This window comes from Bos taurus, chromosome 9, assembly GCF_002263795.3.
Source record: "Bos taurus isolate L1 Dominette 01449 registration number 42190680 breed Hereford chromosome 9, ARS-UCD2.0, whole genome shotgun sequence".
NCBI lineage: Eukaryota > Metazoa > Chordata > Mammalia > Artiodactyla > Bovidae > Bos > Bos taurus.
In genome coordinates, this window is record NC_037336.1 from 73,615,066 (window position 1) to 73,687,154 (window position 72,089).

A 72,089-nucleotide genomic window follows, 5' to 3' on the forward strand; every position below is an offset into this window, starting at 1 on the left:
TATTTTTGAGAGACAAGATTTGTTTTTATTTTACTATTGGTTGCCATTGGAGAAGAACAACATTATTGGCCACCTTGTGCATCTGGGACTTTTGTGGGAAAGTGAAATACTATGGCTCATTTACAACCATACTAAAAAACAACAATAAAGTCATGAGGGTAATGCCATCCCGCAGTGGTTACTACTACAGCATCAGTCGTGGCACTATTTTGGTGAACAGACTTAGAGGTCTGAGCACCTCTCAAAGTGATTTTTATCTTTGAACAAATATAGAGATGGATCAGCAGAGTGAATTACTCATTGAGGGCTTGGCAAGAGGGAGTTACTATGAACAAATGCTGGTGAGTTTAATGACTCTTTAGGAACATGCAGGCACTTATGAGTCTCTGGGGTTGCAACTTGGGTACTTCACGAATGTGAAATTGCCAGTCTAGTTAAAAGAGGCAGAAATTATGCAATGCTTTTAGGAAGCAATTTTAATGTGAAAGGAGCACTGGAAACTAGACAGGGCATAACAATATTATGTTACTAACTTTCATTCTGTCATCACGAAACAGTGAATTGATTCCATGAGGAAGATGGAACAAAAGTGACTTTTTAGAAATCTTTTTTTCTTTTCCTTCTAAGAGTAGAAGAGATAATAAGGGCAAGATTTTTTATTTTCAGTAAAAACATGTATATCTTATCCATTTATGTATACCATTTAATTTTTCTCAAGGATGTTTGCCATCTTACACAAAATTTGTTGTTATCCCTCTTTCTCAAAATAGAAAGTAAATGATAATTACAAAGACTAGTGCATTCATGAAAGATATAAGAATAGAGATTCTTTTCATATGCTCTTTTAATTCTGTAGTTTGGCCAGAATCAAAGATGACTAGCTTTGGAGAATGATGCTGGATAAATCAATAGTCACTCTGTTTACAGCAACTGTTCCATTTATGATATCCATTTTGGGATATTACAAATATTTTCTTTTTTCTATGTCAAAATATAAAACATACCAAATAAATCGTTTTACACTACCTGAGTTAATTAGTTCCTAAGGCATTGGCCATTTCATAGGACTTCATATACATTGATGATATCATGCTGTCAGGACAGGAAATTTTGCTTGTCTGCTGGGTGTGTTGGAGTACATGTACTTCTACAAATACAGGGGTCTGACACCTCAGTACATTTTTTGGAGTTCAAAAGTCCTTGACGTGAAAGATAGAGATCTTCACAAATGAACTCGTCAACCTTTAGTAGGACTGTTGAAGGGCTTCCCCGGTGGCCCAATGGTAAAGAATCTATCTGCAGTGTAGGAGCTGCAAGAGACGCAGGTTCGATCCCTGGGTCAGGAAGACCCCTTGGAGAAGGGCATGGCAACCCACTCCAGTATTCTTGCTGGAGAATTCCATGGACAGGGAGTCTGGCTGGCTACAGTCCATGGGATCGCAAAGAGTCAGACACAATTGAAGTGACTGAGTACACACACAAACAGGACTGTTTAAATTTTGGAAGTAGTTTATTCCACATATTGGAATACTGCCTAATCTATTAACTGGATGACCTAAAAAGCTGCCAACTTTAAGTAATGCCCAGAGTAAGAGAAGGCTCTTCAACTGGCTCAGGCTGCAGTGTAAGCAGCCCAACCACTTGGCTCTAGTGTCCAAGGGAATCCCATGTTACTTAGAGTGTCTAAAGAAGATCAGAATGCTGTGGCAAGAGCTGATGAGAAAATTATGGTGGAAACTCATACTCTGACTCAAGAGATAGCTGGGATGGAAAGCTGGGTCACTTCTCTTTCTGCCTCATGGCTCCTCTATTACCAAGGAAGTTCATGGGAACTTGCTTGGTCTGAGTCCATGCACACTATCCCTTCTTTCATGGGCAAGTCTGGGAGGCATTCTGTAAACTCATCAGGAGGTCCCAGAAGAACAGTGTGTCTATACCACACAACCAAAGACCACCAGGAACACAGCTGTAGTTGAGCAAGTTGGGTTTCAACTAGCTGCAGGCAGAAAGGACATACAAGATGAGGAAATGTGGGACAGCTCTGTCAAAGGCAGTGAGGAAGTTGTCATTTTTCAGTTCCTCACTTGTATCCAACTCTTTGCAACCCCAAGGACTGAAGCCTTTCAGGCTTCCCTGTCCATCACCATCTCTTGGAGTTTGCTCAAATTCATGTCCATTGAGTTGGTGATGCCATCCAACCATCTTATCCTCTGTCATCCCCTTCTCCTCCTGCCTTCAATCTTTCCCAGCATTAGTTTCTTTTCCAATGAATTGGCTTTTCACATCAGGTAGCCAAAGTATTGGAGTTTCAGCTTCATCATCAGTCCTTCCAATGAATATTCTTGGTTGATTTCCTTTAGGATTAACTGGCTTAATCTCCTTACAGTCCAAGGAACTCTAAAGCGTCTTCTCCAACACCACAGTTCCAAAGCATCTATCCTTTGGCACTCAGCTTTCTTTATGGTCCAACTCTCACATCCATACATGACTACCAGAAAAACCATAGCTTTGACTAGACAGACTTTTTTGGCAAAATCATGTCTCTGCTTTTTAATATGCTGTCTAGGTTTGTCATAGCTTTTCCTCCAGGAGCAAGTGTCTTTTAATTTGATTTTTTTTTTCTTATTTTTTTTATTTTTCTTTGTTTTTCTTTCTTTCTTTTTTTTTTTGCTCCTAATAATTTGATGGCTACAGTCACCATCTGCAGTGATTTTGGGGCCCAAGAAAATAAAGTCTGTCACTGTTTCCATTGTTTCCTCATCTATTTGCCATGAAGTGATGGGACCAGATGTCATGATCTTTGTTTTTTAAAGTTGAGTTTTAAGCCAGCTTTTTCACTCTCCTCTTTCACTTTCATCAAGAGGTTGTTTAGTTCCTCTTTGCTTTCTACCATAGGGGTGGTGTCATCTGCATATTTGATATTTTTCCCAACAATTTTGATTTCAGCTTGTGCTTCATCCAGCCCAGCATGTTGCATGATGTACTCTGCATGTAAATTAAATAAGCAGGGTGACAATATACAGCCTTGACATACTCCTTTTCCTATTTGGAACCAGTCTGTTGTTCCATTTCCAATTCTAACTATTGCTTCTTGACCTGTGTACAGGTTTCCTTAGAGAATTTTTAGTTGTGCTGGGTACTTTGAGAAGTGTTCAACACAGGAGCTTGGCTCTGAATCCAATGCTATCAGGAAGTGAGGATAATTCTATGATTAGGTGTTTTATATCTTATCTATAATGTGGGAGGAATAAAGTGAAGTCATGTCAATAACTGGTAAAGTAGCAGTCACGTTAACAAGGTTAGAGAGATGCTTTGTGATTCTTATTGTTTGGACAGTGTTCATATTTTGCCTGTTTTCAGATATAATTGTGTTTCAGATATAATAATAGTTTTCTATTCTAGTCTATTTTAATTGCAGTGTAGCCTTGTCTGATGTTGATGTTCTATGAAATTATTTGTGTCTAGGAGGAGAATACCAAGACCTAGCTATGAGTACCAGGCCAGATATTAGTGTAGCTGATAGTTCTAGGTCAATCATGTCAGAAGCTGTTTTTCTCTCTTTTAAAAGCCACTGGTAGGCAGCTTCCCTGGTTGTCCATTGCTTAAGAATTTGCCTTGCAATCAGGGCCTATGGTTTTCAACCTTGTTCAGGGAAGTAAAATCCCACATGCCATGGAGCATCTGAGCCCTTGCACTCTAGAGCTCATGTGCCACAACTAGAGGCAATGTGCCACATCGAAGACCCAACAGTGCCAAATAAATAAGTATTGTTTTAAAAAGCCATTGGGGATAACACTGATCTCAGTAACAGCTCTTTATATTGGCTTTTTTCCTTCCCTGTCTCACTCATACTCCTTGGAATAGAAGTTTGGCTTGCTACACTTTATCCCAGTCTGTACCCTCATCCTTCTCCAGGCATGATAATTCAAGCTAAGACACTATTTTAGGGAAAAAATAATGTTCCAAGTAGTATGCTTCTTTGGGATGAAGGCAGTTTAGGGTTGATTCCTGGAAGCAGTTTTCTACGGTGGCCATGAACATGGTGCTGTGGACATGAGCAGTAGCATCTACTGGACTTGGCCTGGGGCATGGTGACTGAGGACCAGAAATCCACCACACTCATGTCCTTCCAGATACATTGTTCCTACGTAAGCCTCTGGATTTCACTCATCTCACACGCTAGTAAAGTAATGCTTAAAATTCTCCAAGCCAGGCTTCAGCAATACGTGAACCGTGAGCCTCCAGATGTTCAAGCAGGTTTTAGAAAAGGCAGAGGAACAAGAGATCAAATTGCCAACATCTGCTGGATCATCAGAAAAGCAAGACAGTTCCAGAAAAACATCTATTTCTGCTTTATTGACTATGCCAAATCCTTTGACTGTGTGGATCACAATAAACTGGAAAATTCTGAAAGAGATGGGAATACCAGACCACCTGACCTGCCTCTTGAGAAATCTGTATACAGGTCAGTAAGCAACAGTTAGAACTGGACATAGAACAATGGACTGGTTCCAAATAGGAACAGGAGTACGTCAAGGCTGTATACTGCCACCCTACTTATTTAACTTCTATGCAGAGTACATCATGAGAAACACTGGGCTGGAGGAAGCACAAGCTGGAATCAAGATTGCTGGGAGAAATATCAATAACCTCAGATATGCAGATGACACCACCCTTATGGCAGAAAGTGAAGAACTAAAGAGCCTTTTGATGAAAGTGAAAGAAGAGAGTGAAAAAGTTGGCTTAAAGCTCAACATTCAGAAAACTAAGATCATGGCATCCAGTCCCATCACTTCTTGGCAAATAGATGGAAAACAGTGGAAACAGGGGCTGACTTTATTTTTCTGGGCTCTAAAATCACTGCATATGGTGATTGCAGCCATGGAATTAAAAGCCGCTTGCTCCTTGGAAGGAAAGTTATGACCAACCTAGACAGCATATTCAAAAGCAGAGACATTACTTTGCCAACAAAGGTCTGTCTAGTCAAGGCTATGGTTTTTCCAGTAGTCATGTATGGATGTGAGATTTGGACTATAAAGAAAGCTGAGTGCTGAAGAATTGATGCTTTTGAACTGTAGTGTTGGAGAAGACTCTTGAGAGTCCCTTGGACTGCACGGAGATCCAACCAGTCCATCCTAAAGGAGATCAGTCCTGGTGTTCATTGATAGGACTGATTTTGAAGCTGCAACTCCAATACTAGGCCACCTGATGTGGAGAGCTGACTCATTTGAAAAGACCCTGATACTGGGAAAGATTGAGGGCAGCAGGAGAAGGAGACAACAAAATATGAGATGGTTGGATGGCATCACTGACACAATGGACACGTGTTTGGGTAGACTCTGGGAGTTGGTGATGGACAGGGAGGCCTGGCGTACTGCAGTTCATGGTGCCGTAAAGAGTTGGACACGACTGAGCGACTGAACTGAACTGAACTGAAGCTTCTGGAATGAGACTATAAACTCGAAAAAAAAAGAAGGTAAGTAGGAACATTCTGATTTTACTGCAGAAAAATTAGAGTGAACTAACTGTATCATGTGTTGGCTAATATTATATTTCTACCACCAAAAGGACCTGAGATGGAAAACAGTTTCAATGATCATGAAAATAAAGAAAAGTCTGCTTCCAAATGTATGGCTTGATAATTCAGCATCATAATTAGAAGTGTTGACAATGATCAGAGAGGGGCATGGTCTAAGAAGAAGCAGAGAAAGCCTAGGCTATTTAAATTTTCTTATCTGTACATCTTTACATGTTAAAAAATATACAACAAATATATATTACTTTTGTAATCAGTAAAATACAAGCATTACTTTAGAGGAATATTACCAAAGCAAACTCAGTACTGAATGGTCAAAACTGATTACCAATGACTGGCATTCAGTTCAGTTCATTCGCTCAGTCATGTCTGACTCATTGCAACCCCATGAACCGCAGCACACCACGCCTCCCTGTCCATCACCAACTCCCAGAGTCCACCCATACTCATGTCCATTGAGTTGGTGATGCCATCCAACCATCTCATCCTCTGTCGTCCCCTTCTCTTCCTGCCCTCAATCTTTCCCAGCATCAGGGTCTTTTCAAATGAGTCAGCTCTTCGCATGAGGTGGCCAATGTATTGGAGTTGCAGCTTCAAAATCAGTCCTATCAATGAACACCAGGACTGATCTCCTTTAGGATGGACTGGTTGGATCTCCTTGCAGTCCAAGGGACTCTCAAGAGTCTTCTCCAACACTACAGTTCAAAAGCATCAATTCTTCAGCACTCAGCTTTCTTTATAGTCCAAATCTCACATCCATACATGACTACTGGAAAAACCATAGCTTTGACTAGACGGACCTTTGTTGACAAAGTAATGTCTCTGCTTTTGAATATGCTGTCTAGGTTGGTCATAACTTTCCTTCCAAGGAGCAAGCGGCTTTTAATTTCATGGTTGCAATCACCATCTGCAGTGATTTTGGAGCCCAAAAAAATAAAGTCAGCCATTGTTTCCACTGTTTCCCCATCTATTTCCCATGAAGTGATGGGACCAGATGCCATGATCTTTGTTTTCTGAATGTTGAGCTTTAAGCCAACTTTTTCACTCTCCTCTTTCACTTTCATCAAGAGGCTTTTAGTTCTTCTTCACTTTCTGCCATAAGGGTGGTGTCATCTGCATATCTGAGGTTATTGATATTTCTCCCAGCAATCTTGATTCCAGCTTGTGCTTCCTCCAGCCCTGTGTTTCTCATGATGTACTCTGCATATAAGTTATTAAGCAGGGTGACAATATACAGCCTTGACGTACTCCTTTTCCTATTTGGAACCAGTCTGTTGTTCCATGTCCAGTTCTAATTGTTGCTTCCTGACCTGCATACAGATTTCTCAAGAGGCAGGTCAGGTGGTCTGGTATTCCTATCTCTTTCAGAATTTTCCATAGTTTATTGTGATCCACACAGTCCAAGGCTTTGATATAGTCAATAAAGCAGAAATAGATGTTTTTCTGAAACTGTCTTGTTTTTTTGATGATCCAGCAGATGTTGGCAATTTGATCTCTTGTTCCTCTGCCTTTTCTAAAACCAGCTTGAACATCTGGAAGTTCATGGTTCATGTACTGCTGAAGACTGGCTTGGAGAATTTTGAGCATTACTTTACTAGCATGTGAGATGAGTGCAATTGTGTGGTAGTTTGAGCATTCTTTGGCATTGCCTTTCTTTGGGATTGGAATGAAAACTGACCTTTTCCAGTCTGTGGTCACTGCTGAGTTTTCCAAATTTGCTGGCATATTGAGTGCAGCACTTTCACAGCATCATCTTTCAGGATTTGAAAGAGCTCAATTGGAATTCCATCACCTCCACTAGCTTTGTTTGTAGTAATGCTTCCTAAGGCCCACTTGACTTCACATTCCAGGATGTCTGGCTAGGTGAGTGATCACATCATCATGTTTATCTGGGTCGTGAAGATCTTTTTTGTATAGTTCTTCTGTGTATTCTTGCCACTTCTTCTTAATATCTTCTGCTTCTGTTAGATCCCTACCATTTCTGTCCTTTATTGAGCCCATCTTTGCAGGAAATGTTCCCTTGGTATCTCTAATTATCTTGAAGAGATCTCTAGTCTTTCCCATTCTATTGTTTTCCTCTATTTCTTTGCATTGATCACTGAGGAAGTCTTTCTAATCTCTCCTTGCTATTCTTTGGAACTCTGCATTCAAATGGGTATATCTTTCCTTTTCACCCTTGCTTTTTGCTTCCCTTCTTTTCACAGCGTTAAGTTGTACCAAATAGTTATTATTATTAAATGTATCTTAATAGAAATAATAACTGATTAAAACACTTATATTGGTCTTGTTAATATTTTCTCAACTAATAGTATCAATTTGTACTATAATACTGACAATTTTTGTCCTTTTTTTTTTTTTTGACAAACTCCTGAAAAGAAAAAAACAAAATTTCTGTTTTTTGGCATATATATCACAAGTAATTGTAGAAGCTACTGAGGAGTTCATGCTTTTGTTATAATCAAATCTGTGATCACATGACATTAACAAGTAGTAATTTTCTGGTAACATTCTGAGTTATTGGGGGCAAGTATTGATAGATAGATACTTAAATGAGTCATACAGAAAATGTCATGACATTCACTTTTGTGGGCAGTAGGGGCAGGGAGAATCTGTCTTCAGCTCTAATTTCAACAATGAAATGCCTCTTTCTGCCAAAAGAAGTCTCATTCTACCAAATCCCCCCCTTTTTTTTCTTTCGAAAGTTAATGCTAACATGGTATATTTTTCTCCATTCACTGACTTAAAAAAAAAAATTTCAGTAGAGTGCATGTACAATGTTGCATTAGTTTCAGGTATACAGAAAAGTGATTCAGTTATACATATAATAATTCTTTTTCAGGTTCTTTTCTCATATAGATAATCACAGAATACTGAGTATTGTAGTATACAGTAGGTCCTTGTTGGTTATCTTACATAGAGTAGTGTGTATGTTAATTCCAAACCCCCTTTCCATATGGAAAACATAAGAAAAGCCAAGTTCATGCCACAGAGAGAAAGCAATGGCTGGAGTGGATGGGCCTGTCTGCTGTGAGAAGACAGATTGATCACAGGGAGATACTGGGTGCGACTGTTGGGCAGAGAGCATTTAGACAAGATTCAGAGCCTTCAACAGTAATCAGCTAATACAACCTAATGATTCAGAAAGTGAATATGAAGGTGAAAGTCTCTCAGTCATGTCTGACTCTTTGCAACCCCATGGGGTGTAGTCCATGGAATTCTCCAGGCCAGAATACTGGAGTGGGCAGCCTTTCCCTTCTCCAGGGGATCTTCCCAACCCAGGGATCAAACCCAGGTCTCCCACATTGCAGGCAGATTCTTGACCAGCTGAGCCACAAGGAAAGCCCCAGAAAGTGAGTGATTAAGGACTAAATGGAAAGAAAAAACACAAAAGATGCTGAAACAATGCAATTGAGTGGTACAAGAGTAAGAAGGGGTGGTACACAATGAAAGGACCCTGATGACATAAGCACTGAGCCCTCAGCTGGTACTAATAGTTAGCTGGAAGTCACCTACAATTGAAAAATTGTAAATACATGTATAGATTAGATGAAACTTTCATAAAATGAAAATTTTATTATATTACTAATATGATCAATACGATTCAAAGATATGCCACAAATCGGGAAAATATGCCATTGAACTGTTAACATTTTTTTCTTTCTGAGTTTGTGTCCAGTATTGTGCTGAGCAGTTTGTACCCGTTTGCCTTGGGACATTTAATTTCTCACAACACTAAGGTAGGTACTATTATTTCCCTCATTTGGAAAACTGATGTTCAGAAAGGCTAAGCACCTTTCTTAAGGTCTCACAGCAGACCACTGGCAGGACTGAATTCAGACCCAGATGTCTGACTCCAGAGTCAGCTGTCTTAATCACCACATACACTGCCTTTCCAGACTGCCTGCCTGTCATCCTCATACCTTATGTGAGGAGCAACTGGAAACTCTTCAGAACCTGTATAGTCTTTATAGAGTTTGGAGAGTATAGGTAGAGAAAATTTTAGAGTGTGTATTCAGCATCTTGCAACAGATTGCGTGTGTGTCGTTTGCAGGTCATCAAGGCAAAGTAGAGTTTCAGGTAGTGATTTTTATGGATACCTGGATCACATGAGCCATACCAAATATTAAAAAGAGAGGTTCTGGTGCCTAGGTTGAGCAGAAAAGGTAACTGATACAGAATTCTGTCTTAGCGAGGTTCATTTCTCTCTGGGGAGGGTACATTTCAAACTTAAACAGCATAAAATGCTATCACAGAGATTCTTGAGGGTTGATTGTTGTAAACCTCTGAAATTGAAAGGTTGAGCGGTGAATAAATTTCTTTTGGAATCAAGCCCTTAGGTTTGGAAACAGACAAATTTGTAGAAGGTTACAAGGCAATAAAGTAAGCACCAAAAATATGACAATATTTTTAAAATTTCAATTGAAACCCATTTGTTTGGAAATCAGCGAGTAAGTGTTTTGCAAGAATAGAAACATCTCTAGCATTTTAAAATTAGGATATTTTTCCCTGGCTTGGCCTAACACATAAGAACCACAGGGTCAAGTTTTAATGGTTGGGGCCAAGGCAATTCGCTCTTTCTGTGTGGAATAAATGAAAAGGAGCAATACAAGATAAATAAACCTGTTCTAATCTAAATAGATCTAACATGGCAGATTTTAAAAATGCCCAGGTTTTCATTTACAGCAAATTATTCTACCTGACCACAGCTTTCTCATTGCAGATTAATATTGGCTTTGACACATCAGACTATTAGATATTCCTAAAAGTTGATTCCTTTGGCCATAATGGCTCATTCTTTTACTCAATGAATATTTATTGAAATACTTCTATGGGCCAAGCTCTCTTCTGGCTGGGAATATAGTTGGTCACAAGATAGGTCTCTGCCCTTTTAAAGGAAACACTTTGATGGGGAAAGCTAGAAAATATTCAACATTTTATGTGTGTATGTGTGTGTGTGTGTGTGTGTATAGCTCAGATAGTGATGGGTGCTTTGAAGGAAATAAAGCAGAGGCCTATGATAGGGAGGGAGCTGGGACTCATTTGGAGGAGGTAGCCAAGGAAGACCTGAATGGCCTGCAGGAACTGCTTGTGCAGAATCAATGAAAAAGCATTCCAGCAGGGGAACTGATAGAGCTACCTGCTAAGAACCAAGAACTAGACTGTTCAAGATAGAGACTGGATAAATCACAGATTGCCTTATTGAAGCAAAATAATAAAGAGACTACCTAGCATCGCCCCCATCTGCTGGTGAGGTCCCAATTCCATTGTCACAAATGAGTCAAATACACACTGTTTGGTAATACTGGTTTTTATTAACTATTCACAATAATGGCAGAAACAAACGAATGGGCATTCTTGCATAGTAAACAGGAGACTAATATGTAAGTTACCTGGAGAAGCTTAGTAAAATAGCTGGGGCCAGTTTGATAGTTAATATGTTAATTCTATTAATTATCTCTTAAGAGTTAAAAACATGCTATGTAACGCACAGGTTAAATGTTGTTTGCTGTTCAGGCGACTTCATTTGGAGGGTCACTTTTAGATGGTTCTGTCACAAGTACATTCCAACAGCACTGGCCCAAGCCTGTTATTTCCACTTTGTAGCTCCCATGGTAAGCTCTGACGCTGTTGTGCATAAATGTGGTTGTTTCTTTGGTTTTCTTACAGGTCTGGAGAGTTATAGATTGTGCAAAAGACTGTGGGTCAGTTTATCTTTCCAGATATATAACAAAGTAAAACTCTTCTAAAATGCTGGTACTTAGTAATTTTGTAAGTTTAGCTTGCCTTTCCATGAATAAGAAGGAAAAGCAGAAACTTAATAAAATGAGAAATCATGAGTGCAGGATAATGCTCTTGAGACTATGAAGATAACAAACAACAACACACACACACAAAATCCCTCAATTGCTCCTACTGTTATCTCTCTTTTTGTAGTATTTTGTAGTAGAAAAAGCTTCACTTTTTCTAAAGCCCGAGAACATTCTGTGGTATGTTTAAAGTGAGAAAGGACAATATAATACACTGTGCTCAGTTGCTCAGTTGTGTCCAGCTCTTTGTGACCCCATGGACTATAGCCCGCCAGGCTCCTCTGTCCATGGAATTTTCCAGGCATGAATACTGGAACATGCTGCCATTTCCTACTCTAGCGGATCTTCCTAACTCAGGGATGGAACCCCTGTCTCTTGCCTATAATACACTATATATCTTTAATTCATAGTAACTGGTGAAGGAAGAGAAAGATAATTGAGACCTTATAACTCAGCAAGGAAAAGTGAGCCAGGCTATAAATCTGTTGGTAATTCAAGAATATTTACAATTATCTCCTGATAAAATTAATTAAAGGAATATCTTAGTAAAGTTAATCAATTAGTTGTTTTCAACATCAAAATCTCCTAATATATCAACAGAAATTAAGCTGTGAGGGATGTTCCCTTTATAGGACTTCCTCTTTCTATCATTGCTATCAATTACTATCACTTACTTTGTTAAAGAGCTGATAAACCCTGAGAGTTACCTGGTTGCCTAATAGTTAGGATTCTGTGCTTTCACCATCATGGCCCGGGTTCAGTCCCTAGTCAGGGAATTGAGATCCCACAAGCCATGCAGCCAAAAACCAACAAAACAAAGAAAAAGGAGCTGATAACTCCTAAAATATTACAACCACTGATTTTAAAAGTCTAGATTAGAGAAATATTATTGTTTACAAAAGATCCTTTATAAAATGCCACATAATCATTTTTAAACTAAACAAATAAATACTATTGATTATGATATAATTATTTAATATTACTAAGAACTAAGGAGTGAGTGCATGCTCTGTCACTTCAGTCATGTCCAAGTCTTTGGGACCCTGTGGACTGCAGTCTGCTAGCCTCCTCTGTCCATGGGATTCTTCAGGCAAGAATACTGGAGTGGGTTGCCATGCCTTCCTCCAGGGGATCTTCCCAACCCAGGGACTGAACTCAAGTCTCCTGCGTGTCCTGCATTGCAGGTAGATTCTTTACCACTGAGTCACCAGGGAAGCCCCAGGAAATAGGATGCCACCAGTTAAATAATGACATAAACATCGTAAGACGTATTCTAATTTCAAAGTTAGGATTTTTTAAAGTGTGCCCTGGAATCAGTGGATTATACTATTCAATTATTAAAATTCTCTATACAAAGTAAATCTGCAAAGTATAAACCAGACTCATGTGGACCCTGTTGGTTGCATATGTAAGTGTAAGGTGCATATGTGCCTTACCTTTTCTGTAGCTGGCATCAGTTTTGATTGATTGATGCTTAGGCCTGTTTATATATTTTGAATATATGTATTCAAGAGTACAAGGACATTAATCACCAAATCTTTTATAATAGTAGATACTTAGAAATATTGTAATGTCTGTTAATATAAAATTGGTAATAATGTATGTTGATATGTCCACACAATGGGTTACCAGAGAACTATTAAAATAAGATGCTTATATTTATTATCATAAAATAAATTCATGCTATATTGATAAGTGAAAAATAGGGGCCTGTTTCAATAATATACATAGTTGCATGTGCATTAAATATATAAAAAGGTATTTATCAAAATATTTTAAGTAGAGGATTATGGGTAATTTTATTTTCTTACTATTTTTTATACATTTTATTTGTAGTTTCATGCACTTAAAAGGCAGTTTTTATAACCACAAAAAGACTGAAAGCCTGTTTCTATTTTTAAAAAGTGATATTGAGAATTTTATTATAATTAACTTGGGGGAAAATGTATGGGTGTGATACTCTATATTATGGAGTCAAAACTATAGAAAATATCTACAGTTCTTAAAGAGGAGACATGCAATCACATCACAAATGATAGCCTGTTCTCTTTGGAGCAGAGGGACCTGACTCTTAATAAAATTAACAGGAGAAAGTCCAATATATAAAAAGTAGAGTATTAGTAAGGAAGGCATGGATAACATATACTGTTTTATACACACACACCCAGCCATGGTTGCTATAAAAATCATGCTTGCTTGGTTCTGTAAAGGGAGGAAATATTTCAGAATTTATGGTAAAGTCATTTTGGAGGTATAGAAGGCTGCTTTGGAAAAGATTCTACATTAGTCATGCTTTCTTTCAGGCTTAATAAAAAAGTGAGCCTGATCTGATGAATGGAACATTGTTAGAAGTCAGAAAATATTCCTGTTTCTCATTATGCTTTTCATTTTTCACTTGACTTTGATGAAGGATCCTCACCTTAGCGTGAGTCATTAATCAACCAAAGGTATTTAGAACATTTTCTTTTAACATAGACATTTAATAAGCAAATACTAGTCAAAAATAAAACCATCTAAAAATAATTTTGTTTTATTATACACTTTGAGGATCCAGTAAATCTTTTCTGCTTTTGAGAACAAAGAAAGGAAATTAATTTAGAGCTTAACAAGCCATTATATATATATATATATATATATATATATATATATATATATATATATATATGTATATATATTTTTTCTTTTTTTAAAGAAAAGCAGCAGCAGGTAATTTTGTTCTATATTTTCAGGTAATGAGAGGCTATTGGAGCAGAGGCAGGCATACAGGTGATGATTTTTACCAAAAGAACCATAATTTCAGTGATAGATTTTCCCAGGTTAGGACTAGTATTCAGTAGATTCTGTATTTCAAAGTTCTATATGAGATTTGGCTTGAAAAATGAGTGTATTGCAAAACTAATTTTGAAAAACCTTTCATTTTTTTCATTTCCACAGTGTATTGACGAAGAAACTGAGGTTCAGAGTAGGGTCCCGTTCAAGCTCAGTGATTAGTACCTGATAGGTGTAATGCCATGTGCTTTCCTGACACATTTGGTCATTATAGCAATCCTGTTACCTTGGCTAGGTACATATCATTACCACATTTGTCCCATGAGTAAACTGACACTCAGGTTCAACAACCACCCAAGCGATGGTATACCTGTCTCTGCTCCCAGTCCTGCTTCTCCTCCTCCTATTCCTTCTCCAGAGCACTTTCTACCTGGGCAGACTGCCTCTTCTCCATCTTGGTTCTTTATGTTTGAGCTTGCTTCAAACCAATGAAATCATAGCATGTAATTCATAGTATTCCTAAAAACTTCCATTGAAATTGCTATTATTAGAAATAGCTGATCTCAAAACAGCAGCCCTGTGTGCAAACATGTTCAATAATGGCAAACTCTAACCAGTTAAGTACTCAGAATAGTATGAAAGTTTTATTTAATAATTTTATAAGATCAGTGTGGGGAGTATGTTTGTGCAAACTTCTCTGTGTGTTTTTCTTCTATAGCAGGAAAATGATATATTTGTAACTTTAAATGTTATACTGAAGACCTATAATTTTGTACTGCGGACATAAAGTTTCTTTATTTTCACAAATCTTAATGGCATTCTTGATTTTGAATTCATTTTGTATACTGTATTCCTTTCATGTGAACTAAATTTCTACAGATTCTATAGGTTCATTAAAAACACTTGCTTAATTCTATTATAACTAATGGTGAAATGCAGTGAATATGTGGGAAAAACGGAACCCTGGTGAACTGTTGGTAAGAATGTAGATTGGTACACCATTATGGAAAACAGTATGGAGATTCCTCAAAAAATTAAATACAGCACTCCCATAAGATCCAGAAGTCTGACTTCCAAGTGTATACATAGCCAAATGAAATTAAATCAGTATCTCAAAGAGATGTAAGGACTTCCCTGGTGTCTCAGATGGTAAAGCGTCTGCCTACAATGCGGGAGACCCGGGTTCAATCCCTGGGTCAGGAAGATCTCCTGGAGAAGGAAATGGCAACCCACTCCAGTATTCTTACTTGGAAAATCCCATGGACGGAAGAGACTGGTAGGCTACAGTTCATGGGGTCACGAAGAGTCAGACACGACTGAGCGGTTTCACATTCACTTTCATGTTCATTGCTGCATTATTCATAATAGCCAATAAATGGAAACAACCTAAAAGTTAGTTGATAGGTAATAAAAATGATCCCCTGGAAGAGGAAAAGGCAACCTGCTCCAGTATTCTTGCTGGGAAAATCCCATGGACAGAGGAGCCTGGTGAGCTATAGTCCATGGATTCATAAAGAGTCAGACACGACTGAGCATACACACACACATACATGCACAGTAAAATATAATTCAGCCATAAAAAAGAAGGAAGTTTTGCCATTTTCAACAGCATTGATGAACCTCAAGGACAGCATGCTAAGTAAGCCAGAAACCAAAAGACCAACTGTATGACCTCACTTATATGCAGAATCTGAAAAAATCTATATTATGAAACTAGAGTGTGTAATAGTGGTTGCTTGGGGCTACGTGTTGGAGGAAATAGGGAGAAGTTGGTCAAAGAATACAAACTTTCATTTATACAGAGAATAAGTTCTTGGGATCTAATTAACATCATGGTGATTATTGTTAATCATACTGTACTGTATACTTGAAATTCACTAACAGAGTAGATCTCAAAGGTGTGCTTACCATATACACAGACACACACGTGTACAAATACAAAGTAACTATATGAAGTAGTAAGTAAGTGAAGTTGCTCAGTCCTGTCCAACTCTTTGCGACCCCATGGACTATAGCCTGCCAGACTCCACTGACCATGGGATTTTCCAGGCAAGAATACTGGAGTGGGTTGCCGTTTCCTTCTCCAGAGAATCGTCTCAACCCAGAGATGGAACCCAGGTCTCCTGCAGATCGAAGGGAGATTCTTTACCATCTGAGGAATCCTCAGGGAATTCCACCAGGGAATTCCCCATATGAAGTAATGGATGTGTTAATTAACTTGATTGTAGTCATCATTTCACAATGTATATTATAATGTTGTACACCTTAAAAATCATATTGCACTATCTAAATATACCCAATTTTTATTTGTCAATCATACTTCAGTAATGGGGAAGGAAATGGCAACCCACTCCAATATTCTTGCCGGGAAAATCCCATGGACAGAGGAGCCTGGCAGGCTACAGTTCATGGGGTCGCAAAGCGTCAGACACAACTGAGCGACTTCACTTCTTCTACTTCTTCAGTAAAGCTGGAAAAAATTATCTTTAATTTTTATTTTTTAAAAAAAATGTATAGTACTAATGGAATAAAGTCTCAATGAGATGTCATTACTCAAGCTCTATTCTCTCACAAAATCTTAGAAATTTTTTCTTTTAATTTCCATAAAATGCTCTCTAGGCTGGAATTGTTTCACAAACAGTCTTATGTTTATACTCACTGTGTAAATTTGGAACCCTGGGCAGGTGCTGGGCTGGTTACCAGTGAATTCATCTGGTCAGATGCTTCTGGTTGCTATTTTAAGGTCACTGTGCAATGTGTACTTTTTAGAAAATCTCCTTAGTGTGGTGTAGCAAAGTTGATTAGACTTCCACCTAAAGAAGGGCTTGGTTAGCATCTAAATCTCTATTTATCTATGTATTTAAATTTAAATAGAGTTGTTTTAGGGCTTCCCTTGTGGTGCTAGTGGTAAAGAACCTGATTGCGAATGCAAGAGACATAAGGGATGTGGGTTTGGTTTCTGGGCCAGGAAGATTCCCTGGGGGAGGGGATGGCAACCCACTCCAGTATTCTTGCCTGAAGAATCCCATAGACAGAGGAGCTTCGTGGAGTTAAAAAAAGTCAGACATGACTGAGGCAAATTAGCAGGCGTGAGTAGTTGATTTAAGAGCTTCCCTGGTAGCTTAGCTATAAAGAATCCTCCTTCAGTGTAGGAGCTGTAGGAGACATAGGTTTGATCCCTGGGTCAGGAAGATCCGAAGGAGGAAATAGCAACCTACTCTAGTATTCTTGCTGGGAAAATCTCATGGACAGGGTAGCCTGGTAGGCTACAGTCCATGGGGTCACAAAGCGTCAGAGATGACTGAGAACACATGCAACATGCTAACATACAACATAGTTGATTTAAAAATTGTTTTTATATAAGACTGGGTAAGGCATAATTCTTTTTCTATCTTAGATATTATTTTTCAACCATGAATTAAATGTGTCTCAGTTCAGTTCAGTTCAATTCAGTCACTCAGTTGTGTCAGACTCTTTGCGACCCCATGGACTGCAATACGCCAGGTTTCCCTGTCCATCACCAACTCCTGGAGTTTACTCAAACTCATGTCCGTTGAGTCAGTGATGCCATCCAACGATCTCATCCTCTCTCGTTCCCTTCTTCTCCCACCTTCAATCATTCCTAGCTAAGTCAATTAAAAATACTGTAGAATTACAAATGCATTATCATTATCCTTAGATATAGCCAAATCACCTTTTCCAAGGTGGGATTTATAATTATAGGGGGAGGGCCTCATTGTCCTCTTAGTCACTTGCATTGTGCTTATTTACTCAGTTGTGTTGACTGTTCAGACACAATGCATTTTTCTGAAGAGTCTATTCTGTGTAACCCATAGCTACTTCCATGAGTATTTGTCCTCCCTCTCCTACTAAAGAGAATGTGCCCTTGAGATAACACACCAGTTAGATTACAGATAGTAGAATTAGTAATGTTACTTATTGACTGCTTTTCACCTTCTGTGGGTCTCAGTGAAATGAAGACCAGCCCCTTCTCCCAATGATTGCTTCCTATCCATCCTGAATGTTGCCATTTACATTCTTCACTGTGATTTTTCCCCCCCAATTTTGGTGTGGAAATTCATTTCCTTAGTAAAAATAACAAAAACAGTTATATATGAAGATACAAGATATTATTTGGTTAAAACAATTATTTGGTTAAAACAATGTGGTTTCATTGTTTCTCATCCTTTGACTAAACTTCAAGCAAAACTAGCTTTGTTGTGTTGAAGAACATCCTACAAACGTATATGTGTATATGAAAGTGAAAGTGAAATTCACTCAGTTGTGTCTGACTCTGTGCAACCCCATAGGTGGCAGCCCACCAGGCTCCTCCATCCTTGGGATTCTCCAGGCAAGAACACTGGAGTGGGTTGCCATTTCCTTCTCCAGTGCATGAAAGTGAAAAGTGAAAGTGAAGTCATTCAGTCACGCCCGACTCGTAGCATCCCCATGGACTGCAGCCTACCAGGTTCCTCTGTCCATGGGATTGTCCAGGCAAGAGTACTGGAGTGGGGTGCCATTGCCTTCTCTGCATGGACTATATAGTCCATGGAATTCTCCAGGACAGAATACTGGAGTAGGTAGACTTTACCTTCTCCAGGGGATCTATCCAGCCCAGGGATTGAACCCAGGTCTCCCACATTGCAGGAGGATTCTTTACCAGCTGAGCCATCAGGGAAGCCCATATATGTATGTGTATATATATACCTATATATATATATATACAGACCTTGTAAGTTCAAATCTGTTAATTATCATAATCATAAATCTTATGTGATATTTGCTTATCATTTATTTATATTTTGTCATTTGAAGTGTCTTGTCTTCAGAGAATACACATCCATTTCTGTAACTTTTTTTATTGATAGTTCATTTGCACTTCTTGTGTACAATTCTTAAATGTATATTTATTAATATTTGCTTATTTAGTTATATAAAAGATAATCCCACAGGCAATTAGTCCCTGCCCACTGTCTTTATATGTTCATAATATATTCTTATGAAGGATTATTTGGTATACTTAATCTTCTATGGGCTTCCCTCGTGGCTCAGTGGTAAAGAATCTGCCTGCAATGCAAGAGACACAGCTTTGATCCCTGGGTCGGGAAGATCCCCTGGAGAAGCAAATGGCAACCCACTCCAGTATTCCTGTCTGGGAAATCCCATGGACAGAGAAGCCTGGCAGGTTATAGTCCACAGGGTCGCAAGAGTCAGATACAATTTAGTGATTAAACCACCGTTATTCTGTATTTTAAAGTTATGAGTGTCAAGCTGCTTTATCCACAAAAGAAATTCCTTTAAACTCAAAAGTACACACAGGTAGACATTTTATGAGGATTCAATTTTAAAATAGAATTAGTTCCCATCAAGCCCCACAAAACAAGGAGCCTTCTCTTAATAAGTGTGAAAGTACACGTATAAATTTCAGTTGTGGAAATATTCTACAAGTTCACTAACTTGCCTAAGTAATTATTTTTATCTTTATGTCTAAAAGATGACTAAAAGCATAACAAATCTTTAGAAAGTATATTTTTTCCTTTCATTTTAGTAATTTTACTAGAAATTTGCTGTAAATATTTGTTGAAACTAGCTTTTATAAAATCATGATTTTTTTTCTGGTTATAAACAATACAATTTCATTGTAAAGATTTATAAGATCAGAGAAACATAAAAAAAAGAAAAATTATCAGTGTTTTTAACAAGTATCAAATTATCTTAAAAATGCATATCTATAAACATTTTAATGCCATTGGGATCATATATGTTTAACTTTTTTTCTTTAACATTATATAATTTGCTCTTTAATGGAACAGCCATCATATGAGATTTCTATAATTTATTGAACTCCCCTGTCTCATCTGGGTCATTTAGATTTTTCACACTTTTCACTTTTATGTATAATGGTTCAATAAACATTCTTAAACATAAATATTCATGTGGTTTTCTGGTAACTACTTTAGATATTTCATTTGGAGTTAAATTACTGAATCAAAAGATTTGCATTTTCCCCCATACTCTGCCCCCTCTTAGGTGATTTAATACTTTGAGGTTACTTTAATTTCCTTCTGCAAAGCAAGAAAAACTGATCTGATAAACTAATTTGCACACCATAGTGTGTGTAAATGTGTTTTCCCTATCCCTCTCTCTTGCTCAGTTGTCTTAGGCTAATTTAAGAAAAGAGTTTATAGAGATAGAGGTTTATTTGAGGGAAGTTTATTGGAGAATGGTCTCAGCTACAACACTGGAGGAGAAGGCAATGGCACCCCACTCCAGTACTCTTGCCTGGAAAATCCCATGGTCGGAGGAGCCTGGTAGGCTGCAGTCCATGGGGTCTCAAAGAGTTGGACACGACTGAGCGACTTCACTTTCACTTTTCACTTTCATGCATTGGAGAAGGAAATGGCAACCCACTCCAGTATTCTTGCCTGGAGAATCCCAGGGACGGAGGAGGCTGGTGGGCTGCACAGAGTTGGACACGACTGAAGCGACTTAGCAGCCGAAGCAGCAGCACAACACTGGAAGCAGATTTGAGCAGAAGGGAAACTGTGGTCTTCAGCCATCCCAAGGAGTTCAGGTTGCTCTTCAGATTTTTCTTGAATTGGGATAAAATTTGTACCCCATTCCTGCCCCCTGGGAACTCCCTTCTCACACTGACTGTCTTTAGGTCAAAGTGGGCTGTCCCAGAGGGGTGGGGTCTTGGGCAAGGCAGTGGACAAACTCGGCAGCTGCGTGGGATGAGAGCCTCATTCCAAAATGAGGGGTTGAACCATTGGTGCCATCCACTTGGCATTATCAGTCAAGAACAGTTAAGGTGAAAGTCAAAAGAATTGCCTCTCCTTTGGGAGAATTTTCTTCCTGCCTGGCTCCTGAACTGGAAGATGTATTTGAACGAGTTCTCCCTCACATCTCTTCCACCTCTTAGAATCCTATTCTAGAATTTGAAAGAACATTTACTTACGCATTTCCTGGGTAGCACAAATGGTAAAGAATCTTCCTGAAGTGCGGGAGACCTGGGTTCAATCCCTGGGTTGCCCCTGGAGAAGGAAATGACAACCCTCTCCAGTATTCTGGCTTGGAGAATTCCATGCACAGAGGAGCCTGGTGGGCTATAGTCCATGGGGTCGCAGAGAGCTGGACACTACTGAGCGACTAACACTTTCACTTTTTCACTATGATGTCTGAGAGAGGCACTGAGAGGCATTTACTGACTAAGCAGTGGAGTTAAACACTACATATTTTATATCAGTGAAGAGTTTATTAAGTCCACCTGTGAAAATAATTTACTGATTATATAACAAAGTGACTTACTATATTTTGACCATTAAACCACATTTTGGCAATTTAAAAAATTTATGTGTACTCATGAAGAATCCCCACCCCGCCAAAAAAAGGTCTACTTTTAACTCTTTATTAAGTATTTATTGGCTAGATAGTGTTCTCTGGGGACAATTTTATTTCTGTTGTATATGGTTTTACTTGGTAAATATTCAGATTGTCTTTATTCTCTAAGATGAAAATTAGCATCACTTAACAACACTAAAATACTTAATAAAAGCACAGTTCTTTGTTGCCATATTCTGTATGCAGAGATGGAGTGAGTATGGTGAGAGTCATTTAGAGTACATTCTACCTTGTCTTTCCCACCGAATGTAGCTATAAATCCTGGACTGAACGCATAGAACAAGTATTTGCAGATCCTAAAAAATAAATGGTAGCAGATGTGGTGGGGAAGGAGACCACAATTTGAAGAAAATAGTCGTTAAATTCGTCATTTTTGCCTCTGGTATCCTTTAGCTTAGGCTCAAGGCAACCAGAATCTATAAGTGCACATAGAGGAGTGAACAGGAAGAGCTTCAAAAGGTTTTTAGTCCAAAGTATAGGATCCGAAAAGTGGCAGAGTGTCAGTGGCGTCAGCAAAAGTTTATAGGTGCCTCAGACTCCGGGGGAATGGACCTTTTTTCTCAGATTGGAGGATGTAAGGTCCCAAGAGAGGGGGTAAACCCTTATTGTTGTTTTTCTATATCTGTCCTCCCACCGCTGAGTCCAGAGGTGCATGCAGTCACAGTACGGAGTGGCAGAGAGGGATAACAAAGTGCCAGCTTTTTGACTGAAGAACTGAAAAGGGGAGCTTCAGGAACTCACAGAGTAGAGGGGATATTGTACCAGATGAAAGTTTGGGAAAGGGAATCCATAGAGTTGTTGATGATTTTTTGAGGTCACTCAGGACACTACCGTATTGATACCTCTTTGCTCCTCCAGCCAAAATGTATGAGAGTTCCAGTTGTTTTACATCTTCACCAGCACTTGGAATTGTCTCTTTTTAATTTAGTCTTTTCCGTCTGTATATGGAGTGATGTATGCTTTTTGTGTTCTGTCTAGTAATTCTCCAACCAAGTATTGTGAAACTCTTCTCTACCTTCTTCTTTAAATTTTATAGATTCATCATTTATAGTTAGGTCTGTGATCAATTTCAAATTCATTTTTATTTGCCTTGTAAAATGAGTGGAGGCTCAATTTCCTACATGAATATCCAGTTTTCTAGAACTCCTTGTTGCAATCACTATTCTTTATTGAAGCACTTTGGAACATTTGTTAAGTCAACTGACCGTATATGTACGGGCCCATTTATGGAACATGTGCATGCATACTACGTTGCTTCAGTCGTGTCCAACTCTTTGCAAGTCTATGGACTGCAGCCTGCCAGGCTCCTCTGCCCATGGGATTCTCCAGGCAAGAATACTAAAGTGGGTTACCATGCCCTCCTCCAGGGAATCTTCCCAACTCAGTGATCAAACCTGCGGCTCCTGCATTGCAGGAGGATTCTTTACCCCTGAGCCACCAGGGAAGCCCCTTTATGGGTACTTCATTCTGTTGATCTATGTGCCTGTCCTTAAATCAATACTGTATTGTCTTGATGACTGTGGCTTTATAATGAATCTTGAAATCAAAGAAAAAGTGCTTAAAATTTGTTCTTTCAAAAAATTTAGTCTAGGCTATTTGAAGTCTTTAGCATTTTGATTTAAATCTCAGAATCAGCTTGCCTATTTTTGTCATAAAGCTGTCTGAATATTTACCAGAATTTCACTGAAACGGTAAACCTCTTGGCAAAGAATTGACCTCTTAACAGCATTGAGTCTTCTAATCTATGAACATAGTATATGTCTCCATTTAGTTAATTTTTCATTAATTTATTGTAAGAATTTTTTATAGTTTTGCTTGTACAAGTCTGGCACATATATATCTCTAAGAATTTCATGGTTATTGATGTACTAAAAATAACATTTGAAAATTTTAATTTTGCACTTGTTTCTTGCTAGTAAGTAGAAACAAATACTTCTTATATATTGATTTTATAATCTGCTGCCTTTATAAATTGATTTATTAAATCTAGTAGGCTTTTAGTAGATTTCTTGGGATTTAGTACATTACCTGAAAACAAAGACATTTTACTTTTACTTTTTTATTTCCAATATTCATACTTTTTATTTTTCTTTCTCCCTTATTGGTCTGCTTTGGACCTCCAATAAAACACTGAATAGAAATGATGAAAGTGGACATTATTTCTTGTTCCCAGTTATGGGCTGTGGTGGGGGAGTATTTAATATTTCAACATTAGGTATGATAATAGTTTGTAAGAGTCACAAAAATCCTTTATCAAGTTAGGGGAATTCTTTTCTATTCCTAGTTCATTGAGAGTTTTTTTCATGAAAGAGTATTAGTTTTTGTACCAACTGAGATGACTTTATGATTCTTCCTTTATTTATGTGTTGAATTGCATTTATTGATTTTTCAAATGTTATGTAGCCTTGAAATTCTGCAATAAACTATGATGTATTATCATTTTATTTAATGCTGTGTTAAATTTGGTAATATTCTGTTATGAATATTTGCAACTACATTCATGAGAATTTTGGTCTGTAGTTGTTATTTAAATTAGAAAATATTTTCAGTAATGCCTTTATCTGGTTTTGGTGTTAGAGAAATGCTAATCTTCTAAAATGAGTTGAGACATTTTTGAGGCAAATTTGTGTAGTATTGATATAATTTATTTCTTAATATTTGATATAATTCATTAATGAAGCCACTTGAACCTAAGTTTCCTTTGTATTTTAGTATTTTATCTAAGTAAGCAAATATATAATACTGTATTCTGTTTTTCATAATATTCCATTATTATCCCTTTACTAGCCAAAAAACATGTAGTGATGGTATTTTATTCATGGTATTAATACTTTATTTTTTAAATAAGTCTAGCTATATGCTTATCAACTATATTGACTTTTTTTTAAAACAACTGAACTTTTTATTTCAATGTTCTATTGTTTATTCCTTATTTCATTGATTGTTTTGCTCAATTTTTCATTCTTTTCTCTAGTTTTAACTGGCTTAAGTTTATGGTGAAAGCTTAGACTGTGAATTTTAGGACTTTTTTCCTTTCTAATGTAAACACTTGACATTATACCTTTTTCCCCATAACACTGTTTCAGCTGAACTGGATAAATATTGACATGCTGTGTTTTCATTGTCATTTAGTTAAAAATATTTTCTAATTACTTTTGTGATTTCTCCTTGACCATGGGTTATTCAAAAGGCTGTTATTTAATTTCTAAATATTTAGGAATTTTCACAGATTTCCCTCTTCTGATATATAGCTTAACTCTATTTGGTCAGAGAATATAAATCTTTTCCATTTTAATTATTTAAAGTTATATTTAATGGCCCAACATTTATACATATGGCCCAACAATAGTAGAAAACACAATCTTTCGAACACTCATGGGCCATTCTTTAAGAATGTGTTGACAGCCATTGTTGGATGAATGTGCTGTTAGTGTCTCTTAGGTGTTCATGCTGTGTCCTGGAGACATTTGCAAAAGTGCCTCAGAATTCTCTAGGTGGAAGTTTGATAGACAACTGTGTTAGAGAATAGTAGCTGTCTATCCAGAATCTATTTTCCCCTATTTCCGTAGAATTTTATTTTGGTGTGTGGTTGATGAGCTAAATATTATATTTCTCATTTTTCTCTGTAGTGGCATATGGCTGTATGAGCATGCTCTGAACAAGCTGTGAATTCCCTAAAGGGAATGTTGTGTCCCTCCATTCTGCTGCGTAGAATGTGGATATGGTGGTAAGCCATCTTGTACTATGTGGGGTGTGGGCAGAGCCTTAGGGATGGTAGATCAGTAAGATAGAATTTGAGTGCCTGATCATAACAGCCCGGAACTGCTTAAAATCAGGAGAAATAAACATCTTTCTAGTTTAATCTGTTATTTCAGCTTTTGATGCTTAATCAATCACAATGAATAATTGTTCATTCCACCAAGTTCAGTCAAAAATGTTCTATATCAATCTTATCATATTGAATAGGTACTGAGCTTACAGATAAGAATTTTTTTTTTAAGAAATGGTTTTGTTACTTGAAAATAAGGTATATTCAGTCCTCATTTCCCCATCTTTATTCCCTCTGCAAACAAAAATGTGTGCATGCATGGGTGTGTACATGCAAACACACACACACACACATACACACACATATATTTTACAACTCAAACTCATTCTAGGAGGAGCTTGAGATGCTTTGAATGTGTAAGGTTGTTGTACAAATGACTACTGGCTTGGTGGTCTCTTGCACAGCTATTAGTAGCCCAGGCCCATGCATACCAGTAGAACTTCAGCCCCTAAAAAATATGGGTTAGGTCTAGATTCATGTAGGCGTGGTTCTGTTTTCATGAAGTTCATCTAAAATACAATGTGTACTCTCAGTTTTCAGACTAAAGCTTTTTTTTTTGTTACATCAGAAAATATTTTTTCCTATTGTTCCTTTGAATACCGATGCTTCCCCTGCTCTCATTCCGAAGTTCCTATTATATTGATACTATGATTGGGGTTTCTTTTTTTTGATCTATACTTTTATTGGTTTATATATATATGTATCCATGTATATGTATGTATTTTCGGTCTCTTTACCTTTGTGATCTGAGTTCTAGAAGAATTTCTCTGGTTTGTCTTTTCCTTCTAAATTCAGGTTGTTTTTTTTCCCCCGTATCTAATTTGCTGATCAATGTCTCCTTTGTGATAAATTTGGGAATGAAAAAGTTGAAGATTACATGAATCTATATATATTAAGCGACTGCCCTAATGAACATCAACTTTCTTTTACTATGGTGTTTTACTTTCTAGCTTTCCTGTTTTAGTCCTCAGCACTCATTAGTTTTCATGCTTAGCATTCTTTTTGTCTCAGTTTTACCCAGATAATAAGATTTTTTTAAACCTTTCTAAGAATTATATGTTAAAAACAATAAAGATTTGAATGGAATGCTAAGATGAAATCTATGGTCATTTACTTATCTGGTTCATAATCTATACAACAATGCTATCACTACTATTATTTTAAGAATAACTACAATTATTTAGTATATATCATGCATTGATGTTGTACACATACTAATTTATATAATCTTTAAAATAACATATAAGTCAGGTACCATTATTGTTCTCATTTTATTGAATATATAACTAAGGCACCAATTTGTTACCCTATTATCTTTATTAATTTTATTTTTTAAGAAACAATTGAGTACTGGTCTAGTTTTAAAATTTATTTTATTGAAGTATAGTTGATTTACAATGTGTTAGTTTCTGGTGTATAGCAAAGTGATTTAGTTTTATATATATATATGTATGTATATCTTTGAACTTCTCTATAAGAATTGCTTTTTCCTTTCCTCACATAATATAGACAAATCTTCTCCACAGACCTAAGGCTAAGAACTCAAAATCTGACTACAACAAATTGTTGAAATTGCATCAGGATTTTTGCATTTTACTTAATTTTATTCATTGCCTTAGTTTGGGTCCTAAGCTTCTCTAGCTTGATTTATTACTGTTGACTTCTAACTGGGCTCTAGTCTTCAATCCCTTCTTCATCTGTGTCTTCTGCTATACTCACCGCTAGAATAATTTTGATCATTTATGTAATTGATTTAAAAAATTAATGGCTGCTAGGGCTTCCCAGGTGGCTCAGTGATAAAGAATCCGTCTATCAATGCAGGAGACACAGGAGACATGTTCAATCCCTGGGTTGGGAAGATCCCCTGGAGTAAGAAATGGCAATCCACTCTAGTATTTTTGCCTGGAAAACTCCATGGACAGAGGAGCCTGGTGGGCTACAGTCCACATAATTGCAAAGAGTCCAACAGCACTGAGCACACACACACAATGGCTACGATGATTAGGAGATCTTATTCAGTCCTCCTAAAAACTGAATCCTGACCTTGCTTTTCTCTCTACTGCTGTCTCTTCTAACTGAAAGTAACACAAAGTAACACAAAGGCTCTTATCCACTCACAAATCATGTCTTTGATGCTGAATAAATTTACCACTCTTGACTAAGTACAACTGATAAGACTGTATTTCTTTTTTTTTTTTCTCTTGGAGGGAGTTAGGTTGTAATAGTAATTTTACTGTTTATTAAGGGCTTATGTTGGACCAGGGTGTGTGCTAAACCCTTTGCATGCATCTACTTTGTAGAGGAAAGCTGAGGTTTAGAAAACTGGCTTACCCAGTATCAAACAGTTAATAAGTAGGGCTGCTTCGCTCAGTCATGTCTGACTCTTTGCAGCCCCGTGGACTGTAGCCTACCAGGCTCCTCCATCCATGGGATTTCCCAGGCAAGAATACTGGAGTGGGTTGCCATTTCCTTCTCCAGGGGATCTTCCCAACCCAGGGATTGAACCTGGGTCTGCCGCATGGTAGGCAGATGCTTTACCGTCTGAGCCACCGGGGCAGTCAGGGCCGCTAGGATTTGAATATAAGGGCATTCTAACTGAAGCTTGAGTTCTTTAAGTTCTCACTACTTTCTGCTAATTTCCTGCTTTGAAGAATAAGAGGGATGGAACTGACTGCAAACAAAACATAGGCACCCAGTTTCCAAGAGGTAATGAGATAAATTGCATCTGGGTAGCTCTGGGGTCGCTAAGTCGGACACGACTGAGCGACTTCATTTTCAATTTTCACTTTCATACATTGGAGAAGGAAATGGCAACCCACTCCAGTGTTCTTGCCTGGACAATCCCAGGGACGGGGGAGCCTGGTGGGCTGCTGTCTCTGGGGTCGAATAGAGTCGGACACGACTGAAGCGACTTAGCAGCAGCAGCAGCAGCTCTATTGGGAGGAATTTGAATGTTGTTACTGTCCATTAGCTGCAGGTAATTTTAAGTTCTGTTGAGTCTAGAGCTTGGCAACATGTTTGCCAGTACTGATAAGCAGAAGGTGGAGTATTTTCTTTTGTTCTTTGGTTAAAGATCAGCTCATTTCTTTCATGTTTTGTTTTTATTTTGCTGATAAAGAAGATGAATAAGAGGATAACAGGTGTGAACACTTAATCATGTTCCTTTCTATTATGAAGTGATGTAAAAACATGGTTGGCTTTATCTAGACGGATGTAGTTTTATGAAGTTATCATGAATGGTCTTTTAGTTTGACTTACAGAGTCACTACACAAATACTTTCTGGAAAGGTCACCTGGACTTCCAATGGCTCTTTTTTGGCATTCATGATTGTCACATCCCGATCAGTGTGAGATCAGGTTGAGATCAGGTCGAGATACATTTAATTATATTTTGCTTTAAAGGAGAATGTTTAAATCAATAAAGTAGTTGCCTAAAAATTGAAATTGTGGTAACTTGCAATAATTCACTCATCAGCCTTCTGAATGATATTTTTAAAATCTGTCGCTCATTCTTTATTTTTTTCAGATATCAAGAAACAGGGATTTCCAATGCACTTATGTCTGTGCTCAGTCACTCAGTCATGTCCAACTCTTTACAACACCATGAACTGTAGCCCTCCAGGCTCCTCTGTCCTGGAGGAATTTTCCAGGCAAAACTACTGGAGTGGGTCATCATTTCCTGCTCCAGGGAATCTTTCCAACCCAGGGATTGAACAAGCGTCTTTTACATCTCCTGTATTGGCAGGCAGATTCTTTACTACTGAACCACCTGGGAAGCCTCCAATGCACTTAGCTTATACCCAATGAAGGGTGAAGGAATTAATTCATTTAGCATGACAACACTAAATTAATAATTCAGGGTAGTTAAAATTTCAGCAGATGCTTTATTGATCCAAAATACAGTTTCAATTTAACGAGTTGTTTAGAATAGCTCATCTATCATTAAACAATAATCAATTGCCAAAGGCTTGAAAAGGCCTATGACAAGCAATGGGAAGTTTGTATATTAGAATGATAATATAAAAGTCTTGAATTGATATACATTTTCTATTTTTATAGTATTTTTGTGGTGATAAATAGTATAATGTTTCATTATTTATGAACACATTATCTACATTTTATATCTTTATACAATAGTTACACAATAACTGTCTGCCTTGTGGTGATAAACAGCAGAACATTTTACATTATTTTAAAATTCATTAACCAAGAAGATAACACAAAGTTGTTTCATTTTCTTTTAAATTCATATATAGGAGAAACTTTCAACATGGGTTTTGGTTCTGTAACACATGTTGGAAAATGTCACTTTTTAAAATCACAGTAGCATTGATGATCTTCGAGATTCTTTTAAAAAATATTATTTATTTATTTGGCTACTCCGGTTCTTAGTTGCACCATGTGAACTCTTAGTTGCAGCGTGTGGGATCTATTTCCCTGACCAGGGATGGAGCCTGGGCCCCTTGCATTGGGAGTGCAGAATCTTAGCCACTTGACTACCAGGGAACTCCCGGTCTTTCATATTTTTAAACCCCAAAAGGGATTTGTTTTAATAGTTTGTTATCAGTCATCTGAAGCTTTAATACTTGGTCTCTAGAGCTCTTTCACTGTGTGATATGAATATGCATGCAAGGAGGGTTAATATTTCACATTACATGTAAGGTTATTAAATCTTATATCCTAGGGATGTGGCAGGTGGGGTGAAGTGGAAAACTAATCAGTCTTATTAGAGTAGAAGTGCATTGTGGTATATGAGTCAATCCTTGCAAGATACAGGAAAGTTGTATAGCATTTGTGAGTGATCCATGTGCCACCAGTAAATCTCCACCTAGATCAAACAGAAATAACTTAGGAATTAAGACTAACACTTATTTGTAGCTAATTGTGTATCAGGCACAGTCCTACACATTTAAGGTATAAGAAGTAATTAATCCTAAAAAAAACCTCTTGAAATAGACATTGACATTAATTAGATACCAGTAGGTCCAAGTATTTCACAGATAAAGCAAATTGAAGCATGGAGTGGTTAAATAACTTGCTGCCTAGCCAGAAAGTGATGGAACTGGGACTGAATGCTGGCAGTATGGCAGTCAGCACTCTTAACTACTTCATTAAATAAATGTCTCCCTTAGGATTTAGATTTAGATCTAAGTCATAGAAATAATCTGTTTTCCTGGCTTTATTTATTTATTTTTCACTTAAGATAGAAGCTTCCTGCCAATAAATGTCTCATTTATTTGGAATTTATGTCTTAAGGATATTCAAGCCCTAGAGAATGTTTTATTACCCAGTGGTCAGTCTAATGTTGAGCTCAAGTCATTTCTGAATTCAGTCCTTTCATTTGTTTTTTATGAAGATACCGAGAATCTTCTCTGAGTTTCTTATGGTTTACTGCCGAGTCTTTCAAGATATCTCTTCTACCTTTCTCCTCTTTTCCTTGTTTACAAGCACCAACCTAGATTAGGTTCTCTTTTGTCTCCTCAGTATGGTCCTAACTCTAGTTTCCTTACAATCTGTTTTATAGATTAATTTACCCAATGCTCTGATTGCAAAAGCTGCCAGTGGCTCTCTATTTTTCTGTGTACATTCAAACCCCTTTGTCTGACAGTCATGGCCTTGCTGGTGTGGATCTAACTACCTTTCTAGTTTTACCTGAAAACTCATAACAATCAGGGAGGCTAATATATATTGAGCACTTACTATATTTGAAGCACTGTGCTTGTCTCTGGTTATATAAAGATGAACATGACATACTGTATGCATTTATGAGTATCACAGTGATTACCTCATTTAATTTTCACAGAAATTGTATGCAGTATGTACAATTAGTAACTCTACTTTACTAAAGAGAAGACAGGTTTGAGAATGTGCATAAATTATTCAATGTCACAAGATCCCTAAGTGGTAGAGCTGGAATTCACATCCTCAATTTCAGGTCCAATAATATACTGCTTGTCATCGTTCTGAACCTGACCCATCTCTAACTCTACTGGATCACTCACTGGCTCCCTTTCCCCCCAGCTTTATTGAGACATAATTGATATATAAATGGTGTAGCTCACTGCTCCCCTTACATGCCATACTTTTTCCACTTCATGGTCTTGTCTTATTGTCATAACATCCTCCTTAATCTTTCCCATCTCTGTTGAGTAATGATTGCCTGTGGATATATTTGACCTTTCCTACCACAGAACTAAAGTTGTTGTGTGTGTGTGTGTGGGGGGGGGGTGGGTAAACTCACATAGTGCTATGTCCTTTCTTGATTATACAAACTATATATGGCTCCTGTACCTTAAGGGTTTCTTGAATTTTGAGATTTAACTTTATATTCTCAAAGTGCCTACCAAAAATCTGGGATCAATCAGTATGTTCCCCTAAATTCATGCTGTTAAATGATTACTTTCCCTTCTTCTCAAAAGGAAACAAGAATGGGTTCTAATTCATTATTCTATTTGCCATTTTCAGGATTTAAAGAATTGTCATTAACAGCCTTTTATGTGAAACTCATAATTTATTTGGCTCTTTAGGTACCAAGCTGAGCTTAATCAAGTGTGCTAATTTTTTAAACAGTAAAAGTTTCTGATGATGTCATGTAATAAAGTTCTCAGAGAAGCTGATTCAGACTTTCCACCAAAGAGTTGTGTTGGGCATAGACAACATAAACATCAGCCACATTTTAGCACAACCTTCATCATTCTCCTGTGGTTTGACTTTTCTGATGCTGTCTAAACTTAAACACAAAAGGAAACCCCACCTTATATGGATGACTTAGAATGGAAAAGAAGCTCCACAGCTTTCCTGTTTGGCTGGTGAGTTTGACCTTTTCCACACGTGCATTTGCTTTGAACTCTTCCTAAGTTAGGTGCTGAGAAAATATAAGTTGTAATTAACATGCTTTCTTTGGGTTTCCCTGAACAAAACACTTTCTCTCATGATGTGCTGTGCCTATTTACTTTGAATGAATTAGAGTTTTGAATTTACATTTAGAAAGAAGATAATGTGGCTGATACTTGTGTCTTTGCTTTTCATCTAAGGCTGTAGGATTGGGCCCAAATGTGAAGGGAATAAAACAGGGGAGAACCTTCCTGTTTAGCCACAGAATAACCAGGGATAAGAAGTTGAGCATATAGGCTCTAATTAAATGTTTTATTTTTCATTGTCACGAGAACAAACCTATGGTATTACTGTGTAGCTGCTAACCAGCTGTTTCCTTTCTATTGTGGTTTTTATGAGCTCTCTACTTTAAGTTTATATATCACTTGGGATTCTGAAGCATAATGAACTATTGCTTGTAGTTTCAAGGTCAGTGGTTGGGATTTTGTTTATTTTTAGATTTTTAGTTTAATCTAACATGTTTAAAATGTTTTCTATAATTGCTATTATGAGTATGTGAATGTTTATTGAAGCCTGCCCAGAATGAGCCCCATGCTCAAGTGAGGAAAAATGTTGAATGAGTTAATAAGCTAATTAAAATTCACCTCTCTCATCTGCCCTTCACTATTCTGCCAAACATATGATTGTCTCAGTTTCCTACTTAGCATTAAAGTTGGAAACTTGGACCCTGAAGCAGAGGCATTCATTTGCCTACAAATTTATACATAATAATAAACACTGTATTCATGTAATAGCAGCTTCTGTTATTTCATGCCTTCACTGGCCTGATGCCAGAATTTCACCAACAGGAGAAAATCCTTTGTTTTGTCCCATTGAATATTGTTTGGGATCAAACAGACCATGGAATTATAAACCAAAGACATATGGATAATATAACAGTATCACCATTCAGAATTCACAAGTTACAATGTTGGAACATAATGGAATATGTTTAGTTTTCATTTTTATAATTAGCTGGTTGTGAGTAAATTATAATAACATAATATTTACCATATACTATTTAAGTTCTATGTATGTATCAACATATTAATCATCTTGATAATTAAGTATTATTACTATCCTTGTCTTAAAGAAACTGAGACAGAGAAACGTTAAGAATCTTGTACATGATCCTACAATATGTAAATGGCAGAGCTAGGATTTGAATGCAGGCAAAGTAGCTCTTTTCCTATGCTGGACTGCCTTGAGTTGTTATAAGAAGTAAGTATTAACTAAATTTGTGATTTCAGGATTCATCTAGTGACACGTGCCTCTATGATTCTTGTGTTTGAATGTGTGATTGACTTCCTCTAAACCAGTGGAAAACTTTTTCCTGATTCCTAAGGACCAATAGTGTGGGGTTAGCAATGCTTCTACCTAGAGGATCAGCCAAGTCAGAATGAAGAATCCATACTAGCCTACCAGGGCAGATCAGGGTATACCAGGCAATATCAACCAAATGCAGAGAGCATTGAGCTGAGATTACTAACTATATCAGGCTCCAGTAATTGAAATGTTTCATAGGAACCATCTTTTCTAAAAGCAAGGGCAAAATTCTCATAATTCTCATGTGAATTTTTGATAAATTTCAGAACCTTAAAAAGTTATATCACCCTGATATTCACTTAAATTAACTAGATCAAACAGCTGAGACCATGGTCAGGGCTCTCAAAATATTTTTGCTTGTAGATTTGGATGGATAGATGGATGATGAATGGATAAGCGAAAGAAAGAGAACTGAAGTACATAACATTTCAACTTGCCATGGTTTGTTGAGGCTACCAAGCAATTTTTAAATGATTTTCTTTTTTTATTTTAATAGTTTTGTCCTCTCCTAATCCCCTGGAAAAGGAAATGGCAACCCACTCCAGTATTCTTGCCTGGAGGATCCCATGGATGAGAAGCCTGGTAGGCTACAGTCCATGGGGTCGCAAAGAGTTGGACATGACTGAGTGACTTACTTTATTTCACTTCAATCCTTGATAGGGCCTTCCCAAGTGGCTCAGTGGTAAAGAACCCACCTGCCAATGCAGGAGACCCAGGAAACGTGGATTTGATCCCTGGTTGGGAAGATTCCCTGGAGTAAGAAATGGCAACCCTCTCCAGTATTCCTGCCTGAAAAATTCCATGGACAGAGGAGCCCAGCATGCTATCTCCCATAGGGTCACAGAAAGTTGGACATGACTGAGCAACTGAGCACACACACACCCAGTCCTTGATAGGCAAGGAAAAGGGGCTGTAGAAAGAGGGGGTGCTGTCCAGGTCATTTTCTTTCTTCTTCTTAACCATAGTTGCCACAAAATATGGAAAAAATAATCTCCATGCTATTCTTGGTGAGAGGCTAGGAATATAAACAGGAATAGAAACTAGAATAACTATAATAAGCACACAGTAGGTGAAATGAAGTCATTGAACTAGCAACTGGGAACTATGTCATGACACCTTAATCTATGGGCTCTGCAGGCCATGTTATTATAGGGTAAAGTGAAGTCACTCAGTCGTGTCCGACTCTTTGTGACCCCAAGAACTATAGCCTACCAGGCTCCTCCATCCATAGGATTTTCCAGGCAAGAAGTTGGAGTGGGTTGCCATTTCCTTCTCCATATTATAGGGTAGCTCCCGTCAGTATCTTCTAGCAAGGAACTCTAGCAAGAGTACTATGAAATACTTTACAAGTCAATGTTTGCAATTGAATGCAAAAGATTGATAATGTATACATTCAAGATGTATACATAACACATTGGTTTTCTTTGATTTAATTATATTTGTATATTAATTAGAAGAAATTAGTAGGCTTGACCATAGTTTTAAAAAGCCAAAGCGAGGAACTAAGTGAAATAGGATGACAGCTAATTTGTGCTCTACATAGTTGACATGCTACAAGTAATTGAGAAAATGTAGGTGGACATGAATAGATGGAGAAGGCAATGGTAACTCACTCCAGTACTCTTGTCTGGGAAATCCCATGGACGGAGGAGCCTGGTGAGCTACAGTCCATGGGGTCACAAAGAGTTGGACACAACTGAGTGAATTCACTTTCACTTTTCACTTTCATGCATTGGAGAAGGAAATGGCAACCCACTCCAGTGTTCTTGCCTGGAGAATCCCAAGGATGGGGGAGCCTGGCAGGCTGCTGTCTATGGGAGTCTACAGAGTCTGTCTACAGAGTCGATCATGACTGACGCGACTTAGCAGCAGCAGCAGCATGAATAGGTGGGGATAAACTGATGAATTCAAGGTGCCAAACTGTGAGATTTTACTGGGGAGGATTGAAACCCAGGCCTCTGGAAGGTGGAGTGAACTAATAAAACGTCATGCTCAATCATTGCTGAGATCCAACTGAATGAAGTTAGTAGGAGGCGATATTACTTAAGGACTCAAAGGTTAACAGAGGCGAAGTTGTTTCTAGGGTGGCATATGTTCCTTGGATGAAGACAAGGACAGTCAGAGATTAACAAGTGAATGAGAAGTATTATCTAATATTGGATGTTTTGCTATCAGATCAAGCAAGACAAAGCGACTGACCCAGAGTAGTACACAGGGCTGCCCTCAAGAGGCGAATGGGATTAAATAACATTTCCCATTGGAAAAACCAGAAAACCATTTTAATACAAAGATTATGGGTTTTTCACTAGCTTTTCTTAAGCTTCTTCACTTAATCTTTTAAAAAGTTCCAGTAACTGGAAATTTCATGGAGTCCACAAAGCCATAAATATCACATGCAGAAAGATAAATGGAAAATTTTGCAGTTAGCTTAAAAGACTAACTACTTAAGTGGAAAATGGGGAGGAAGAACAAACTCAAAGCACTTTGCATGAAAATAAAAATTTTTTAAGGGAAATGAAGCATTGTATTCAGATGTTTAAAATTTAATCTTGTTTATGTCACAAATTAACTGTGTGACTGTTGGCACCAAATCTTTTTAGATTCTTAATTTCCCTATTCTTGCCTGGAGAATCCCAGGGATGGGGGAGCCTGGTGGGCTTCTGTCTATGGGGTCACACAGAGTCGGACACGACTGAAGTGACTTAGCAGCAGCAGAGAAAGAGGATGTAGGATAAGATCATCTTTGGAGTTCTATCTGGATTTAATTTTATAATTTTATAGTTTAGAGGTTTTCATTAAGCATAAATTCAACATGAAGCAATGCTGTGACATATGATCCCAAAATCTAATTCATTAGGAGAAATACAGAGACTAGATCATCCCACGGTATTCAACACCAGTCACTTCATTTGGCTGGACAATCAAGTTCTGGCTGCCATATATTTGGAAGGATACTGGAAAATTAATAGCACATCTGGAGGAGGGTGACTAAAGTGTTTATGATTCTGGAAACAATATTATGGAAAAAATGGTAAGATGAACTAGGGTTCATTATCCAAGGCCAGAGAAGAAGGAGGCTCCCAGAAACTTTCTTCTAATGTCTCTTCTTGAAGCTCTAGGCAGAAGGTTATAAGATTTTCCTAAAGGCTACATAAAAATAGATAAAATAGGATGTTCTAATGATTAAAGTTCTCTAGTAATAAATTGGATTGCTTTGTGATGAAGCTATTTCCTCACAAGGGTAATATTTAGGGAAAAGTTGAACAACCATGTCTGTCTGGGTGGAAAACTCAATTTCATGACCTCAAGGGTCCCAGGCACTCAAACTTACTTCCATTCTATGGTTTTATGAATACCAATGTTAGTTTTGAAATTACAATTTAAAAAATTCACATACTAATTTCAGATGTGACTATTTTTAAGGCACACTACCTAGCTGTTTTTTCATTAATCAGGAATAAAATAAGCTTTGTTGTTTGTTGTGCAGTTGCTCAGTCATGTCCAACTCTTTGCAACCCCATGGACTGCAGCACTCCAGGCTTCCCTGTCCTTCACTGTCTCCCAGAGTTTGCTCAAACTAATGTCCATTGAGTTGATGATACCATCCAACCATCTCATCCTCTGTTACCTCCTTCTCCTGCCTTCAATCTTTCCCAGCATGAGGCTCTAGAAATACGTTAAAAATTGTCAAAACTCTGACAATTCCATTTAGATCTAAATAGGAAAAGTATAAGAAGCTGCAACACAATTGGAGGTTCTCACCAGTGTCTCTGCCTCTTTCTTTCACAAGGATTTCTTTCAGCATGTGTCCTTCCCATCTTATCCTGTCTTGATGTCTGCTTCTTGGATGGTCTGAACTGACATAGGGATAAATGAACAATAGACATTCACTATTTATTTGAATTTTAGCTGTTTTACTCTTCCCTTTATGATTCCAAATCAATTTGCTTTCTTTCTATGAACAGTTTCTTCCTGTTGTTGGATATAGAGTTAAAGTGAGTTGGAATTTTGTTAATTTTTAATGGAAAAGTAGGAATGATCTTCCTGTTTGTTACGAAACAACTCATTATTTCAGAAGAATGATAGTTTAGAATTTACTGAAGAATTTTAAGAAGAAATGAATATTTTAAGTGAAAGTATTTCATATCACTTAGTCTTAGACTTTACATCTAAATGGACTACTAAAATCTACATTGGTGTACAGGATCACTATATATATATGTAGACATGACTTTGAGGAGGGCCAGCTAAAGGGTAGTAGAGAGAGTCAAACTCCTGTCCAGCAAAAGTCCCTCCACTGTCTGCATTTGCTGTCAGCTCCTCCTCTGTCTCTTCTGCTGGCATGTCCAGCCAGTGAATCTCAGATGACCCAAAGCATGGAATTTCCTGCAAGGTAGCAGAAGGGACAGGAAACACCATGTGCTTCCTGGTTTTGGAGGTGGCACAGGGATATGGAGCAGCCAGTAAAAGCAAACAGCCTGAAGTGGGAAGGGATTTGGTGACCTTGTCAACAGAGTTTTGCTTTTCAGCAGAATGATACAATCACTTGTCAAACTTCAATCTGAACTCAGTGAATAACTACTGGGAACACTTACTGGCTATTCTTTGGTGGCTCAGCAGTAAAATGCAGGTTTGATCCCTTGGTCTGGAAGATCCTCTGTAGAAAGAAATGGCAACCCACTCCAGTATTCTTGACTGGGAAATCCCATGGATCTGGGACGTCCATGGAATTACAAAGAGTCAGACATGACTTAGTGACTAAAACAACAAACAATAACAACAAACTCACTTCTTGCAGGATATTTACTTTCAAGAAAAGTCTTAGTCACTCAGTCACGTCCAACTCTTTGTGACCCCGTGGACTGTAGCCACCAGGTTCCTCTGTACTTGGAATTTTCCAGGCAAGAATACTGGAGTGGATAGCCGTTCACTTTTCCAGGGGATCTTCCTGACCCAGAGATCAAACCTGGGTCTTCTGCATTGCAGGCAGATTCTTTACCATCTGCACACCAGGGAAAATCTCCAATTTAATAAGGTAGAGAGGATAACTACTGGCTAATTCAGGGGAGAAAAACAAAGATATACCCAACCTTCACTGCCTTGTAGTGTGCTGGTGCTCAGTAGTGATAAGCAGACATTACTTTGCCCTGGAGTCAGGGAAGGCTATTCAGGAATCCCTTCACTGAGGGGAGTCTTGAGAAAAGTTGAGGAGAATAACAATATGTTTAGATGGAGAGAAGGGTGCAGTCATTCTAGTTAAAGAGAACTTCTGCAGACCTTAGCTCTGAGGCAAAGAGAATGATATGTGAATGGGAGCCAAGAACTTGGGTAAACCTTTCAAGTTCTTAAACATGGTATAAAACACTATATATCAAGAAGTAGAGTGAGGCTATAGGGAAAAAATATTTCAATTATTTAAACATCTCTTTTATTTCCTAATAAGAAGCCATATAATATAAAGATTAAAGGCAAGAATTGGGATGCAGTATGGATATGAATTACAGTCATGTCACCTTAAGAAAGTTACTTAATCTTTCTGAGCTTCTATTTCCTCATGAGTTAAATAGTGGTAAATATTAGCACCCATTACAAAGGATTTTTACGAGAATTGTAAGAGATGAGGCAGGTATGATGTTTACCACATTTCTCATAATATGTTGTGGGGGTCCAGATTCAACAGTGACCAACTGGAGGAGCTACTGAAGCATTTCAGCATAGTACTTGCTTACAAAAATGAGCACACATGGCTTTTAAACATTTTTGGTAAAAATTAGTATTATAATTTATTATGGCTCTATCAAAATACCATTGATATAATCAGCTTTTATCACATAATGCAGTTTATATTTTAAAAAATATTTACTTATTTATTTGGCTGTGCTGGCTCTTAACTGTGACACACGAACTCTTAGTTGCAGCATGTGGGATCTAGTTCCCTGACCCGGGATTGAACCCAGGCCCCCTGTGCTGGGAGCCACTGTATCACCAGGGAAGTTCCTGCAGTTTATATTTTCAACACAGTGAGATCAAAAGAAAAGAAAGGTTTTCTGCATCCTGAATTAGAAGTATCATTTGATAAAAACATTTTATAATTAAGAAACAGAGATGGTTATTTTAATATGATAGGGTCTCAATAATTTTTTTTTAATTGGAGGCTAATTACTTTACAATATTGTGGTGGTTTTTGCCATACATTCACATGAATCAGCCATGGATGTACATGCGTTCCCCATCCTGAACCCCCACTCCCACCTCCCTCAATTTTTTAAAAATGAATAAGTCTACCCATTTAATCAACTAACATTTATTTTGAATAGTGATATGTGTTATAAAAAAGTAAAGTAGGGTGATGTGATACTGAGTGGGCTGTGTGTGTGTGAAGGAGAGGTTGATGCTTTCAAGTTTAAACTGGGTGCTAGTTCTAAAGTCTAAATTTGCAAATTGTTTGAAAACGGAAATTCCTATTTAGTATGTCTAAATTAAAAACTGTCAGAAGATGTATAATAAATACTTCAAGTTTAAATTAAACACTTTCTTGTGAAAAGTTAAATTTTATTTATCTCAGAGTTCATGGACTTCTTCTGGTGTTTTATCTTCCTTTCACCTGAAAATGAAATTGGAAAAAAAAACAAAGTTACTTTCAGTAATTGCAGGTAAATCGTTAAGCATGGATTTTTCTCCCTTTGGCTAATGTTTCATTGCCCTCTACAATTCTGGCATTTCTAGAATGCCAACCAAGTGATTACTCTGGACTCTACCCAGTTGATTTTCATTGACACTATTAGAAATTCTTAAGAACTCTTTGGATGATTATAAGTTTTTGTGTTTGTATAGTAGTTAATTTACAATCATATACTGTTTTGTTGAATATTTGAAGTTGACTTGGTGATGATGTCCTTTTCTATAATGAGTTTCCCAGATAGAGTAGATTACATGCCTGAATTCTCAGACTCATCCATTTATTAAGAATTTATCATGAGGCTATCATGTGCCAAGTGCTTGTGATATTAGGTTGAGTCCCAAAATCACTGCAGATGGTGACTGCAGCCATGAAATTAAAAGATGCTTACTCCTCGGAAGAAAAGTTATGATCAACCTAGATAGCATATTCAAAAGCAGAGACATTACTTTGCCAACAAAGGTCCGTCTAGTCAAGGCTATGGTTTTTCCAGTGGTCATGTATGGATGCGAGAGTTGGACTATGAAGAAAGCTGAGTGCCTAAGAATTGATGCTTTTGAACTGTGGTGTTGGAGAAGACTCTTGAGAGTCCCTTGGACTGCAAGGAGATCCAACCAGTCCATTCTAAAGGAGAGCAGCCCTGGGTGTTCTTTGGAAGGAATGATGATAAAGCTGAAACTCCAATACTTTGGCCACCTCATGCGAAGAGTTGACTCATTAGAAAAGACTCTGATGCTGGGAGGGACTCGGGGCAGGAGGAGAAGGGGATAACAGAGGATGAGATGGCTGGATGGCATCACCGACTCGATGGACATGAGTTTGAGTGAACTCCAGGAGTTGGTGATGGACAGGGAGGCCTTGTGTGCTGCGATTCATGGGGTCACAAAGAGTCGGACACGACTGAGCAACTGAACTGAACTGATACTACTTTGATACTTCTGCCTTCTTTGCCTGAAAAATAAAAAATTTGTAATAGTTCAATTTATTAAAAAAAAATCTCCTTTAAAGAACTTTCAGTAGAATATAAAGTTGTAGATGGATAAACAAAGGAATGCCTTTGAGAATTTTACTTTTTACTTCAGTTCAATCACTCAGTCGTGTCCGACTCTGCGACCCCATGAACCGCAGCACACCAGGCCTCCCTGTCCATCACCAGCTCCAGGAGTCTACCCAAACCCATGTCCATCAAGTCGGTGATGCCATCCAACCATCTCATCCTCTGTCGTCCCCTTCTCCTCCTGCCCTCAATCTTTCCCAGCATCAGGGTCTTTTCAAATGAGTCAACTCTTTGCATCAGTTGGCCAAAGTATTCGAGTTTCAGCTTCAACATCAGTCCTTCCAATGAATACCCAGGACTGATCTCCTTTAGGATGGACTGGTTGAATACAGTATACTAACGCATATATATGGAATTTAGAAAGATGGTAACAACAACCCTGTATACGAGACAGCAAAAGGGACACTGATGTATAGAACAGTCTTTTGGACTCTGTGGGAGAGGGAGAGGGTGGGATGATTTGGGAGAATGGCATTGAAACATGTATAATATCATATATGAAACGAGTCGCCAGTCCAGGTTCGATGCACAATACTGGATGCTTGGGGCTGGTGCACTGGGATGACCCAGAGGGATGGTATGGAGAGGGAGGAAGGAGGAGGGTTCAGGATGGGGAGCACATATATACCTGTGGCGGATTCATTTTGATATATGGCAAAATCAATACAATATTGTAAAGTTAAAAAATAAAATTAAAAAAAAAAGGGTGGACTGGTTGGATCTCCTTGCAGTCCAAGGGACTCTCAAGAATCTTCTCCAACACCACAGTTCAAAAGCATTAATTCTTCGGCGCTCAGCTTTCTTTATACCAACTTAAAATTTTGTGGCCATGGAAATATAAAATTCTGTAGGTCAAAAATATTTTTGTGTAATTAAACTGTTTCCCTGATGCTGCTAAGTCAGTTCAGTCGTGTCCGACTCTGTGCGACCCCACAGATGGCAGCCCACCAGGCTCCCCCATCCCCCGGATTCTCCAGGCAAGAACACTGGAGTGGGTTGCAATTTCCTTCTCCAATGCATGAAAGTGAAAAGTGAAAGTGAAGTCACTCAGTCATGTTTGACTCTTATCGACCCCATGGACTGCAGCCTACCAGGCTCCTCCGTCCATGGGATTTTCCAGGCAAGAGTACTGGAGTGGGGTGCCATTGCCTTCTGATACCTAGTCTCATTTAGAGGAACTTGTTTCCTACATTAAGTATCCCAGAGTAACATATGATTTCTTAATCCTTGTGCTGTATCATAAAGAATTACTTATTTGTCTACTTTGTTGTGATTTTAAAAACTAATTTATAATTAAAATTAAAATGAGGAGAAAAATAGCAGACCAGGTTTTTTTCCTGCTTGGTAGAAATAATTAGTCTTTAACTTTCCATATCCCTACCTACCCCCTTTTCAAAGCACAAATAATTTCACTTACCACATACTTCCAATGCCAAAGCTTTCATAATATACACAGACATGGGGCATGGAATTAGAATGGTACTTGAATGGGGACTGATGTGTGTACTTGAATTCAGAGCTTTTTTCCCCCTCTTTTTGATTTCAGCCTGATAAAGCAACCACATATGGATTTTGTTCTTGTTCAAGTCTGATTGTGGTTATGAATCCTGGCAAATGTGTCCACCACTACAGAAGTCCACAAAGGGCTTTGATTATTGACTCTATTTAACAGCCTTAAAAAGAGGTCATTGTTCTTGGTCCCCTGGGGACAAGGGGAGCTCAGAAGGGTAGTGGGAGGGATAAGGAGGGCAAACAAGGAGAGGGTTATGAACACTGTAAAATGAAGTTATTTTAAACCTGAAAGTTTCATTTTAGTTTATACTTAGTCATTGTTATATAATAGAGCACACAATTAAAAGTTAAGAAGATGGGTTTCCAGTCTGCAAAATCCAACAATCCTTCACCATAAAAGTTTATCTTCCTTTTTACCCATTGTCCCCTGCTTCTCCCACTTCTGCGGGGGAGGGGACCCTCCTTGCCACCAGGGCCAACCGCCCTACCATGCTTAAATTCCATCCCTCTTCTTTCTATTATCCTTTTTCTCATCTCTTTTTCTAATTGATCCTTCCTATCAGTATTTACACATGTACATGTATTTTAATTTTAAACATCTCTTCATTCCCTCCAGTTACAACCCTTACTCTTTATTTACCTGCACACAACAAATAACATAGAAAGAAAACAGTTGTCTTAACTCAATAGTTCCATTTCCTTCACTTGCATTTACTAATTAACCTTCCTTTGAAAGGGTAAACCAAAGTCATTAATCACTTCTTTGATCAGTGCTAAGTCCAGCACACATTATTAACATTTCATATCACTTGACCTCCTAACAAAGTATAATAAACCCAATCATTCCATCCTAGTGGAAAACTTTACTGCCTTAGTTCTCGTGACACCAGAGCCTCAAATTTCCACGAACTCTCTACTTGCTCATTCTCCTTTACCAGTGAATCCTCAGCCATCTGATCTGTGAGCTTTAAACTTAGATCTTCAGTCCTAGACCTCTTCTGTTTTCCCTGCTGCTGCTGCTGCTAAGTCACTTCAGTCGTGTCGACTCTGCGTGACCCCATAGACGGCAGCCCACCAGGCTCCCCTGTCCCTGGCATTCTCCAGGCAAGAACACTGGAGTGGGTTGCCATTTCCTTCTCCAATGCATGAAAGTGAAAAGTGAAAGTGAAGTCGCTCAGTCATGTCCAACTCTTAGTGACCCCATGGACTGCAGCCCACCAGACTCCTCCGTCCATGGGATTTTCCAGGCAAGAGGACTGGAGCGGGGTGCCATACCAACCTTATTCAGTAGTTTCCCAGTCTGAGGAATCTATACGTAAAAATGATTATTCCTACATCTCTTGATAAATTAGCATGATCAGTAAATTGTAGGTATAATAAACCAATAATAACATTAATGCTCTTCGAGGAGAGAACGATAGTCTTCTATTGATATGTTTATTTTGGCCAACTTATTATCAGCCTATTCATCTTGTACATTCCTGTTCTCACTAAAGATATCAATTTGAATGGTAATAGAGGAAACATTAATTTTTTTCTTTATCTTAAAGTTTTCTTCTTGATTTTTTAAAACCTCATCCAAGACCTAAACGATTTTTAATAAGTTTCTGCTATACAAAATTTGAATTAGATGTGATATATGATATATAGTGTATAGCAAGAATGTATTTTCCATATTTATGACCAAAAATGAATTTTTAGTTTACCTTTATTGGAAAAACAAAGGGTAATTAAACTTAGCTCACCTTTACAAAATTAATTGCTTTATTTTCATTAATTTTTAAAATTCATAAGGCAAACAGGATGTTTCTATGAAATAACAAATTTAGCCAAAACAAGACTTACTTTTTAAAAAGTAAACTTGATCCATTTAATTCAAATAAAATTTAAGTTGATTTTAATTGTTTTTTACAATACAAAGTTTTATTGTCAATGATGAATAATAAACCTCCTTAAATCATAAGCCAAAACAATGTAAATAAAATATAGCTTCTACTTCATTGACTATGCTAAAGCCTTTGATGGTGTGGATCACAACAAACTGGAAAATTCTTTAAAAGATGGGAATACAGACTGCCTGACCTGTCTCCTGACAAACCTGTATGCAGATCAGGAAGCAACAATTAGAAACTTACATAGGTCAGGAAGCAACAATTAGAAACTTACATGGAATAACTGACTGGTTCAAAATTGGGAAAGGAATAGTGTATATTGTCACCCCATTTATTTAACTTTCATGCAGTGTACATCACACGAAATGTTGGGCTGGATGAAGCACAAGCTGGAATCAAGATTGCAGAGAGAAATATCAACAGTCTCAGATATGCAGAGGATACCACTCTAATGGCAAAAAATGAAGAGTAACTCAAGAGCCTCTTGATGAGGGTGAAAGAGAAGAGTGAAAAAATTGTCTTAAAACTCAACATTAAAAAAACTAAGATCATGGCATCTGGTACCATTACTTCATGGCAAATAGAAGGGGAAAAATGGAAGTAGTGTCAGATTTTATTTTCTTGGACTCCAGAATCATTGCAGACGTTGACTGCAGCCATGAAATTAAAAGACACTTGCTCCTTGGAAGGAAAACTATGACAAACCTAGACAGCCTATTAAAAAGGAGAGATATCATTTTGCCGACAAAGATTCATATAGTCAAAGCTATGGTTTTTTCCAGTAGTCATGTACAGATGTGAGAGTTGGGCCATAAAGAAGGCTGAGCACTGAAGAATTGATGCTTTTGAACCGTGGTGCTGGAGAAGACTCCTGAAAGTCCCTTGGACTGCAAGGAGATCAAATCAGTCAATCCTGAAGAACATCAACCTTGAATATCATTGGAAGGACTGATGCTGAAGCTGAAGCTCCAGGCCTTTGGCCACCTGATGCAAAGAGCAGGCTTATTAGAAATGATCTTAATGCTGGGAAAGTTTGAACGCAAAAGAAGAAGAGGGTGACAGAGGATGAGATGGTTAGAGAGCATTACCAACTCAATGGACATAAATTTGAGCAAACTGCAGGATATAGTGAAGGACAGGGAAGTGGGGCATGCTGTAGTCCATGGGGTCACAAAGAGTCAGACATGACTTAATGACTGAACAAAAACTCCCAAATTACTTTCAGAAAATTTTCACTGAAAGCAACTTTCTTTTTTTACCCAAAATCGTTATCTTATTTGAGATTCAAAATTCAAATCCTTGTCAAATGATTGTGATTTAAATGTCTTTTCAATTTTACTAGAGTTATTGCTGCCTTCTTAGTTGTTTGCCACAGACTATACACAGTGGACAGGACAGCTGGGATGTAAAACTCAGTAGGTAGCTTTTGTCATAAAGGTGAACTTCCTCTGGGTCCCTTGCTGAACTCCTTCAGTGAATTGACTCAGAAGGTAACTCCTCATCAACCTTATCAAAACTGTCCATAGACCTAAGCCTAGAAGCCTCTTTTTCCATCTCATACCTTGTCTTTAGAAATCACCCTTTCTAACCATAGGCATATTTGTGAAACACAAATGCAAATATAATATGAAACAGAAAGACACAATAACTACTAAGTGAGAAAATATTAAGAAATGGGAAAACCTCACAATACAGTTTACTTTTAACCAATGGAGTCCCCGTTTGGCAGCCTTTACTTTTGATATGGAGCACCAGGAGGCATATTACTGTTTGTGTGAATGTGTCTTCTTTAGAATGACAATTTCCCTTTGATTTTCTATTATATGAGTAAAACCTATTTGCTTTCTTAAGTCGGTTGGCTGTACATAAAGAGAGTTGCAGAATGTATTTTGAGGAGATATTGACATAATTTTACCTTCCTCTAGTGTGTGTAACAACCACACTCATCAGACTTCAAAACACTCCCCAACTTGGCATCAAATTCTGAGCATGAATTCATCCTGATGGATGCTGTCTATCCCCCTGGCTACTTGCTGTTGGGGCCAAATATTCTCTAAAAAATTTTGTTAATCAGAATATTCAGCCTCAACCCATTACATCGTGCAGCATGTGAAGTTCCAAAACTGATGCTTAGTGTTTTTTCAATCATTCTTTCACATAGGAGCTGTGACGATATCTCACAGACCCTCAGACACTGCAGGTCTCCTGAGAAACTCTGCAGAGACAATCTCACCTGTTCACAGGCTTCACTTCTTTGAAACTCATGTCTCCTCATAGTTCTGGGTGTATAAAATTGCTTACTCACTGTCTCCACTTGAATGTTTCAACGTGCCAAAACCCAAATTCCTGACTAGGTCTTCTGTCTATCTCCCATTGCTCAAAAAAGCAAATTGTGAGCCACTCCTCATGTTGCTACCCAGGAAAAAACACCAATATCCACTAATTGCAAACATCCACACCTGGGCATCATTCTCTTCTCAGTCTCTTTAACCTCCATATTTAACTAGTCTCCAATTATTGTTGATTCTACTTCCTAAGTATCTCTAAATTGAACATTGCTCTTATCTGTATCCCTGTCACCCCTCATCAGACTGCTCTCTTCTTTTGGGCTGCACTTCCAGAACATGCTTAAGTGGTCTTCCTCATCTACTATTAACCAGGCCACTATATTCTCCACTATTTTGCCGATGGATGATTTTTACAGTGCTTAATCTTATCATGCCTCTCCCTACTTGAGATTCCTTAATAACCGTCAGTGTATTGCTCTGACGATAAAGACTGAAACTCCTATTAAGACATGTAGTGATTTATTAGGAGTGGGATTTGGCCCCTGCTAACCTCACAGGCATCACCTCTGACATACCCCCTTTTATCATTGCGTTCCACTCATATAAACCTAAAAATACCCAGTTCTTCAAGGCTCCTTCTGGTTGCTGCACTGTTGCCCATATCACCTGTGCGTGTGCTTGAGAAGTTGCTTCAGTCATGTCTGACTCTTTGTGACACTTTGGTCTGTAGCCCTCCAGGCTCCTCTGTCCTTAGGATTCTCCAGGCAAGAATACTGGAGTGGGTTGCCATGCCCTCCTCCGGGTGATCTCCCCAACCCAGGGAGCAAACCCATGTCTCATGTCTTCTGCCCTGGCAGATGGGTTCTTTACCACTAGCGCCACCTGGGAAAGCCTGCTCGTGTCATCTACCCTCTGCCTAAATACGTCACGCTCATCTCACTCTTACTCATCTTTCAGATCTGAGTGGAAATGTCATTTTCCAAGAGAAACTGGAAATTCCTCGGGACTGTGCACTTCTGCCTAATTTCACTTACAACAATTCTAATTACACAGTTAATTGCACAATGTGTTAGTTATCATTTATCCCCGAGGCAACTCTGGTTGCTCCTGGAAGGCAGAGAATGTATTTGTTATGGTTACCACCTTATCTTCAGCATTAAAACATGCTAAACACAATTGGTGGGATAAATGAGTAAATGAATGAACCCTTAAACTCATTCCTTTGCTACAGCTGCTGTGTTCTTGAGGAATAGAATTTTCCATAACCATTACATAAAGAAACCTGCATCTTTATTTTGACTTTGTAAATTAATTACACTTTTTATAGTAAGCAAACTGCTTAACATTTGAGACTTTTTTTAAAGTAATGTCGACCTTACCATCTCATGTATTATAAGTTTTATGTGATAAAATATATTTTGATACACAGCAAATTAAAGAACAACATGAAATGTTAAGTTATAACAATAATTATCTGTGGTTTGAATTTATTGGCATGAAAAATCATCCCATTTATTTGTAAGAGCAAATATAAATATTGATTTGAGATTAGCACTGCAGCTGTTCAGTATTTCAGGGCCCATTAATTATTGCAAGACATAATTTTTGAAAGTTCAAGGAAAATAGAACAATTATTCTATAGTATGTTTTCCTACTACTATCTAGAAAGTGATATTTTCAAATCAGTATTTCTTATAGAGAAAAATACAAAATATATAATTTTAATACATTTATATGCCAAAATTAATATTTATTTTCTTTTCTGTTTGAATACAAACCAGCATAGACATGAACTTAGCTCTTTTCTCCTGGGATACAAGAAAGCACTATTCAAATTCAATCAGAACATCCAGATGTAAATGAACTGTTCATTTAGAGTTCACAGGATGTTCACTTTGGCTTTAGTTCTTCCAGACTGGATTTATATCAAGACTTAAAAAAATTAATTAGCAGTTCTGGCAAAATTAAAGAATATTGTTATTTCACCTTGAAATCACTTAGGCTGAGTAGTTATTGCAAAACAAAAGTTGTCAAAATGTGATCAATCATTGCTTAAGTATAAAGATTAAAAATTAAACTCCTGATGTGGACTACGTGTTTTTTTCCTCAATCATATTTTTGAAAAACAAGGTAGGTATTTATTAAAGGATCTTCCATGGTGGCTCAGGGGTAAAGAATCTGCCTGCCAATGCAGGAGATGTGAGTTAATCCCTCATCTGGGAAGATCCCCTGGAGAAGGAAATGGCAACCCACTCCAGTATTCTTGCCTGAAAAATCCCATGGACAGAGGAGTCTGGCAGGCTTCTGGGGGTTACAGAAAGTCAGACATGACTTAGTGACTGAACAACAACAGTAATTTATCAAAGAGAAATACAAAATCAGAGGTAGAAAAGAACATGCCTTTTAAGGTCTATTTTATACCTATTTAGTCTTTTCTTTCTTTACACACACCACAGATCTAGGCTGATGCACTACTGTGGCTGTCCACTGCTGAGGGCCAGCTCCTTGCTGGTTGCCTGGACGTGACTGCATCAGCTGAAGGGTATTTTGACTAGAACTACCTACTATACTTATAGAAAGTGTTGTTGTTCAGTCACTCAATGTGTCTGACTGCAACCCCATGGACTGTGGCTTGCCAGGCTTCTCTGTCCTTCACCATCTCCTAGAGTTTGCTGAAACTCATATCCATTGAGTTGCTGATGCCATCCAACCATAGAAAGTGTAATGTTTTGTTTTTACCAGCTCCAAGAATGAATATGTGACAACCAAAACAAAATCTCCTAAAGAATATAAGGTATGCAAATTAGTTCTTTGAATTGCTAGTCTGATCTCACATTTACCTAATGTTAATATAAGAGATCAACATATTTTAAAAGTTTGTCTTGTCTTTTCCAAAATGGCAATTTGTTTTCCAGAAATTTCCAGCCACTATGATTTAAGAGTGTCATAACCTGGTGCTCTCAGAGACTGTTGTGTCTACGAGTCTTTTACTCTCTAATAAAATAAACCTGGATTTGCAGAACATCTGGGACAGAAAATATTCCTCACTACGTTCCATTTAATATATTTGAATTTGTACAATTCATTTCCTAGAAAAATTCTACCTAATACGCATATAAATCCTAGGTAGAACAAATATAAAGGAAACCACTTATTGGTACAACACACTTAAATGGCAGAAAACCAAGAACAAACATAAATTTTTAAAGTAAGCAGAGGAAAAAGACATGTTATATATGGAAGCAATGAATGACTGTAAAATACTATCTTTAAAGTACAGAAAGAAAAAAAAATCAGTTTAGAGTTCTATTTCCAAAAAAAATTCTTAATAATAGAAAGCAAAAAAAGAAGAAGCCAAAAGCATTTCCAACAGGCAAAAGGTGAGAGTTTTAGTTTTCAGTTAACTAGCACTATACAAAATTCTGAGAGGTTTTCAGAATTAAAAGTAATACCAGATTGAACAACTCTAGACCTACAGTAAGTAGTGAAGAGTACCAGAATGAGTAAATATTTGGTTAATGTATATATGCACATATTAAAAATAAGAATGCTAAAACAATATTTTAATGAAAATTAAAATACTAAAACTATATTTTAGTTTCTTCAAAAATATATTGACTATATAAAATAATAATAACAATCTATTGGGTCTATCACAAGTGTAGAATAAAATAGGGAACAAAAGTCAGAAAGTGGGAACATTTTACAATTATAAGCTTATAATGTTCTCACATTGTTTGTGAAGTGCCATAATGTTATTTAGATTAAACTGTGAAAACTTAAAGATATATTATTATTTCTAGACTGAGCAATCTATAAAAAGCAAAGAAGCATATCAAAAGAGTCAACTGATAGGAATAGAGTAAATACTAAAAACTACTTTATTCAAAAATAAGGCAAGAAAAGAGAAATGGAATAAAGGTTAAATGGTATAGACAACAAGATGGGAAAATAAAATGCAACCATATTAGTAATTACATTAAATATAAATAGACTCCAACTAAATAGTTCAAGTAAAAGACAGAGATGTTCAGAATGTATAAAAATTCTATCTATATATTCTTTTAGAAAAACCACTTTTAAATAAAAATGTACAAATGTGTTAGCCATTGATGAAGGTATGTTGTTTCATAATGAATGATTTCTCTCTTTATTTTAGAGAACATGTTAGCCAAAGGATAGGTAACTATTTTCAATCTGGGCCTATGTACAATATAGGCCAGGTCTTCCCTGGTAACTCAGTTGGTAAAGAATCCACCTGTAATGCAGGAGACAAGGGTTTGATTCCTGGGCAGGAAGATCCCCTGGAGGAGGGCATGGCAACCCACTCTAGTATTCTTGCTTGGAGAATCCCCATGACAGAAAAGCCTGGTGGGCTGCAGCCAATGGGGTAGCAAAGAGTCAGACATGACTGAGTGACTAAGCACAGTACATATACAATATATATTTCTATTTCCAAAGAATCACTCAATCATCAAAATTTGGGATGTACTTAGTTGAATATAGGATGTCTATATACTTTCTGAGAGAGTTAACAAAATAAAAGAAGACCTCTCATGTAATAAATGATCTAATGGTGAAATTAAGAGAAATACAACCGAAAACATACAAGAAAAGATGCAGAATGAGAGCTTAGGGTCAACTACAGATAATAGACTATTAAATGGTCTGTTCTGATCAGACCTGAAATCTGTTTTGACCCTGCTTACAAAGTGGACCAGATGCAAATTATTAATGGATGCTGAGGCGGGTGAAATAAAGAGAGACATTACCAAACAAGTTCATTAATTCACTGAAAAAACTGGAGTTAAACTATTGTCATGAGTGACTGGGGTAATGAGCAGAAGAGGGAGAATGTGCTTTAAGGATAAAAACTTGATTGTGATGAGGGGGAAAAGTCAGGCCTGAAGCCAAAGGAGGAAAAAACTAAAGGAAGGGACAGATAATGAAAGAGTTAGGTGACTTAGGAAGCTAAGTCTGTGAACAGAGGGAATGTACAAGTCCCTTCCTTCATGCAGGGCTCTAGGAAAGGTTTCCAGGGTTCAAGTGGCCTGCAAAAGCACCACTCTGTAAGGCTAGACTCTAAGCTAAATATAATTGTGCTGCTCTCTGTCATTTGAGTGGGTGCCTTTGTTTATTGCCCATAAGTGACCACTTCTTAACAGATCAATTTTCTTGGTCCCATTCTTGACATTTTAGTATTCTTCTCAATAAGAACATGGCTTTCCCTCATAGCATCTTAGCATAGTGTCTCAAACATTATTTGCTGATTTTTAATACTTGGTTGACAAACACAATATCCTTCCTAAGTCCTGCTTTCAGCACCCACCAAATCAAAATGCCAAGATACAGCATTCCAGAGTCCAAGGAATATTACAGTTGTCACCCAAAAATTTCGAAAAGCAATCACACAAATTACAACTCTTTTATTCAGAACACAAGTCAGATATTCTTGAGCTCATTCAACAAATATTTATCAAGTATCCTCATATGGTTCCTGTTTTATATACATGTGCCTTGTATAATATCTGTAAGCCTTTCAGCATATGTGTTCTTATTCAGTGACATTGGTTGGGTAAAAAGCACCTAGCTTTTGATGACCACCTCATGCCAAGTCCCTAAGGATGTGCTGCAGGCGTAGGGTGTGGTTTTACTGATTACTCACTACTTGTGACCCTGCCAGTTTTCATTAATGGGAATATTTCCATCAAAACTTTGCATTCCTAAAACGATTTTTTGTGGCTCTACTATGGAGTCCTCTTTGCCAGTTCCTGATATCATAAGTTTTTTAACTGACCTCTGAGCTCTTGCTCTGTATTCCCTTTTGTCTCTTGGATATAAATGTGGATTCATTAGATGTTAAACCAGTCTTTGGAGGTGAAGCAATGCTCCCTTAACGGAGTTTTGCTGCTGCTGTTGCTAAGTCGCTTCAGTCGTGTCCAACTCTGTGCGACCCCAGAGATGGCAGCCCACCAGGCTCCCCCGTACCCGGGACTCTCCAGGCAAGAACGCTGGAGTGGGTTGCCATTTCCCTCTCCAATGCATGAAAGTGAAAAGTGAAAGCGAAGTCGCTCAGTCGTGTCAGACTCTAGCGACCCCATGGACTGCAGCCTACCAGGCTCCTCCATCCATGGGATTTTCTAGGCAAAAGTACTGGAGTGGGGTGCTATTGCCTTCTCCGAACAGAGTTTTAGAAGGGAAGAATTTTCTTCTTTTCTGTTCTCCTTACTTATTTGAAGATACTCAGACTATATTTCTCTATTGGTTGAGATTATTTTGTACAGTTGGACTGACTTGCCAATGCACAAAGAATGTGTTCGTGGAAACTGGCTCTAGAGCAGTGCTTCTCTGATTTGAATGTGATATAAATTGCCTGGTGATCTTGTGAACATGCAAATTCTTCTATTCAGTAGGTCACTGAATTTTACTGAATTTGTGCAATGCAAGCAGTCCCTTCCTGAACTCTGACCCCAAGGATCACCAGCGTTACCTGGAGTTTGTTAGAAATGTGACACTTGGGTACCACCCACATTTACCAAATCAGAATCTGCATTTTAACAAGATCCCAGGTAACTTGTTTGTACATCAAAGTTTGGGAAACATCATCCTAAAAATCACACAGAATCTGGCAAAAGCACAATTATTAATATTATAACCTCTTTCATTGTATCTCTACTGAGTCCTTCTCTGAATATTCCATGGGGACATGGCTGCATATAGTATCATTAATTCAGTTCAGTTGTATCTGACTCTGCAGCATGCCAGGCTTCCCTGTCCACCACCAACTTCTGGAGCTTACTCAAACTCATGTCCATCGAGTCAGTGATGCCATCCAATCATCTCATTCTCTGTTGTCCCCTTCTCCTCCTGCCTTCAGTCTTTCCCAGCATCAGGGTCTTTTCTAGTGTGTCAGTTCTTTGCATCAGGTGGCCAAAGTATTGGAGTTTCAGCTTCAGCATCAGTCCTTCCAATGAATATTCAGGACTGATTTCCTTTAGGATGGACTGGTTGGATCTCCTTGCAGTCCAGGGGACTCTCAAGAGTCTTTTCCAACACCACAGTCCAAAAGCATCAATTTTTTGGCATTCAGTTTTCTTTATAGTCCAACTCTCACATCAATTTTTTCACATCCATACATGACCACTGGAAAAACCATAGCCTTGACTAGATGGACCTTTGTTGGCAAAGTATGTCTCTGCTTTTTAATATGCTAAGTTGATCATAGCTTTCCTTCCAAGGAGCAAGCGTCTTTTAATTTCATGGCTATAGTCACCATCTGCAGTGATTTTGGAGCCCCCCCAAAATAAATTCTCTCACTGTTTCCATTGTTTCCCCATTTATTTGCCATGAAGTGATGGAACCAGACGCTATGATCTTAGTTTCCTGAATGTTGACTTTTAAGCCAACTTTTCCACTCTCTTCTTTCACTTTCATCAAGAGGTTCTTTACTTCTTCTTCACTTTCTACCATAAGGGTGGTGTCATCTGCATATCTGAAGTTTTGATATTTCTCCCTGCAGTCTTGATTCCAACTTGTGCTTCATCCAGCCCAGCATTTTGCATGATGTACTCTGCATATACGTTAAATAAGCAGGGTGACAATATGCACCCTTGACGTACTCCTTTCCCAATTTGGAACCAGTCTGTTGTTCCCTGTCCAGTTCTAACTGTTGCTCCTTGACCTGCATACAGATCTGTCAGGAGGAAGTTCAGGTGGTCTGGTATTCCCATCTCTTTAAGAATTTTCCAGTTTTTTGTGATCCACAGAGTCTTTGGCATAGTCATTAAAGCGGAAGTAGATGTTTATCTGGAACTCTCTTGCTTTTTCGATGATACAGTGGATGTTGGCAATTTGATCTCTGGTTCCTCTGCCTTTTCTAAATCCAGCTTGAACATATGGAAGTTCATGGTTTGCGTTCTGATGAGGCTTGGCTCATTCACTTTTGTAACTTGTCTGAACTACCTTTCTTTGTGTACTGAATTGTGAAATATTGAAGTCATTTCCACTACCAATATAACAATGGTTGGAAGCTGGTGCCTCAAGGCTGGGAATAGAATGAAGATATATTTTGTTGGTAATTTTATGTGTCTTGCACGATTAAAAGGCAGTGTTAATGAGCAAGTGTGAAGACTTATTCCTATTTTCTTACACAGTTTCTATATCATGCATAGGTATCACACAACATACTTAGAGGCATTTGAGTGTGGAATCCTTCAGTTCAGTTCAGTTCAGTCCAGTCACTCAGTCATGTCCGATTCTTTGCAACCCCATGAACCACAGCATGCCAGGCCTCCCCGTCTATCACCAACTCTCAGAGCCTGCTCAAACTCATGTCCATTGAGTCAGTGATGCCATCCAACCATCTCATCCTCTATTGTCCCTTTCTCCTCCTGCCTTCAATCCTTCCCAACATCAGGGTCTTTTCCAATGAGTCAGCTCTTTGCGTCAGGTGGCCAACATATTGGAGTTTCAGCTTCAACAACAGTCTTTCCAATGAACACCCAGGACTGATTGCCTTTAGGATGGACTGGTTGGATCTTCTTGCAGTCCAAGGGACTCTCAAGAGTCATCTCCAACACCACAGTTCAAAAGCATGAATTCTTCAGCACTCAGCTTTCTTTAGAGTCCAACTCTCACATCCATACATGACTACTGGAAAAACCATAGCCTTGACTAGACGGACCTTTGTTGACAAGTGATGTTTCTGCTTTTCAATATGCTATCTAGGTTGGTCATAACTTTCCTTCCAAGGAGTAAGCGTCTTTTAATGTCATGGCTGCAATCACCATCTGCAGTGATTTTGGAGCCCAGAAAAATAAAGTCAGCCACTGTTTCCACAGTTTCCCCGTCTTTTTGCCATGAAATGATTAGACTGGATGCCATGATCTTCATTTTCTGAATGTTGAGCTTTAAGCCAACTTTTTCACTCTCTTCTTTCACTTTCATCAAGAAGCTCTTTAGTTCTTCTTCACTTTCTGCCATAAGGGTGGTGTCATCTGCATATCTGAGGTTATTGATATTTCTCCTGGCAATCTTGATTCCAGTTGGTGCTTCTTCCAGCCCAGCATTTCTCATGATGTACTCTTCATATAAGTTAAATAAGCAGTGTGACAATATATAGCCTTGATGTACTCCTTTTCCTATTTCAAACCTGTTGTTCCATGTCCAGTTCTAACTGTTGCTTCCTGACCTGCATACAGGTTTCTCAAGAGGTGGAATCCTTAAGAGCAGTAATTCCCAGTGTAAATTCTATGGAGAATATTTTGAGGGAAATAACAAGTGTTAACTGAAAAAATGTTTCTATGATCCACTAGGTTTGAATGAAACAAAAACAAATTTTGAAGGATATTTCAGAGACTTTAAATTACAGCATACAGTTTAAATATACACAGTGACATTTCCCAAACTAATTTAGACATGGAACCCTTTGTCACAGAGGATCTCAAAGGATTAAAGTCCTGTAGAATATACTTTAGATCAGCTGTTGGCGAACTACACGCTGCAGAACGAATTCAACCCACCTCTTGTTTTCATACTACCCATGAGCCAAGAAAAGTTTTTAGGTATTTAAGTGATTGCAAATCAAAGAACAATACTTCATGACATGGATAAAGCCAAAAGAGAATAACATTTCATGAAAATTAAATTAAATTAAATTAAAATTAATTTTCATTTCATGAAATTCAAATTTCAGTGTTCATAAGTAAAGGTTTGCTGGAATACAGCCATGTTTATTTGGATGTGTTACCTATGTTTTCTTTCATGCTGCTGCTGCTGCTGCTAAGTCACTTCAGTCGTGTCCGACTCTGCGCGACCCCATAGACGGCAGCCCAACAGGCTCCTCCGTCCCTGGGATTCTCCAGGCAAGAGTCCTGGAGTGGGGTGCCATTGCCTTCTCCTTCTTTCTACAGTGACTTATTTGAGCATTTGAAGAAAAAAGTCACATGTCCTGGAAAGATGACCATATTTATAACCTGGCCTTTTTAAACAAAAAATTGCCAACACTTGCTTTCGATGATATTGCTAGGCCTGGCCTCTGACTTTACAAAAGGGTAATAGTAGCAATAATAACTTCTTTTGAAGAGAACAGGTGTGCTAAAGATAACAGTAAGCTCTAGCAAATCAGTGTTTTCTCATAGAGACACTTTAAAGTCAATTTAGACATGTAAAATAACCATTTAAATAAATTATAATAAGAATCTTCCTGAAGTTCACGAAAAGTAACTTTTAGACTTCTAAAAATGTAGAGAATTTATATTTTGTAGCTAAATTCTACAATATGTAGTTAATAAATATTTACCTGAATCTTTTTTCAGTGGTTGTTCAACATTTTGATCTTTGGAGCCTTTCTCAACCTTAAAAATTATTGAGAACCTCAAGACTCTTATATTAATGTGAGCTATACCCATCAATATTTATCAGATTATAAATTAAAATAAATTTTTTAAAATCTGTATTTATTACTCATTTAAAAAGACAATAAAATCACTTCATGTTAGTACAAATAAGAGATATTTTATGAAGAATAACTATAATTTTCAAAGAGTGTCATTGTTTGATATTTTATTTTGCAAATCTCTTCAGTTTAGTTCAGTAGGATACATTAGATTCTCATCTATTTCTTCATTTACTCTATTATGACATTACACATCATTGCTGCTGCTGCTGCTGCTGCTAAGTCACTTCAGTCGTGTCTGACTCGGTGCGACCCCATAGACGGCACATCATTAGGCCTCTGGAAAACTCCACTGTATACTTGTAAAAGAATGATAGTGAAAAAGGTAAATAATGTTTTGAAATTACTATGAAAGTATGTTCAACCTTATGTACTCTCTGAAAGGGTCTCAGAAGTACTTTAAAAATTGTTACTCTGTTGTAACAGAATGAATACCATATACATCACACAGACATATACAAACATACACATTTTTACAGTGGTAACAATTCTTGATGGTCCCCAATTTAGAATGTAGTGTGTTTCAAACATTTGCTTGTAAGCTGCCTGATTACTTAGTGCAAGTCAGTGGGTCCAGCAGGTAATCAGACAGCTTACAAACAAATGTTTACATGTGTCTGAGTGCCTCTGAGACCCTTCAGAGAATACAAAAAGTTGAACATACATTCATAACAATTTCAAAACAGTATTTACCTTTTTCACTTTCATTCTCTTACAAGTCTCAGGGCTGCAAGCAGTAAGTGGTAAATGGAATCCTTCTCACCACAGACTAGTTTTCTTCCCAGCATAGATACTATCTCTTCATTAAATATGTTGCTAACTGAACAACACCTACATTTATTTATATGTCCAGCAAGTACTTATTGACAGGCCCTGTTTTGGATGCAGAGTATATACTATAAGATAGATAAGTCTCTGATCTCATGGAGTTAATGTCCTAGAGGCAGAAACAGAAAATAAATATATATGATGTCCCATGACAACAAGTTCCATAGAGAAAGTGATGGGAAAAGTATGCTTTTTAATTAGGGTGATTAGGGACAACATCTCTGAAGTTACACTCAAGCAGAGACCTGAATGAAGCCAGGAAGCATGCCAGAGGGATATTGGAAGGAGCACAGTTCCAGACAGAAGAACAGGAAGAACAAAGGCTCTGGAGTGTCAGTGTTCTTGGCATGTTTGCAGGGAATAGCAAAGAGGCAAGGGGCCTGGAATTAATTTTGAGTAGGGGTGGGAGCAGTAGGGAATTAGGTCAGAGAGGTAGCCAAAGGACACTTTATCCAGAAAGATCAGAGAGATGGAAACTATTCAATCATGTATTCTCATTTTCTGAAAGGAAAAAAAGAAAGCTTTTTATCATATTAAGGTGTTTGCCTTGAGAAAATGAAAAAAAAAAACTTTCATCATTTTTGCCATCCATAAATGAATATTCAAGTTATATGTGTTCCATCAGTTTCTATTCAGTCACCTTTTATTAGGCACCCACTGTGCTCTAGATCCTGAGCCAGGTGTTAGGGCTGTGGCAGAGGAAAAAGGTAGTTCTCTGTCCTCCAGGAGCGTTTGTGTCATATACAGGAGGAGGTCAGGTTGACAAGAGTGTCTTCCATTACTGTCCACACAGTTCTTTCCAGACGGTGGTTTCCACAAAGCCCTAGCTGGAAGCCTGCCACTTACTGACATGTTGCTACAAATTTTTAAATTAAATGTTCTACAAGAAATGGAATCAGTGTGGTAATGGATCCATCCTACTACTGTTTCAGAAGGGTTTAAAAGCATTTAATTTCCATGTCACATCCATTAAAAATTCAATGATGTCATATACTCTGGGGAGCAATCCATTTCCTAATTTGAAGTAGAATCAACAAAACATGATTCCAAGAGGAAATGAAGGTGACAGGGTACAGAATAACATGAAGCAGGACATAGACACCTATCATGAACCTCCCTGGGATTAAGTGACCTGACAGAGAACAGAGAGTTTCATGGACACAAATCAGAGAACCAGACCATATGCCATTTTCCTCAGAAAGAGAGAGAGAAAAAAGTGTAAATCAGGATAAAATAAAGTCAATGCGATATGCATAAAACACTTTTAACATTGATTTCCTCTGTACTGAAATGAGGAAAACAGAGCATAAGGACAGCCAAGTGAGGGGACTGGATAATAAGCTGTGGGATTAGAGAGGATGCAGTTCTGTGGAGTGGCCTCTGCCTCCGCAGTCAGAGGTGCTGCTGGCCAGCTGGCACTCACCCTGCACAAGGCTCTTTCACGTGCCAGGACTTCAGAATGAGAGACAAGAGCTGTGGACATGCTCTGTCTCTCCAGTTCTGCTCCTTTGTCCTTCCATCTTTTTCCAGTGTGTTTACGTTGGCACTCAGATATTTCATATGGATCATGAAAGCTGGTAATATGTCTACAGAGTACTACATTACATTTTCAAGGGCATAAAAAGCCTTTACATTAAGCTGCCAAATCAAATCCCTGCCAAAATGGTCCAAGCTAATGAGAAGGTTTGTAAATTACAGTTAAATGGATGAGACATGGAGAATGAGGCATATCCTGGAGAGCGGGCAGAGGGAATCACTGGGGATCATTGGCATTTCTTTTGCATGATTGTAGTTGAGTGTTGGAGAATATAAGTCTTTATGTGTTAATATATTAAAAATGCCTATAAATTTCAACCTAGAACTAGGTCAGGTGTTATTCAGGCTGAAGGGTTCTATTCCAATGTTTTATCCAATACAGTTGGTCAATAGAGAGTCACTTGATGAAAGAAAGGACGTGGATCTATAAACACAAATAGATAGGCGAATATCAGAATTCAGAAGTAAAGAGTAAGGACAATTTGACCATTTGAGTCTGCTTCTGTCCCTGCCTCATCCCCACAGAGGGGAAATTCTATTAGATATAGAATAGATATCACTTTCTGTTATGATTTAATTTTAACTAGTCCTACCACTATGTCTTGGGCTTCCCTGGTGGCTCAGAGGATAAAGCGTCTGCCTGCAATGCAGGAGACCCGGGTTCAATCCCTGGGTTGGGAAGATCTCCTGGAGAAGGAAATGGCAATCCACTCCAGTATTCTTGCCTGGAGAATCCCATGGGGAGAGGAGCCTGGCAGACTACAGTCTATGGGGTCGCAAAGAGTTGGACACGACTGAGCGACTTCACACACCACTCTGTCAGGTGATTCCATGACCAATTAGTAGGCATCAACTGATTTTAGCTTCTAAATTGGTCTTTTCCCGCAACTGATTTTAATTTCTAAATTTGTCTTTTCCCTCTTTCTGCATTTTTTCAAAGTTTTGTTTTATATGCATTTGTTTTAGAGTCAAAAAACATAAAGGATTTTTAAACGCATAGACCTTTGATTCTTTAGACTATTATCAAGCCATAAAGACTTTAGTTTCAGAGGCTTTCCCATTTTGCTTCTGAAAAGCAAGTGATTTGAAGGATCCCTAGATAAGAAATACTTAGAAGTGTCTTGTCAGAAAATTAAAGCAGAAGGAGAATCAATTTTATGGTTATAGTTCCACTAATTGGTTGGTCAGAAATAAGGCAAAAATTAATCAACTTATTTTTCCAAGACATATTTTCTACACATATTCATGACAAAGCATTACATATTTTTGTGATGGATCAAAAATTGACAAAATTATTGTATTTTAAAATATAAGTTATTTTTAAATTTCATAATGACAGAATAGAAAATATTCAAGTTTTTTAAAAGCACATCTCATTACCAAGCCAAAAGCATTGTTGTGAGAGTTAAATTTTAGATGTGTGAAAGTGTTAGTTCCTCAGTTGTGTTCAACTCTTTGCAACTAATGGACTGTAGCCCACCAGGCTCCTCTGTCCATGGAATTCTCCAGGCAAGAATACTAGAGTGGGTAATGATTCCCTTCTTCAGGGGATCTTCCTGATCCTGGGATTGAACCCAGGTCTCCTGCATTGCAGGCAGATTATTTACCTTCTGAGCCACCAGGGAAGCTCCCAGATATAGATAATGATAATTGTTTGAGCTTTGCTTTGCACATCAGTAGCAAATTGTAGTCAGATAAATAAAAAAACATACCTCCACTTAATTCCTCTTTCTTCAGATTCCCTTCTATATAATTCTGCTCATCATTAAAAAGAAATTAACCAAATATCTAGATGTATATGAAATTATCCTGTGTTATCTATGTTCCCTATTTTTAATAAATTGAATTGAAAATAAAGGAAAGCAACTTGTTACATTCTTATGAAATACAGTTAGTAAAAACTTTAGTATTGGTTTTTGTGTTTAATTTTTGTTTTGTTAGGTTGTTTTCCTGGAACTCGTTATAAGGAATTCTGTGTGACTGGGAATTAGTGTTAAGAATGGAAAAGCCCAAAAGGCAGGGGGACAGAGAATAAGAAAGAAAATAAGGGACTGAGCTTCGGTGTGGTGGGTTGCAGAGCTCAGAACAGAATATTGTGGGGCTTTCCTGGCCCTTTGGAGTCAGAAGGGCATCCATAGGGAAGATGTGTCAGAGATGAGTCCTGAATATGGGATCCAAGTCTGCCAGGCTGACCAGGGTGAGGATGGGGGAGAACGTTACATGCAACACACTTCAAGGTCCAGAAGTGAGCGAACTAGCTCACTTGAGGGTGTGCAGGTAGCTAGACTCAGTGAGTGTGTCCATGGCCATGAGAAGAGAAGCCGTTAAGGCAAGCTGTGGCAGACCATGGCCCTTCACAGACCAGGCCAGAGATTTTGGAATATATGGTATAGGTGGTGTGAGTTCCTGAAAAGTTTTGTGCAGGACACGCTGGTGAAGTGCTTGTAACATGTTAATATATTCATTTTAGAAAGATCACTTCTGAGGTTGTGTAGAATACTGAAGTAGGGCTGTTGTGAAGATGAGGAGACCAATCTTGCATGGTAACAAACGATGCTTAAATCTCAGTGACTCAGTGCAACCAAAGGGTATTACCCACTTGTTCTGTGAGCTCTACACAGATCTTTGGGTCTCTGTCCCACAGCATCACTCAGGGACTCAGGCTCCACCATGTTTTAGCTGCACCATCTGGAACACACGGCTTTTCCATCACCAGAATTTGGTAAGAGTTAACTAAAAAAAAAGGTTGTGCAATGGCTCTTTGGGATGCTTTGGGATGAAGGTCATCAGTGTCATTTTTATATAATCACAACAAGTTACATGGCTCTGCCAGATCACGGAAGGCTGAGAAATGGAGGAGAGCAGATGGAATGCTTGCCGAATACCACAGTCTTTGCCATAGTAAGTTCAGATGACAAGATGAAGGCTGCTATGGGATGGTAAAGAATCTGCTTGCCAATGCAGGAGAGGCAAGGGATGCAGTTTTGATTGCTGGGTTGGGAAGATCCCCTGGAGAAGGAAATGGCAACCCACTCCAGTATTCTTGCTGGAAAGTTCCAAAGACAGTGGAGCCTGGCGGGCTACAGCCCATGGGGCCACAAAGAGTTGGACATGACTGAGCAACTAAGCACATGGGACTGGAGAAAACACAGTCAGCGTGAGTGGGCTTCAGGTGGTAGAAGCAACAACCAAGGTAATTTTGTGGGGAGGAGAGAGGAGTGACAGAGGATGATTACTGCGTAAGTACTAAGTGCTGCCAGTGCACTCAACTTAGTAAAACTGAGAGAGGCCCAGCTGTGGAGGTAAGAGTGAGATAGTTCATTTTGGCCAGTACTGGTATCTGTGCAGCTTGATGAAATATGTCCAGTGGTAACTGCAAGTCTGGAGCTCAAAACTGAGTCAGGGCTAGCTCTTGATATTTGTTCACAATCAACAATAATGCTGGAGGCTCAGGTGAATGATTGGATTCTTCTAAAGGAGAGGATATAGTATGAGAATAAGTGAGATCTAAACTGCTACATTGTTCATGCACTCTGGATCCAGAGTCATCACTCTCAGATTGATGCAGGAAGTCGGGGGTCAGAATGTCTACTTACTCAAGACTATTATTAACTGGGTCTTGATGTATGGTTACAGGGGTCAGAGACACACTGAGAGATGTATTGAGTGAGTGTTTATTTGATACCTAAAGAAATAAAGCAAGGATTCTTATGAACTCTTGTAGAGATTTATGTTAGATAACGAAGAACAACTTGACACTACAGATTACTAGACACCAGAAGAGTTTATCAAATAAAATGGGTCGAAACACTGATGCTCCTTCTCTTGCATGTACGTTTTCACACTGTGTTTCTTGGAGGGACCCCAGTGGCTGCCATGGGATGCGGGGGAGGGTGGAGCAGAGCGACTCATGGCTTCCACTTCCACCTCCACCAGCTTGGCAGTTACTTGTTTCACACCATTTAAGATTCCATTTGCTAGAGAGTTCCACACTATCAATAACACAAACGAAAGCAAAAACATTTGCTTCTCCAGTTACAATGTTCAGAAGACTTATCTGAGGCTGTCAACATTTCTTGCTTGGATGATTTTATTGTTCTTCCAATTGGTCTCCCTACCTCATGCTCCCTTTGTAATCCACCCGCCATATTGCTCCCAAAGTGATCATGCTCAAACACAAATCCAGTCCTAGCATTTCTTTCTTTCTCCATGGCATTTATTGTCTTCCTATCACCTTCAGTATAAAATGAAACTTTATAGACTGGCACTTAGAAAGCATTTCATGACCAGCCTCTACCTCCCTCTCTCCTGCTCCATTTTCGAGCTGCCTTCATTTGTGGCCTATGCATCAGCCATAACAAACGACTTGCACTTGCAATGCCTTGAAGGTACAGAATGCTGTCGGCTTGGCTAATTCAACTTTTCAGAGGCAGCTTCAGCATAACCTACTCTTAGAATGTTCCTCTGCTTCTGCTTCTTGACTCAGGAGTCCTCCAACCTGGATCTCATAGCAATGAAATGCATCCTTCTCTGACAGTGAATTTCCCACACTGTTGTATTAATGGATGTTTTGGTTGTCTTCCCACTGCAGAGAGCACCTTGGGTTAGGGGCTGGCTCATCAACTCAGTTTCCTGAGACCTTGGCCCTGTACTCAGCCGTCACCTTGTTTTTTTAACAACTACATGAATTAATGTTTTCCTTTGCAGAGATTATTGAAAGCAATAGATTTTTATCTGCTCGATTCATTTGAAAAGATTTGGTCATTAAATATAGACAAAATGTCTTCAAGGTTTTGTTTGTATTGCTTTGATTCTTCGTTTTTTGTATTTTTAGAATTTAATAACCCTTGTAAACATAATGTTTGGAAATAGCATTTCAGAATATTTGGTAAGACTTTTTGATTTAAAATATAAATAAAAATATAAAATAGAAATTATAAAATTTGGATAGAAAAATCTTCTTTAATGAAAAGTATCACTGCAGTCTTCCTATTTCAAATATCCTAAAGCATTACTTTCTTTTCTTGTAGTGGCCCAGCCACAGATTTAATATCACCCACAAGATAAAGTTGAAATTTCTTAGCCTGGTTTCCAAATCCTCTATAATTTGACCCCAAGTGACTTCCTCAGTCACATTACTCACTAATCTTTGACACAATTATTTTTGCCTCACTTAGATCTTTCCCCATAGTATTTCTAGTTATTCTACATGATTATTAGTTGATGTTTTTCAACCTGAGGACTTATATGTTCTTATTTCTGGAAATTCTCCATCATTACATCTTAGATATTATATATACAATCTTTGTTCATACATGTGGAATTTTTGTGAGGCAGATATGGGAATTTCCTTGATCACTGATTTCTTTTTTATGTCCTTCATTGTTTTATCTTTCTCCAACATGCTAGTGAGATGTTCTGTTCTACCTTTGAGTTTGTCTTTGAATATGACTTGTCTGCTTTATAATCATTTTCTTGAAATTTAAATTTAATGGTTATACTATATCTTGATGTTTCAGAGATCTTTCATAACTTTCTGGCTTTAATTTACAAATGGAAATTCTTTCTTTATAGTTTAAATACTGTAAACATACTTATTGTAAACTCCCTTTAATATTGTTCTGTTGTTGCTAGGTCCTCATGTCTTATGAACTGTCTTTCATGTTGAGTGATCTATTTTGTTCTAGGGTTATCATTCATGAGCTTTCTTTAAGAGGGAATTATCTTTTCTGGAGATCTTGATAACCATGTTGGAGTGATTTCCACTGATACATCTATCTGTACTTTCAAGACGTTTATTCCAAATTATTTTGTGTGTTAGTTCTTCAGAGCACAACCTGTAATAAGAATCCAGTTCCCACTCCCATAATCGCTCAGTCTTGGGGTTCTAATATTCCTAGAAGCCTCCTTTTTTACCCACAGGGTGGGGCTGTTGGCTTATTTCCAGTGGCTACATTGGGTCTGCAGGCAGAGATGTTCTGGGTCCTTCATGGTTTCTGCATTGCTTTCTGGGGTTCTGCCAGTTTTGCACAGGGATCCCAGTTCTGATGCCAGCCACGTACATGTTTTCCTGGGCCAGATTCTGACCTTTAATGTCCGTCTAAATACCAGGCTTTGCGACCTGTAATCTCTCCGGTTCCTGATTCATTTTTCTATTTTCTATTTCTAGCATGTGGAGATTTCTTTTTTTTTTTTGTTTTTGTGTTCTGCTATATAGTTATGACCAACCTAGATAGCATATTCAAAAGCAGAGACATTACTTTGCCAACAAAGGTCCGTCTAGTCAAGGCTATGGTTTTTCCAGTGGTCATGTATGGATGTGAGAGTTGGACTGTGAAGAAAGCTGAGCGCCGAAGAATTGATGCCTTTGAACTGTGGTGTTGGGGAAGACTCTTGAGAGTCCCTTGGCCTGCAAGGAGATCCAACCAGTCCATTCTAAAGGAGATCGGTCCTGGGTATTCTTTGGAAGGACTGATGCTAAAGCTGAAACTCCAATTCTTTGGCCACCTCATGCTAAGAGTTGACTCATTGGAAAAGACTCTGATGCTGGGAGGGATTGGGGGCAAGAGGAGAAGGGGATGACAGAGGATGAGATGGCTGGATGGCATCACTGACTCGATGGACATGAGTTTGTGTGAACTCCAGGAGTTGGTGATGGACAGGGAGGCCTGGCATGTTGCGATTCATGGGGTCGCAAAGAGTCGGACATGACTGAGCGACTGAACTGACCAATATATCTAATATCTAAAAATGCCCATTGTCCCTATTTCTGTATAGTTGGAAATGTCACATATTGATCTTAGCTGGAAAACTGTCTACTATTAATAGTTATTAACTGTCTAAATATGTAGTCCTCTGTTTCTATTGTTATCTCCATTTTGAATAATCTCTCCAATTATCACTGCCTATTGGAAATTTATTCTAACATTCCATGATTTGAGGGCTTGCTAAAGGTAAACTCTTCAATGCTTTTTTCCCCCTCCAAGGACCAATTAACCTCTAATCACTTCCTTATTTGTATTCCTTTGACATCTTTTGATACTTAATATTTTGTTATAATTGCTTTCTGACTATTTGTCTTCTAGTGAGATTATAAAATTTTTGAGATTTGGGGCTATTTCTTAAGCTTCTTGAATTTCTCCACAGTAATATATATATATAGAATTGGGTATTCAAATAAATACTTTCTAGTGTGAGAATGACTGAAATAAAAAATACACTAGAAATAATAATTTTATACTATTATACTTTTATTTTTAAAAATTTTTTAAAGTTTCATGAATGCAACATAGTATTTTGACTTCTGTTTACACTGTCTACACAAGATTCACCACCAAAAGTTTAGTTTCCATCTGTCACCATGCAGCTAAACTCCTCTAACCATTTTGCTCTCCACCCATCCCTTTCCGCTCTGGTAAACATTAATCTGTTCTTTGTATCTATGTGTTTATTTTGGTTTGGTTTGGTCATATATATATATATATATATATATATATATATATATTCCACATATAAGTAAAATTATATAATACTTGTCATTATCCATTTGACATTTCACTCAGCATAATAGCTTCAAGGTCTGCCCATGTTGTCACAAATAGCAAAATTTTTATCTTTTTTATTGGTAAGTAGTATTTCATTGCACAGCTTCTTTATTAATTCACCCACTGATGTGCACTTGGATTGTTTCTATACCTTGGCTATTGTAAACCATTCTGTGATAAACATAAGGGTGCATATATCTTTTCTAATTAGTGTTTTCATACTCATAGGATAAATGATCAGAAATGGAATAGCTGGATCATATGGTAGTTCTATTCTTCATTTTTTGAGAACCCTCCATACTATTTTCCATAGTGGCTGCACCAATTTACATTCCCACCAACAGTATATGAAGGTTCCTTTTCTCCAACATTTGTTATTTCTCCCCCTTTAATATTAATAATAGCAATTCTAATGGGTGTGAAGTAATATCTCATTGTGGGAATATAGAAGACAGTTGCAAATCATGTATACAATAATATTCAAAATATGAAAGAGCTCATATAACTCAACAGCAAAAAACAAAGAACCTGATTAAAAAATATGCAGAGGATCTGAATGGATGTTTTTCTTAAGATGCATAGATGGCAGACATGCACGTGAAAAGATGTTTAACATCACCCATTTCCAGGAAAGTTTACAGTATTTCAGGTTTAATTTAAATAGATCCACGTGTCCAGAAAAACAGGATTTCTTTTTCAAATTTTGTTTTCCTTTGTTTCATGTTTAATCATTTTACTCTGTATTAATAAATTTATAAGGCCAGAGAGATTTCCAAGTCCGAGGTTACTGAAGGAGAACAGACATAATTTATTTCAAGCAGTATAGAATTAATATAATAGATAAAATCTGAAGGGAATGTGTTTGTGCCCACAAAAGAAGCTTTCTTAAACCAGTGGGGAAATTTAGCTACTTTTGCACATATCTGCTTTGATTTGGTCCTGAGTAAATGAACTAACACCAGCTGATCTTCTGAGTCACTTTCACAGGGAACAATTTCTGAGTTCCAGTCCAAAGGAACTCAGGAAGGTATGGGATGCAGGTTACATTCCAACAAGAACCAACCAATAAAAACTTGAACACTTTGAGGTCTTTGGCTTTGCCTGTGAACACAGGAACACCCAAGGGCACCTTCAAATTAAAAATAAACACACTGTTCTAAAGAGTCCTGGATGTGTAATTTGGTAGAAATTTAAGGGATGTCTTTTTATAGTAACAGAGTCTACGAAGAAAATAGAATTCAGGTAAGGTTAGGACCTTTCCAGTCATAAGTGTAAGTCAATGACCTTTAACTCCAGATTCAAATATGCTGGGCCAACCTCTGCTCTCCCATACTTCGTGAATAAAACTCACAGTGCACCTATCAGATGATACTATATTAGTAAAAATACTAGCTAACATCTATATATAATTTCTTATGAGAAGTTATGTTCTTGTTCTTCACAAATGTCTTACTTAATACCTAAATACCCTATGGTATCATTACAATAGTTATTTCCTACTTGCAAATGGAGAAAACTGAGATTCAGAAGGGTTAGTTAACTTCAGTCACAAAGTAGATTTAAGCTACTAAGAAATTCTTACCGTCCTCCTATGACCCTACATTAGAAACATTTGTCCAGGGTTCTCTGGGAGAATTTAGATTTTATTGGGATTAGAGGGAAAACTGCAGTGTTGGTTAACCTGCTGGCAGTCTAAACTCAAGCCCTTTCTGTTTTGTCATAGTTTGATTATAAAGTTCCTCTAAGCCTCTCTTTCTGGAAACTCCATTATTACCACTAATCTTAGATTTAAAAGGATGGCTTCCAACCACTCTCTGAACGTGGACACATCTGATATGGATTAAATGTAAATTAAAAAACAGTGACACAAATCCATTTTAGCTGGTCCATCATACCTGTATACTGTATGCTCTCTTCATCCCACACTGCAATCCAGGTTGTCTTACAAGCTGAGAGCCTGTTACTGGCTGTGTGGGGATAGGTCACAAATCATTCTGTGTGCCTGGAATCCCTGTTTGTCATTTTTTTCCTTGGAGAGTTGTATCCTTAAATATTGACTGGCAAAGGAGTAAAGTTTGGAAACTATGACTTCTGAAAAGCTTATAATGTTTAGAGCAGATTTATTTAAGGGAAGGATATGGTCAATGCTTTCCCCCTTTCTTCAATGAAGGCCTAGATATTGAATTTCATATTTGTTGGAAACAATATTTTTAAACTCAGAGAACTTTGGATAAGAAAAGAAAAAAGAAATTGGGTTACTATAAATAAACTGTTGCAAATTAAATTATCTCAACTACAGAATTTATTACTGGGAAAGCTTTTGAAATGTCAGTTCAGTTCAGTTCAGTCGCTCAGTTGTGTCGGACTCTTTGCGACCCCATGAACTGCAGCATGCCAGGCCTCCCTGTCCATCACCAACTCCTGGAGTTCACACAAACTCATGTCCATCGAGTTGGCGATGCCATCCAGCCATCTCATCCTCTGTTGTCCCCTTCTCCTCCTGCCCCCAAATCTCTCCCAGCATTAGAGTCTTTTCTAATGAGTCAACTCTTCACATGAGGTGGCCAAAGTACTGGAGTTTCAGCTTTAGCACCATTCCTTCAAAGGACACCCGGGGCTGATCTCCTTTAGAATGGACTGGTTGGATCTCCTTGCAGGCCAAGGGACTCTCAAGAGTCTTCTCCAACACCACAGTTCAAAAGCATCAATTCTTCAGTGCTCAGCTTTCTTCACAGTCCAACTTTCACATCCATACATGACCACTGGAAAAACCATAGTCTTGACTAGATGGACCTTTGTTGGCAAAGTAATGTCTCTGCTTTTCAATATGCTATCTAAGTTGGTCATAACTTTCCTTCCAAGGAGTAAGCGTCTTTTAATTTCATGGCTGCAATCACCATCTGCAGTGATTTTGGAGCCCCTAAAAAGAAAGTCTGCCACAGTTTCCACTGTTTCCCCATCTATTTCCCATGAAGTGATGGGGCCGGATGCCATTTTCTGAATGTTGAGCTTTAAGCCAAATTTTTCACTCTCCTCTTTCACTTTCATCAAGAGGCTCTTTAGTTCTTCTTCACTTTCTGCCGTAATGGTGGTGTCATCTGCATATCTGAGGTTATTGACATTTCTCCCGGCAATCTTGATTCCAGCTTGTGCTTCTTCCAGCCCAGTGTTTCTCATGATGTACTCTGCATATAAGTTAAATAAGCAGGGTGACAATATTCAGCCTTGACGTACTCCTTTTCCTATTTGGAACCAGTCTGTTGTTCCATGTCCAGTTCCAACTGTTGCTTCCTGACCTGCATACAGATTTCTCAAGCGACAGGTCAGATGGTCTGGTATTCCCATCTCTTTCCGAATTTTCCACAGTTTATTGTGATCCACACAGTCAAAGGCTTTGGCATAGTCAATAAAGCAGAAATAGATGTTTTTCTGGAACTCTCTTGCTTTTTCCATGATCCAGTGGATGTTGGCAATTTGATCTCTGGTTCCTCTGTCTTTTCTAAAACCAGCTTGAACATCTGGATGTTCACGCTTCATGTATTGCTGAAGCCTGTCTTGGAGAATTTTGAGCATTACTTTACTAGCATGTGAGATGAGTGCAATTGTTTGGTAGGTTGAGCATTCTTTGGCATTGTCTTTCTTTGGGATTGAAATGAAAACTGACCATTTCCAGTCCTGTGGCCACTGCTGAGTTTTCCAAATTTGCTGGCATATTGAGTACAGCACTTTCACAGCATCATCTACCAGGCTTTGAAATAGCTCTACTGGAATCCCATCACCTCCACTAGCTTTGTTTTAAATGTCTTTAGAGGTCCTGAAAATTGTCTTACCTGTACTCCTTAAGATGGAATAATAGGGTATCAATTGACTGCATTTTAAACTTCCTTCCAACCTTCTCTTGCTGTTATTTATGATTCACTCCAGTGAAAATATAGGCCTTTATAACTTGTTTTAAGAAAAGAAGCTATTTTCTGGTTCCCTATAAATACAAATGCCATGCTACATGAAAAATTAAGGACGTTGCTGTCACTAGTACTCTGTTCGAACTTTTAGGCAATAAAAATAAGCAGGGCACGAAATTACAGTAAAGTTTCTCAACTTTTGATAAAATATACTCCCCTTGAGGAGCTTATAAAAGTAAAGATTTCTGCATCTTCCCCTTCTACCCTCCTTTTCTGTTCCAAGATTCTGAATTTAATTGCTTTGTGTGAGTCTGATGCATTATGTTTTAGGAATATATATATGTGTGTTAGTCACTTAGTCATGTTCAACTCTTTGTGACCCTGTGGACTATAGCCCCCCAAGGTCCTCTGTCCATAGAATTCTCCAGACAAGAATACTGGAGTGGGTAGGCATTCCCTTTGCCAGGGATCTTCCAGACCGAGGAACTGAACCCAGGTCTCCCACATTGCAGGCAGATTCTTTCTCATCTGAGCCACCAGAGAAGTCCATTGAATATATATATATATATATATATATATATATATGTATTTTATAGCCTATTTGGCAGGCCATTTAATGGTTTCTTACAAAAATGAATACAATCTTACAGTAACATCCAGGAATCACTCTCTTTGATATTTACCCAAAGGAATTACCCAAAGGAATTTGGGTAATTTCAGCTCATTCTGAATTTACCCGAAGGGAAACTTAACATCTGCACAAAAATCTGCATATATATATATATGTTTTAATCATAACTGCTGAAACTTGGAAGCAACCATGATGTTGTTCAGTAGATGAATGGATATACTGA